The sequence below is a fragment of the Hordeum vulgare genome, chromosome 4H, assembly GCF_904849725.1.
Source record: "Hordeum vulgare subsp. vulgare chromosome 4H, MorexV3_pseudomolecules_assembly, whole genome shotgun sequence".
Classification (NCBI taxonomy): Eukaryota; Viridiplantae; Streptophyta; class Magnoliopsida; order Poales; family Poaceae; genus Hordeum; species Hordeum vulgare.
Genome location: NC_058521.1, coordinates 69287657 through 69359745, shown reverse-complemented (window position 1 = coordinate 69359745; position 72089 = coordinate 69287657). Strand labels below are relative to the sequence as shown.

General features: G+C 44.9%; 1 protein-coding gene across 5 annotated transcripts; it reads right to left on the bottom strand.

Annotated features, from left to right (window-relative positions):
- Positions 1 to 58778: 58778 nt before the first annotated feature.
- LOC123447908 (TATA-box-binding protein 2-like) lies at positions 58779 to 61960 on the bottom strand. Of its 5 annotated transcripts, none has more exons than XM_045124624.1 (4): positions 60995 to 61938; positions 59986 to 60056; positions 59187 to 59279; positions 58779 to 59114 (listed from the first exon to the last, which is right to left on the bottom strand). In XM_045124624.1, the coding sequence occupies exons 1-4, from the start codon at positions 61053 to 61055 to the stop codon at positions 59061 to 59063; spliced, it is 279 nt and encodes a 92-aa protein (XP_044980559.1). In that variant the 5' UTR covers positions 61056 to 61938; the 3' UTR covers positions 58779 to 59060. The 5 variants fall into 5 exon arrangements, 2 of the variants coding, with proteins under 2 accessions (XP_044980559.1, XP_044980560.1); XM_045124625.1 differs by having other exon boundaries at positions 59986 to 60044; XR_006631563.1 differs by having other exon boundaries at positions 58779 to 59279; positions 60995 to 61117; positions 61305 to 61960.
- Between the last annotated feature and the right edge of the window lie 10129 nt (positions 61961 to 72089).

Here is a 72089-nt window from a genome sequence, read left to right as displayed (position 1 = left end):
TTTGCAATGAGTTTTGAGAAACATTTGCCATGAATTGTTTTCAACTAGATGGATATTTAGTGGTTCCAAGAAAGCATGCAACTATAAGATGAACCGCACAAGAAATCCTTCATCTAGATGATGGTCAGCGACTAGGTCACCTATGTTAGAGTATATCGACTTAGGAGCCAAGTAAGAATAATTGATCATAGCTCATACTCATCGTTAAACTCAAAATGGGGTTGCCATTTTTTGTTTAAGCATTTTTATGTCTACATATCGCTTGAGTTGCTTTAACTCATGTCTTGGAGTAAAGCGTTTCAAGGATATGATTACATACCTTTGAGTGATGTTGATGACGTGGCATGTAGGTGAACTTGTTGAGGATGCTCGAGGTTGATGAAGTTCATCTTGAGTTGGGAGCAATCCTTGATTGTTTTGGTTCACTTGTAACCTACATGGGTTAGTCATGCAAGGAAGAACAAGATATATCCAAATGGTTGTCAAGGATATGGATTGTGTTATCTTCTTCCTTCCATCATCAAAGAAAGGTTGTGGATACTTGGCGATGACAATATTGCCTGTGATATGAGTTGATGGCAATCTTGTGGAGTGTAGTTCTTCCAAGTGCCTACAAAAGGGTTAGATGCAATACAAGGGAGCATAGATTTCCAAGATACATGATAATGGCATATCAACTGTAAAAAGGAGTAGTCATGTAAGCTCATGCCCTTGCATGCACCTGATTAAGTCTAGCTCAACTTTGAAGATGAATAATTTTCAACTCACTCCTCAAGTGACAAAACACTTTCTCATCAAGAGGTTTGGTGAAGATATCGACCAATTGTTTGTTAGAGAAAACATGCTTAAGATTAATATCTCCTTTGGCACTATGATCACTGATACGTCCATTTTGCATCATGTTTTCACGTTGATATTTATAGCTTCTTTGGCTGTTATTTCACTTCACGGTACTATTCTTATGCCTTTTCTCTCTTATTTTGCAAGGTTTACATGAAGAGGGAGAATACCGGCAACTGGAATTCTGGCCTGAAAGTGGAGCAAAGTTGAGATACCTATTCTGCGCAACTCCAACCGCCGTGAAAATCAACGGAGATTTTTTTCCCAATATACAAAAAATACTAGGCCGAAGAAGTACCGGAGGGGCGCCAAGGGGTGGCCACAAGCCTGCACGGCGCGGCCACCCCTCCAGGTCACGCCATGGGGGCTTGTGGGCACCCTGCTGGCCCACTTGCCCCCCTCTTTTGCTATATGGAGGGTTTCGTCCAGAAAAAAATCAGACGGGAGCTTTTTCGTGGTTTTGCCGCCGCCACGAAGCGGAACTTGAGCAGAACCAATCTAGAGCTCTGGCAGGACGATCCTGCCGGGGAAACTTCCCTCCCGGAGGGGGAAATCGTTGCCATCGTCATCACCAACACTCCTCTCATCGAAGGGGACTCGTCACCATCAAACATCTTCATCAGCACCATCTCATCTCCAAACCCTAGTTCATCTCTTGTAACCAATCTCCGTCTCGCGACTCAGATTGGTACTTGTAAGGTTGCTAGTAGTGTTGATTACTCTTTGTAGTTGATGCTAGTTGGATTACTTGGTGGAAGAGTTTATGTTCAGATCCTTGATGCTACTCATTACACCTCTGATCATGAGTATGATTATGCTTTGTGAGTAGTTACTTTTGTTCCTGAGGACATGTGATAAGTGATGCTAATAATAGTCATGTGAATTTGGTATTTGTTCGGTATTTTGATGTGTTGTTGATGTCTACTACGCAACCTTCTCCTTGTAGACGTTGTTGGGCCTCCAAGTGCAGAAGGTTGTAGGACAGTAGCAATTTTCCCTCAAGTGGGTGACCTAAGGTTTATCAATCCGCGGGAGGCGAAGGATGAAGATGGTCTCTCTCAAGCAACCCTGCAACCAAATAACAAAGAGTCTCTTGTGTCCCCAACACACCAAATACAATGGTAAATTGTATAGGTGCACTAGTTCGGCGAAGAGATGGTGATACAAGTGCAATATGGATGGTTGATATAGGTTTTTGTAATCTGAAATTACAAAAACAGCAAGGTAACAAATGGTAAAAGTGAGCACGAACGGTATTGCAATGCGTGGAAACAAGGCCTAGGGTTCATACATTCACTAGTGAAGTTCTCTCAACAATGATAACATAATTGGATCATATAACTAGCCCTAAACATGAAACAAAGAGTCACTCCAAAGTCACTAATAGCGGGGAACAAACGAAGAGATTATTGTCGGGTACGAAACCACCACAAAGTTATTCTTTCTGATCGATCTATTCAAGAGTCCGTAGTAAAATAACACGAAGCTATTCTTTTCGTTCGATCCATCATAGAGTTCGTACTAGAATAACACCTTAAGATACATATCAACCAAGACCCTAATGTCACCTAGATACTCCATTGTCACCTCAAGTATCTATGGGCATGATTATAAAATATGCATCACATAATCTCAGAATCATCTATTCAACCAACACATAGAACTTCAAAGAGTGCCCTAAAGTTTCTACCGGAGAGTCAAAACGTGTGCCAACCCCTATGCATAGGTTCCCAATGTCACGAACCCGCAAGATGATCACCAAAACATACATCGAGTACTCACATGAATCAAACGTGTGCCAACCCATATGCATAGGTTCCCAATGTCACAAACCCGCAAGTTGATCACAGCACATAGACACGTGCAAGACATACATCAAGTGTTCTCAAAGACTTAATCCGATAAGATAACTCCCAAGGGGAAACTCAATTCATTGCAAGTGGGAGAGGGGGAAGAACATCATAAGACCCAACTATAGTAGCAAAGCCCATGGTACATCGAGATCAAGACATCTCAAGAACACGAGAGAGAGAGAGAGAGAGAGTTCAAACACATAGCTACTGGTACATACCCTCAGCCCCGAGGGAGAAGTACTCCCTCCTCGTCATGGAGATTGCCGGGATGATGAAGATGGCCACCGGAGATGGATTCCCCCTCCGGCAGGGTGCTGGAACGGGCTCCAGATTGGTTTTTGGTGGCTACACAGGCTTGCGGCGGCGGAACTCCCGATCTAGGTTTCTTTTTGGGGGTTTCTGAATTTATAGGAATTTATGGCGGTGGAATTACGTCGGTTTGGCCCACGAGGAGGTCACAAGCCTGCCCTGCGCCACCTAGGGGGGTGGTGGCAAAGTTAGGGCTTGTGACTCCCTCCTCGCTCTTCTGGCCTTCTTCCAAAGCTTCGGGGGTCTCTTTTGGTCCAAAAAAAAATCATCGTAAAGTTTCATTCCATTTGGTCTCCGTCTGAAAATGGGCCAATAACACGAAAAAAACAGAAATTGGCACTTGGCACTTAGTTAATAGGTTAGTCCCAAAAAGATATAAATAGCATATTCATGCATATAAAACATCCAAAGTTGACAAGATAATAGCATGGAACCATAAAAAATTATAGATACGTTGGAGACGTATCAGTTGTATGTTGTTTTTCCTCTAGTGGTGTTATGTGAATGTCGACTACATAACACTTCACCATTATTTGGGCCAAGAGGAAGGCATTGGGAACTAGTAAGTAGATGATGGGTTGCTAGAGTGACAGGAGCTTAAACCCTAGTTTATGCATTACTTCGTAAGGGGCTGATTTGGATCCACTAGTTTAATGCTATGGTTAGACTTTGTCTTAATTCTTCTTTCGTAGTTGCGGATGCTTGCGAGAGGGGTTAATCATAAGTGGGATGCTTGTCCAAGTAAGGGCAGTACCCAAGCGCCGGTCCACCCACATATCAAACTATCAAAGTAACGAACATGAATCATATGAACATGATGAAACTAGCATGACAGAAATTCCCGTGTGTCCTCGGGAGTGTTTTTCCTCTTATAAGACTTTGTCCAGGCTTGTCCCTTGCTACAAAAGGGACTGGGCCACTTTGCTGCACCGTTGCTACTTTTTTTACTTGTTGCTTGCTACGAATCATCTCACCACACAATCACTTGTTACCGACAATTTTAGTGCTTGCGGATATTTCCTTGCTGAAAACCACATGTCAGATCCTTCTGCTCCTCGTTGAGTTCGACACTCTTACTTATCGAAAGGACTACGATTGATCCCCTATACTTGTGGGTCATCAAGACTCTTTTCTGGCGCCGTTGCCGGGGAGTGAAGCGCCTTTGGTAAGTGGAACTTGGTAAGGAAACATTCATATAGTGTGCTGAAATTTGTTGTCATTTGTCACTATGGATACTAATCCTTTGAGGGGCTTATTCGGGGTATCTTTACCTCGAACGGAAGCACGAATGGTTGCTCCTCAACCTTCTGCACCTACTGAAAATATTTGCTTTGAATTTCCTTCGGGTATGCTTGAGAAATTGCTGGCTAATCCTTTTACAGGAGATGGAACATCACATCCAGACTTGCATCTAATCTATGTAGATGAAGTTTGTGGTTTATTTAAGCTTGCAGGTGTGCCCGAGGATGAGGTCAAGAAGAAGGTATTTCCTTTATCTTTGAAGGATAAGGCGTTGACATGGTATAGGCTATGTGATGATACTCGATCATGGGACTACAATCGGTTGAAATTGGAATTTCATCAAAAGTTTTATCCTATGTATTTAGTACATCGTGATCGGAATTATATTTATAATTTTTGGCCTCGTGATAGAGAAAGCATCGCTCAAGCTTGGGGGAGTCTTAAAGCAATGCTATATTCATGCCCCAATCATGAGCTCTCGAGAGAAATTATTATTCAAAACTTCTATGCTCAGCTTTCTCATGATGATCGCACCATGCTTGACACTTCTTGTACCGGTTCTTTTATGAAGAGAGATATTGACTTCAAATGGAATTTATTGCAGAGAATTAAACGCAACTCTGAAGATTGGGAGCTTGAAGAAGGTAAGGAGTCAGGTATGAATTTCACGTTTGATTGTGTTAAATCCTTTGTTGAGACAAATACTTTTTGTGACTTTAGCGCTAAGTATGGACTTGACTCTGAGATAGTAGCTTCATTGTGTGAATCTTTTGCTGCTCATATTGATCTCCCCAAAGATAAGTGGTTTAAATTTCATCCTCCTTTAGAAGTCAATGTAGTTAAACCCACTCCAGTTGAAGAGAAAGTCATTGCCTATAATGATCCTGTGGTACCCAGTGCTTACATTGAGAAACCACCTTTCCCTGTTAGGATAAAGGATCATTCTAAAGCTTCAACTGTGATACGTAGAGGCTATATTAGAACACCTACACCCCCTGAGCAAATTAGAGTTGAACCTAGCATTTCTATTATCAAAGATCTTCTGTCTGAAGAAGTTGAGGGACATAATATTCACATTTGTGAAGATGTTGCTAGAATTACTAAACCTCACGTTAGAGACAAACATAGGCCTGTTGTTGGCATGCCTGTGGTTTCTGTTAAGATAGGAGATCATTGTTATCATGGTTTATGTGACTTGGGTCCTAGTGTTAGTGCAATACCTCAATCCTTATACGATGAAGTCAAAGATGAGATTGCACCTGTTGAGATATAACCTATAGATGTCACTATTCAGCTTGCCAATAGAGATACTATCTGCCCTGTGGGAATTGTTAGGGATGTTGAAGTCTTGTGTGGTAAAATGAAGTATCCTGCTGATTTCCTCGTTCTTGCTACCGCACAAGATAGATTTTGTCCCATCATATTTGGCAGACCTTTTCTCAATACCGTCAATGCTCATATTGACTGTGAGAAGCAAACTGTCACTGTTGGCTTTGAAGGTGTGTCGCATGAGTTCAATTTCTCTAAGTTTGGTAGACAACCTCATGAAAAGGAGTTTCCTAGTAGGGATGAAACTATTGCCTTAGCTTCTATTGTCGTACCTCCTACTGATCCCTTAGAGCAATACTTGCTTGAGCATGAAAATGATATGCATATGGATGAAAGGGATGAGATAGATAGAGTTGTCTTAGAACAATATCATATCCTTAAGAATAACTTGCCTGTTGAACTACTTTGGGATCCACCCCCACCAAAGGGTGATCCTGTGTTCGAGCTTAAACAATTGCTGATACTCTTAAGTATGCCTATCTTGATGAAAAGGAGATATATCATGTTATTATTAGCTCTAGCCTCTCAGAGCAGGAAGAAAAGAAGTTACTAAAAACTCTGAGGAAGCACCGTGCTGCTATTGGATATACTCTTGATGATCTCAAGGGCATTAGTCCCACTCTATGCCAGCACAAGATCAAAACTGATCCTGATTTCAAACCAGTTGTTGATCATCAAAGGAGACTGAATCCTAAGATGAAAGAAGTAGTAATAAAAGAAATACTAAAGCTCCTGGGAGCGGGTATTATCTATCATGTTGCTCATAGCGATTGGGTGAGTCCGGTGCATTGTGTTCCTAAGAAGGGAGGCATCACCGTTGTCCCTAATGATAAGGATGAGTTGATCCCACAGAGGATTATTACTGGCTATAGGATGGTGATTGATTTTAGGAAGTTGAATAAGGCCACTAGGAAAGATTATTACCCTCTGCCTTTTATTGACCAAATTCTAGAAAGACTATCCAAACACACACACTTTTGCTTTCTAGACGGTTATTCTGGTTTCTCCCAAATACCAGTTGCACAATCTGATCAGGAGAAAACCACTTTCACCTACCCTTTCGGTACCTTTGCCTATAGACGTATGCTTTTTGGCTTATGTAATGCACCTGCCACCTTTCAAAGATGTATGATGGCTATATTCTCTGACTTTTGTGAAAATATTGTTGCGGTTTTCATGGATGACTTCTCTGTTTACGGGTCTTCCTTTGATGATTGCCTCAGCAACCTTGATCGAGTCTTGCAGAGAAGCAAAGATACCAATCTTGTCTTGAATTGGGAGAAGTGCCACTTTATGGTTAATGAAGGCATCGTCTTAGGACATAAAATTTCTGAAAGAGGTATTGAAGTCGATAAGGCTAAGGTTGATGCAATCGAGAAAATGCCATACCCCACAGATATCAAAGGGATAAGGAGTTTCCTTGGTCATGTTGGTTTCTATAGAAGGTTCATCAAAGACTTCTCTAAGATTTCTAGGCCTCTTACCAATCTCTTACAAAAGGATATTCCTTTTGTCTTTGATGATGCTTGTGAGGAAGCTTTTGAAATACTTAAGAGGGCTTTGATAACTGCACCTATTGTTCAACCACCTGATTGGAACTTACCTTTTGAGATCATGTGTGACGCTAGTGATTATGTTGTTGGTGTTGTTCTAGGGCAAAGAGTTGATAAGAAGTTGAATGTTATTCACTATGCTAGTAAAACTCTAGACAGTGCCCAAATAAACTATGCCACTACGGAGAAGGAATTTTTAGCAGTCGTGTTTGCATGTGAAAAGTTCAGGTCTTACATAGTTGATTCCAAAGTCACTATTCACACTGATCATGCTGCTATTAAGTACCTCATGGAGAAGAAGGACGCTAAACCTACACTTATCAGATGGGTTCTCTTGCTACAAGAATTTGATTTGCACGTTGTCGACAGAAAGGGTGCTGATAACCCCGTAGCAGATAACTTGTCTAGGTTGGAGAACGTTCTTGATGACCCACAGCCTATTGATGACAGCTTTCCTGATGAGCAATTGAATTTCATCAATGCTTCACGTAGTGCATCGTGGTATGCTGATTATGCAAACTATATCGTTGCCAAATACATACCACCTAGTTTCACGTACCAGCAAAAGAAGAAATTCTTCTTTGACTTGAGACATTACTTTTGGGATGATCCTCACCTTTATAAGGAAGGAGTAGATGGTGTTATTAGACGTTGTGTACCTGAACATGAAAAGGGACAGATCCTACAGAAGTGTCACTCTGAGGCCTACGAAGGACACCATGAGGGAGATAGAACTGCACACATGGTATTGCAATCGGGTTTCTATTGGCCCACTCTATTCAAGGATGCCCGTAAGTTTGTATTCTCGTGTGACGAATGTCAAAGGATAGGTAATATTAGCAAACGTCAGGAAATGCCTATGAACTATTCACTTGTCATTGAACCATTTGATGTCTAGGGCTTTGATTATATGGGACCTTTTCCAAAATCCAATGGATATACTCACATCTTAGTTGCTGTTGATTGATACGTCTCCAACGTATCTATAATTTTTTATGGTTCCATGCTATTATCTTGTCAACTTTGGATGTTTTATATGCATGAATATGCTATTTTATATCTTTTTTGGGACTAACCTATTAACTCAGTGCCAAGTGCCAGTTTCTGTTTTTTCTGTGTTTTTGACCCTTTTTCAGACAGAGTCCAAATGGAATGAAACTTTACGATGATTTTTTGGACCAAAAGAGACCCCCGAAGCTTTGGAAGAAGGCCAGAAGAGCCACGAGGGAGTCACAAGCCCTGAGGCCGCCACCACCCACCTAGGTGGCGCCTACCAGGCTTGTGACCTCCTCGTGGGCCCAACAGACGTAATTCCACCGCCATAAATTCCTATAAATTCAGAAACCCCCAAAAAGAAACCTAGATCGGGAGTTCCGCCGCCGCAAGCCTCTGTAGCCACCAAAAACCAATCTAGAGCCTGTTCCAGCACCCTGCCGGAGGGGGAATCCATCTCCGCTGGCCATCTTCATCATCCCGGCGATCTCCATGACGAGGAGGGAGTAGTTCTCCCTCGGGGCTGAGGGTATGTACCAGTAGCTATGTGTTTGATCTCTCTCTCTCTCTCTCTCGTGTTCTTGAGATGTCTTGATCTCGATGTACCATGGGCTTTGCTACTATAGTTGGGTCTTATGATGTTCTTCCCCCTCTCCCTCTTTTAATGAATTGAGTTTCCCCTATGGAGTTATCTTATCGGATTGAGTCTTTGAGAACACTTGATGTATGTCTTGCACGTGTCTATCTGCTGTGATCAACTTGCGGGTTTGTGACATTGGGAACCTATGCATAGGGGTTGGCACACATTTTCACTCTCCGGTAGAAACTTTGGGGCACTCTTTGAAGTTCTATGTGTTGGTTGAATAGATGATTCTGAGATTATGTGATGCATATCGTATAATCATGCCCACGGATACTTGAGGTGACAATGGAGTATCTAGGTGACATTAGGGTCTTGGTTGATATGTATCTTAAGGTGTTATTCTAGTACGAACTCTATGATGGATCGAACGGAAAGAATAGCTTCGTGTTATTTTACTACGGACTCTTGAATAGATCGATCGGAAAGAATAACTTAGTGGTGGTTTCGTACCCGAAAATAATCTCTTCGTTTGTTCCCCGCTATTAGTGACTTTGGAGTGACTCTTTGTTGCATGTTGAGGGCTAGTTATATGATCCAATTATGTTATCATTGTTGAGAGAACTTCACTAGTGAAAGTATGAACCCTCGGCCTTGTTTCCACGCATTGCAATACCGTTCGTGCTCACTTTTACCATTTGTTACCTTGCTATTTTTGTAATTTCAGATTACAAAAACCTATATCTACCATCCATATTGCACTTGTGTCACCATCTCTTCGCCGAACTAGTGCACCTATACAACTTACCATTGTATTAGGTGTGTTGGGGACACAAGAGACTCTTTGTTATTTGGTTGCAGGGTTGCTTGAGAGAGACCATCCTCATCCTACGCCTCCTGTGGATTGACAAATCTTAGGTCACCCACTTGAGGGAAAATTGCTACTGTCCTACAACCCTCTGCACTTGGAGGCCCAACAACCTCTACAAGGAGAAGGTTGCGTAGTAGACATCAAGCTCTTTTCTGGTGCCGTTGCCGGGGAGGTTAGCGCTTGAAGGTATGTCTTTAGATATTGCAATTGAATCTTCTTGTTTCTTGTTCTTTCGCTAGAAAATTACAAAAAAATGGAATTGAGGATGCCTCATATGCTCCATCTTTTCAATGTCTTTCGTGAGCATGATGGGAAGGAAAATTGTGCTCAAGTGCTGAAAGAAGAATTACATAGAAAGCTTGGCATAAAATATGTGAATGATGAGCATGATTGCAATGTCCTTAGCATGAATTCTTTGAATACGCATGATGCTAATGATATGCAAAGCCACAAGCTTGGGGATGCTATATTTGATAAAGATGATCTTTTTAGTTCTTCCACTTTGAATGATCAAAATCATTTTGATGAAAGCATGCCCCCTATCTATGATGATTATTGTGAGGATACTTATGCTTTAAAGAAGAGGGATGATAAAACTTGTCATACTCTCGAGAACCCTTTTGCTAAACCTTTCTTTTTCATTGTGGACACAATTTGTAGTGCTCAAGTCTTTTACGAGACTCCCACTACTATTCTTGAGAATAGATTTCCTTATGTGGAGAGTAGTAAAATTCCTATGCTTGTAGATCATGAAAATAAAGCCTTAGGTGCTGGTTATATTGTTGAATTCATTCATGATGCTACTGAAAATTACTATGAGAGAGGATCATATGCTTCTACTTATTGCAATAGTATCAAGCTTCCTCTCCATATGTTGAAATTGTTGAAGCTATGCTTGTTTTGCCTTCCTATGCTAGTTGATTCTTGCTCCAGTAAATTGTTTGATCACAAAATCCCTATGCATAGGAAGTGGGTTAGACTTAAATGTGCTAACCAGTTGCTCCATGATGCTCTCATTGTGTTTCAATCCTTACCTTTTATGTGAGCATCATTGAAATCAATGCCTAGCTAAGGGCGTTAAACGATAGCGCTTGTTGGGAGGCAACCCAATGAATAAATTTTCTTTTCTTTTTTCTTCCTATTTTGTTTTCTCCACACCATCATAATTCTGTTATGATTGTGTCTTTTGTGTTTCTTTTCGTGTTTGTGCCAAGCAAAACCGTTATGATTAGTCTTGGTGATGATTGTTTGATCATGCTGGAAAAAGATAGAAACTTTCTGCTCACAAAAATAATTTTCATTCTTATTCTGTAAGATCTTTTGAGTTGATTCTTTTTGCTGCTGATTTCTATGCAATTTCTTCATACTGTCGTAATTTTTAAGATTTTTTGAAGAACCATAAGTATACTAAGTATACAGATTGCTACAGACTGGTCTGCTGTTAACAGATTCTGTTTTTTGTTGAGTTGGTTGCTTATTTTGATGAAACTATGGATAGTATCGGAGGGTACTAGCCATGGAAAAGTGAAAATACAGCAACCCAACACCAACATAAGTAGAATTTAAGTTTTATACAGTACCTAAGGAAGTGGTGATTTGCTTTCTTATACTAATGATATCACGAGTTTCTGTTTAAGTTTTGTGTTGTGAAGCTTTCAAGTTCTGGGTGAAGTTCTTATGGACAAAGAGATAAAGAGTGGCAAGATCTCAAGGTTGGGGATGCCCAAGGCACCCCAAGTTGATTCAAGGATGCCCAAAAAGCCTAAGCTTGGGGATGCCCCGGGAAGGCATCCCCTCTTTCGTCTTCAATCCATCGGTAATGTTACTTGGAGCTATATTTTTATTCACCACATGATATGTGTTTTGCTTGGAGCATCTTGTATCGTAGGAGTCTTTTATTTTCGTTGTGTCACAATATTCCTTGCTGCACACCTAGAGAGAGACACATGCACTCACCGTGATTTTGTCGAGCTTCACTTATATCCTTTGAGTTAGGCAATTCAGCTCACATGTGTTTCACTTATATCTTTAGAGCTAGTTGATTTTTCTCTATGTGCTTCACTTATATCTTTTAGAGCACAGCGATGCGTGGCTTGGTAGTTGGCTTATGCTATGAAAGTAGTCCCAAAAGTGGTAGTTATACAAAGGGATACGAAAACTTCCATCTTCATGTGCATTGAGTAGAAAGAGAAGCTTGATTCCTCTCAATTAGTTTTGAGATGTGGTTGTGGTAATATTTAAGTTATCTTAGTATGGTGTTGTGAATCTAGAGATACTTGTGTTGAAGTTAGTGATTCCTGTAGCATGCACGTATGGTGAACCGCTATGTGATGAAGTTTGAGCATGATTAGTTTATTGATTGTTATCCTTTGTGTAGCGGTCGGGATCGCGCGATGGTTTACACCTACCAACCCTTCCCCTAGGAGTATGCGTTGAATGCTTTGTTTCGATTACTAATAAAACTTTTGCAACAAGTATATGAGTTCTTCTTGACTAATGTTGAGTCCACGGTTTAGATGCACTTTCACCGTCCACCATCACTATCTTATTTAGTACCGTGCAACTTTTGTCGGTGCATAAACCTACCATATAGCCTCCCTCAAAACAGCCACCATACTTACCTACTATGGCATTTTCAAAGCCATTCCGAGATATATTGCCATGCAAATACCACCATGACATGTGCCACAGCTTCTACATTTCCATTGCATGATCATAAAATAGCTAGCATGATGTTTCCATTGATGTCTATGCCATGTTAGATCATTGTCACGGTACACTACCGAAGGCATTTCATATAGAGTCATCATTTCTCTAAGTTTTGAGTTGTAAGTGTGATGATCATCATTGATGGAGCATTGTCCCATGTGAGGAAATAAAAGAGGCCAGCAAAGCCCATTTACAAAAAGAGGCCAAAGATGCCCACCATAATTATAAAAAGAGGCCAAAGAGCCCACCAAAAAATGAGAGAAAAAGAGAGAAGGGACAATGCTACTATCTCCTTTCCACACTTGTGCTTCATATTAAGCACCATGATCTTCATGATTGAGAGTCTCTTGTTTTGTCACCACCATATAGCTAGTGGGAAATTTTCATTATATAACTTGGCTTGTATATTCCTATGATGGGCTTCCTCAAAATTGCCCTAGGTCTTCGTGAGCAAGAAAGTTGGATGCACACCCACTAGTTTTCCTTAAGAGCTTTCACATACTCATAGCTCTAGTGCATCTCTTGCATGGCAATCCCTACTCATTCACATTGATATCTATTGATAAGCATCTCCATAGCTCATTGATATGCCTAGTCAATGTGACCATCTTCTCCTTTTTTGTCTCACAACCTCCACCACTCCATTCCACCTATAGTGCTATATCCATGGCTCACGCCCATGTATTGCGTGAGAGTTGAAAAAGTTTGAGAAAGTAAAGGTGTGAAAACAATTACTTGGCCAATACCAAGGTTGTGCATGATTTAAATTCGTTGTGCAAGGATGATAGAGCATAGCCAGACTATATGATTTTGTAGGGATAACTTTCTTTTTGGCCTTGTTATTTTGGAAGTTCATGATTACCTTGCTAGTTTGCTGGAAGTATTATTGTCTCCACATCAATAGCAAACTATTGTTTTGAATCTAACGGATCCGAACATTCATGTCACGTGAGATAATTTACAAAGGACAACTATGCTAGGTAGCATGCAACATCAAAAATTCATTCTTTATCACTTCCCTACTCGAGGACGAGCAGGAGTTAAGCTTGGGGATGCCTGATACGTCTCCAACGTATCTATAATTTTTGATGGTTCGATGATATAATCTTGTCAACTTTGGATGTTTTATATGCATGAATATGCTATTTTATATCTTTTTTGGGACTAACCTATTAACTCAGTGCCAAGTGCCAGTTTCTGTTTTTTCCGTGTTTTTGACCCTTTTTCAGACGGAGTCCAAATGGAATGAAACTTTATGATGATTTTTTTTGGACCAAAAGAGACCCCCCGAAGCTTTGGAAGAAGGCCAGAAGAGCCACGAGGGAGTCACAAGCCCTGAGGCCGCCACCACCCCCCTAGGTGGCGCCTACCAGGCTTGTGACCTCCTCGTGGGCCCAACCGACGTAATTCCACCACCATAAATTCCTATAAATTCAGAAACCCCCAAAAAGAAACCTAGATCGGGAGTTCCGCCGCTGCAAGCCTTTGTAGCCACCAAAAACCAATCTGGAGCCCGTTCCAGCACCCTGCCGGAGGGGGAATCTATCTCCGGTGGCCATCTTCATCATCCCGGCGATCTCCATGACGAGGAGGGAGTAGTTCTCCCTCGGGGCTGAGGGTATGTACCAGTAGCTATGTGTTTGATCTCTCTCTCTCGTGTTCTTTAGATGTCTTGATCTCGATGTACCATGGGCTTTGCTACTATATTTGGATCTTATGATGTTCTTCCCCCTCTCCCTCTTGTAATGAATTGAGTTTCCCCTTTGGAGTTATCTTATCGGATTGAGTCTTTGAGAACACTTGATGTATGTCTTGCATGTGTCTATCTGCTATGATCAACTTGCGGGTTTGTGATATTGGGAACCTATGCATATGGGTTGGCACACGTTTGATTCATGTGAGTACTCAATGTATGTTTTGGTGACCAACTTACGGGTTCGTGACATTTGGAACCTATGCATAGCGGTTGGCACACGTTTTGACTCTCCGGTAGAAACTTTGGGGCACTCTTTGAAGTTCTATGTGTTGGTTGAATAGATGATTCTGAGATTATGTGATGCATATCGTATAATCATGCCCACGGATACTTGAGGTGACAATGGAGTGTCTAGGTTACATTAGGGTCTTGGTTGATATGTATCTTAAGTTGTTATTCTAGTATGAACTCTATAATGGATCGAACGGAAAGAATAGCTTCGTGTTATTTTACTACGGACTCTTGAATAGATCGATCAGAAAGAATAACTTAGTGGTGGTTTTGTACCCGACAATAATCTCTTCGTTTGTTCCCTGCTATTAGTGACTTTGGAGTGACTCTTTGTTGCATGTTTAGGGCTAGTTATATGATCCAATTATGTTATCATTGTTGAGAGAACTTCACTAGTGAAAGTATGAACCCTCGGCCTTGTTTCCACGCATTGCAATACCGTTCGTGCTCACTTTTACCATTTGTTACCTTGCTGTTTTTGTAATTTCAGATTACAAAAACCTATATCTACCATCCATATTGGACTTGTATCACCATCTCTTCGCCGAACTAGTGCACCTATACAACTTACCATTGTATTAGGTGTATTGGGGACACAAGAGACTCTTTGATATTTGGTTGCAGGGTTGCTTGAGAGAGACCATCTTCATCCTACGCCTCCCACAGATTGACAAACCTTAGGTCACCCACTTGAGGGAAAATTGCTACTGTCCTACATCCCTCTGCACTTGGAGGCCCAACAACGTCTACAAGGAGAAGGTTGCGTACAGTTGCGTAGTAGGCATCACTGATTACGTCACTAAGTGGGTAGAAGTTATTCCCACTAGTAGTGTTGATCACAACACCTCTATCAAGATGCTGAAAGAAGTTATCTTCCCCAGATTTGGAGTCCCTAGATATCTAATGACCGACGGTGGTTCACACTTCATTCATGGTGCTTTCCGTAAAACGCTTGCTAAGTACGATGTCAACCATAGAATTGCGTCTCCCTATCACCCTCAGTCCAGTTGTCAAGTAGAGCTAAGCAATAGAGAGATTAAATTGATTCTGCAAAAGACTGTCAACACGTCTAGAAAGAATTGGTCTAAGAAGCTCGATGATGCACTGTGGGCTTATAGAACTGCCTATAAGAATCCCATGGGCATGTCTTCGTACAAAATGGTGTATGGGAAAGCATGTCACTTACCTCTTGAGCTAGAGCATAAAGCTTATTGGGCAATCAAAGAGCTCAACTTTGATTTAAAACTTGCCGGTGAGAAGAGGTTATTTGGCATTAGCTCGCTTGATGAGTGGAGAAATCAAGCATATGAGAATGCCAAGCTCTTCAAAGAGAAGGTTAAGAGGTGGCATGATAAGAGTATACAAAAGCGTGAGTTCAATGTAGGTGATTATGTCTTGCTATATAACTCTTGTTTAAGATTCCTTGCAGGCAAACTTCTCTCTAAATGGGAAGGTCCCTATGTTGTTGAGGAAGTATATCGTTCCGGTGCTATCAAGATCAACAACACGGAAGGTAATTGTCCGAGAGTGGTAAATGGGAAGAGAATCAAGCATTATATCTCAGGTACTCCCATAAATGTTGAAAGCAATATCATCAATACCATAACTCCGGAAGAATACCTAAGGGACATTTATCAGCCTCTTTCAGACTCCGAAAACGAAGAGGTATGAGATTCGGTAAGAAAACGGAGTCCAAAACATTCCCCATAGGAAATTGTAACATCCCAAATTTTGGAATGTTAATATAATTATTAGAATGATTGTTTGGTTTCTTGAGTGGTTGAAAGCTTGAGTGAATTTGAAAACTTTTCAAAACTTTAGAATGAGAGGGAATAAAATGACTTTCCCCTTCTCCGGCGAATTCAAATTCAATCATTTAAAAGCAAAGAGAGAAGATGACATGACTTCTTCAACTATAAACAATTTGAACGGAGTTTGCATTTGAATCCTTTCAAATATTTGCCCTTGCTTCTATATTTCTCTTCCCCGAGAAATACCCCGAAAATAATTCTTGCAAAGCAAGAAAGAGAGGAGGAACATGACCCTCCAAACCGGGGATATTCCTTTGAAATATTTGGACCATAAATCCCAAGGTTTATTTGAAAAATATTTGCAAAAAGAAAATAAACCAATTTAGGGATTTTCTAAAAAACATGTTTTTGAAGTATTTATTTTGGTAGTGGAAAAATGCCCATCTTTTTGGATTTATTTTTCTGAAAATTTTAATATATGATACCCCTATATTCTGAGGATATTCGATTTCCTTTTAATCGTATTAATTCCTGTTTTAATAAAAAGGAAAAGAGATCTCTTATTTTAGGAATGTACTTGGGCCACGTTAGGAAACGCATCAGGCCCAAATACCCCTTCTTCTTCCTCCTCTCGTTCCCTTCCTTCCCACGCAATGGCAGAAGCTTCGTGGAAGCTTCCCTCCCCCGATTCACGAGATATGTTGCCTCCCCTCGCCTCGCACCACCCTTATAAGAGAGCCCCGACTCTCCTCATTCCATTTTCCCCATCACCTCGCCTTCTCCCTGCTCGCAGCCCCGGCGCCACCATCCTCATCTTCCTGTCAAGAACGGAGTAAAGTAGGTCTCGTGGCGCTTCCCCATCACCCCTGTCGAGCCTCTCCAGCGCCCCACCCCCTGCCGTGCTACTCCTCCGCCGATACCCCACCCCGCCGGCGACCTCCCCACCTCGCCGGAGCAGCCACCTCGCCGGAGTTCTTCCTGTGTGTCAGCCATGGTGAGCTTCATAGAAATCCAGTCACAGTTTTTTTCAGAAAAAGAGCAAACTTATAAAATTCATATCTATTAGTCTATAACTCCGAATTAGGTGATTATTTTTGCATTGGATCAAAAAATTTATGTAGTTTCTGTAGATATATAATTTGTCTATGTTTGGATTTATAAAATTTGAATTAGATCAGATTTGGTTTAAATCGTGTTTTGCTTATTCTGGGAGTTTAAAAATAGATTTTAATTTAATTATTTTTGCTGCTGTTCCCTAGTGACCATATCTTTCAGTAGTTTAAGTTTCAGTTTTTTTTAAATATTTTTACTTGGGGTTTTTACCAAAACAGATTATGTTTTAGTTCTTTTAGGATTATGGCTATTTCTTTTTCTATAATTGTTTTTAAATTATTTTCTTTTATATTTCAGAAAGTTTATGTTTAGTTTCTGTTAGTTAAACAGTAGGTTCTCAACAAGTTTTTATTTTTATTTTATTTGTTATCATGAAATCAATTCTAGTTCTCTAATAACTTGCAATTGATTTCTTTACTGTTTCAACTCCCGTTTGGAAATACTTTCAAATAGTTTTATGAAAAATACTCTATTTTATCTTGGTTAAATTTATATCTTAGTTCTCTGTTATTTAATGTTTTATTTTCAGTTAGAACAAAAAAAACTATTTAGTGTTTGATGTAGTAGAAGACTCCTAGTTTTAGTTGAAGTTCCTTTCGGATTCTTATTCGCTCTCTCTTTTGTTTTGATTGCTAGAATGATTGCTAGTATGAGTGCTTATGTGAATGATATGTTTGTTCTATAGATTTCATCGAAGAGTGACGAATAGTCTATCAAGTTATTTCTCGAGAACGATAATTCTTCTTCGTCAACATCGCCAGGCAAGTCATTTGATCATGTATCACCTATGTTTTATGCATCGTAGTTCTACCATCCTATGCCCAATTGCATGCTAAGTAGGTACTTGGAAATTATGGTTACATATTGTAGTATCATCTGGTAGGCACCCAACAACCCCGTTACTTGTCCCGGGACGAGAAATTTCATATTGCTATGCTTGAGTAGACGGGATTCTGGTTGAGAGTTTATCATGAGTGACGCGAGAATAATTTAATAACCAAGACCGGTTAAGTCAAGACTTTTCAAGACCTCGTGATGCAATGCAACTATGGGTGAAGGATGGTTGATCGGCTCCCTGGAGAAACCAGTGGATGACCCGGGATGCTGGAGACGTGCCATGACATCTTGCGGAAAGCTTCACCCAGGCTCAAAGAGATGGACGGATAGTTTCAAGACCCAAGGCTTACCTGCATAGCCACAAGACATTATGGGCTCTGGCTTGGTTGGACAACGTGGCGACTCTGGACAGGCGGTGCTAGCAAATGTAGAAGAACGGTAGGATTGGATGGGCACCGACAGGGGATCAGAGGGACCCGTTGAAAGACCATGTTTTGATCATCCGGTCTTCAAACACCCTGAAGTGCGAGGATATACACGAAGGCGATCAAATCTTGTGAGGAACGTGTGTAAAATTCTGTAGAGTACTCAAACCTAATCGATTAGCCGTGTCCACGGTCATGGACATCTTGAGCCAAAGGAACTGAAGTTATCTGAAATTCTGAACACCATTATATATATTTGATGTGGGTAATACTGATAACTTGGGTATGAGAATTGGTTGGCGGAACCATCTCATTAACAACCAACAGCATAGTAATATTTTTCTTTTAGCCCCCTTGTTGTAGGAGAAAAATTAGCTTTACGCTAAAACTGTTGGAATTATGCCCTAGAGGCAATAATAAATATAGTTATTATTATAATTCCTGTATCAAGATAATCGTTTATTATCCGTGCTATAATTGTATTGAATGAAGACTTATATACATGTGTGGATACATAGACAAAACACTGTCCCTAGCAAGCCTCTAGTTGGCTAGCCAGTTGATCAAAGATAGTCAGGGTCTTCTGACTATGTACAAGGTGTTGTTGCTTGATAACTGGATCACGTCATTAGGAGAATCACGTGATGGACTAGACCCAAACTAATAGACGTAGCATGTTGATCGTGTCATTTTGTTGCTACTGTTTTCTGCGTGTCAAGTATTTGTTCCTATGACCATGAGATCATATAACTCACTGACACCGGAGGAATTCTTTGTGTGTATCAAACATCGCAACGTAACTGGGTGACTATAAAGATGCTCTATAGGTATCTCCGAAGGTGTTCGTTAAGTTAGTATGGATCGAGACTGGGATTTGTCACTCCGTGTGACGGAGAGGTATCTTGGGGCCCACTCGGTAATACAACATCATACACAAGCCATGCAAGCAATGTAACTTAGTGTAAGTTGCGGGATCTTGTATTACGGAACCAGTAAAGAGACTTGCCAGTAAACGAGATTGAAATAGGTATGCGGGTACTGACAATCGAATCTCGGGCAAGTAACATACCGAAGGACAAAGGGAATGACATACGGGATTGTATGAATCCCAGGCACTGAGGTTCAAACGATAAGATCTTCATAGAATATGTGGGATCCAATATGGGCATCTAGGTCCCGCTATTGGATATTGACCGAGGAGTCACTCGGGTCATGTCTACATAGTTCTCGAACCCGCGGGGTCTTTACACTTAAGGTTCGATGTTGTTTTATGCGTATTTGAGTTATATAGTTGGTTACCGAATGTTGTTCGGAGTCCCGGATGAGATCACGGATGTCACGAGGGTTTCCGGAATGGTCCGGAAACGAAGATTGATATATAGGATGACCTCATTTGATTACCGGAAGGTTTTCGGAGTTACCGGGAATGTACCGGGAATGACGAATGGGTTCTGGGTGTTCACCGGGGGGTAGCCCACCCCGGGGAAGCCCATAGGCCTTGGGGGTGGTGCACCAGCCCTTGGTGGGCTGGTGGGACAGCCCAAGAAGGCCCTATGCACCATAGATAGAAAATCAAAGAGAAAGGAAAAAAAAGGAGGTGGGAAGGGAGAGAAGGACTCCACCTTCCAATCCTAGTTGGACTGGGATTGGAGGAGGACTCCTCCTCCCCTTGGTCCGCAGACCTTGGGGCTCCTTGAGCCTCAAGGCAAGCCTCCCCTCCCTCCTCCTATATATATGGAGCTATTAGGGCTGATTTGAGACAACTTTTTCAAGGCAGCCCGACCACATACCTCCACGGTTTTACCTCTAGATCGCGTTTCTGCGGAGCTCGGGCGGAGCCCTGCTGAGATTAGATCACCACCAACCTCCGGAGCGCCGTCACGCTGCCGTAGAACTCATCTACCTCTCCGTCTCTCTTACTGGATCAAGAAGGCCGAGATCATCATCGAGTTGTACGTGTGCTGAACGCGGAGGTGCCGTCCGTTCGGCACTAGATCGTGGGACGGATCGCGGCACGGTTCGTGGGTCGGTTCGCGGGGCGGATCGAGGGACGTGAGGACGTTCCACTACATCAACCGCGTTCACTAACGCTTCTGTTGTGCGATCTACAAGGGTGCGTATATCGGAAATCCCCTCTCGTAGATGGACATCACCATGATAGGTCTTCGTGCGCATACGAAAATTTTTGTTTCCCATGCGACGTTCCCCAACAGTGGCATCATGAGCTAGGTTCATGCGTAGATGTAATCTCGAGTAGAACACAAAAGTTTTTGTGGGCGGTGATGTGCGTCTTGCTGCCCTCCTTAGTCTTTTCTTGATTCCGCGGTATTATTGGATTGAAGCGGCTTGGACCGACATTACTCGTACGCTTAAGAGAGACTGGTTTCATCGCTACGAGTAACTCCGTTGCTCAAAGATGACTGGCAAGTGTCGGTTTCTCCAACTTTAGTTGAATCGGATTTGATCGAGGAGGTCCTTGGATAAGGTTAAATAGCAATTCATATATCTCCATTGTGGTGTTTGCGTAAGTAAGATGCGATCCTACTAGATACCCATGGTCACCACGTAAAACATGCAACAACAAATTAGAGGACGTCTAACTTGTTTTTGCAGGGTATGCTTGTGATGTGATATGGCCAACGATGTGATGTGATATATTTGATGTATGAGATGATCATGTTGTAATAGATAATATCGACTTGCACGTCGATGGTACGGCAACCGGCAGGAGCCATAGGGTTGTCTTTAAACTAACGTTTATGCTTGCAGATGCGTTTACTATATTGCTAGGATGTAGCTTTAGTAGTAATAGCATGAGTACCACGACAACCCCGATGGCGACACGTTGATGGAGATCATGGTGTGGCGCCGGTGAAAAAGAAGATCATGCCGGTGCTTTGGTGATGGAGATCAAGAAGCACGTGATGATGGCCATATCATGTCACTTATGAATTGCATGTGATGTTAATCCTTTTATGCACCTTATTTTGCTTAGAACGACGGTAGCATTATGAGGTGATCTCTCACTAAAATTTCAAGACGAAATTGTGTTCTCCCCGACTGTGCACCGTTGCTACAGTTCGTCGTTTCGAGACACCACGTGATGATCGGGTGTGATAGACTCAATGTTCACATACAATGGGTGCAAAACAGTTGCACACGCGGAACACTCGAGTTAAGCTTGACGAGCCTAGCATGTGCAGACATGGCCTCGGAACACATGAGACCGAAAGGTCGATCATGAATCATATAGTTCATATGATTAGCATAGGGATGCTTACCACTGAAACTATACTCAACTCACGTGATGATCGGACTTGAGCTAGTGTAAGTGGGTCATGAACCACTCAAATGACTAGAGATATGTATTTTTGAGTGGGAGTTTAGCAAGTAATTTGATTAAGTTAAACTCTAATTATCTTGAACATAGTCTAAGTCCACTTTGAATATATTTGTGTTGTAGATCATGGCTCACGCAATAGTCACCCTGAATTTTAATACGTTCCTAGAGAAAGCTAAGTTGAAAGATGATGGAAGCAACTTTGTAGACTGGGCTCATAATCTTAAGTTGATCCTACAAGCTGGGAAGAAGGATTATGTCCTTAATGCTGCGCTAGGAGATGAACCACCCGCTACGGCTGACCAAGATGTTAAGAACGCTTGGTTAACACGTAAGGAGGACTACTCAGTAGTTCGATGTGCAGTCTTGTATGGCTTAGAGCCGGGACTTCAACGTCGCTTTGAGCGTCATGGAGCATATGAGATGTTCCAGGAGTTGAAGTTTACCTTTCAGAAGAACGCCCGGATCGAGAGGTATCAGACCTCCGATAAATTCTATGCTTGCAAGATGGAGGAGAATTCGTGTGTCAGTGAACATGTGCTCAAAATGTATGGGTACTCAAACCGTCTAGCTGAGCTGGGGATTGAACTCCCGCAAGAGTCTATCACTGACAGAATTCTTCAATCACTGCCGCCAAGCTATAAGGGCTTTGTGTTGAACTACAACATGCAAGGGATGAACAAGTCACCCGGCGAGTTGTTTACGATGCTGAAAGTCGCAGAGCCTGAACTCCGTAAAGAGCATCAAGTGTTGATGGTGAATAAGACCACTAGTTTCAAGAGAAACGGCAAAGGGAAGAAGGGTAATTCAAAGAAGAGCGGCAAGCTTGTTGCCAATCCGATGAAGAAACCCAAAGCTGGACCTAAGCCTGAAACAGAGTGCTACTATTGCAAGGGTATGGGTCACTGGAAGCGCAACTGCCCCAAGTATCTGGCTGATAAGAAGGCGGCCAAAGAAAAATTAGGTATATTTGATATACATGTTATTGATGTGTACTTAACCGGCTCTCATAGTAGTGCCTGGGTATTCGATACCGGTTATGTTGCTCATATTTGCAATTCGAAACAGGAACTGCGGAATAGGCGAAGGCTGGCGAAAGATGAAGTGACGATGCGCGTAGGAAATGGTTCCAAGGTTGATGCAATCACCGTCGGCACAGTTTCACTTCAATTACAATCAGGATTAGTTATGAACTTGAATAATTGTTATTTAGTGCCTGCGTTGAGCATGAACATTATATCTGGATCTTGTTTATTGCGAGACGGTTACTCTTTTAAGTCAGAGAATAATGGTTGTTCTATTTCTATGAGTAACATCTTTTATGATCATGCACCCAATGTGAGAGGATTGTTCATATTGAATCTTGATAGTGATAATACACATATACATAACATTGAGACCAAAAGAGTTAGAGTTAACAATGATAGCGCCATGTTTTTGTGGCATTGCCGCTTAGGTCATATTGGTGTAAAGCGCATGAAGAAACTCCATACCGATGGACTTTTGGAGTCACTTGACTTTGATTCACTTGACACGTGCGAACCATGCCTCATGGGCAAGATGACTAAAACTCCGTTCTCCAGAACAATGGAGCGTGCCAGTGACTTGTTGGAAATCATACATACCGATGTGTGCTGTCCAATGAGCGTGGAGGCACGCGGCGGATATCGTTATTTTCTCACCTTCACTGACGATTTAAGTAGATATGGTTATGTCTACTTAATGAAGCACAAGTCTGAAACATTTGAAAAGTTCAAGCAATTTCAGAGTGAAGTTAAAAATCATCGTAACAAGAAGATCAAGTTCCTACGGTCTGATCGTGGGGGTGAATATCTGAGTTTCGAGTTTGGTGCTCACTTAAGACAATGTGGAATTGTTTCACAGTTGACACCGCCTGGAACACCACAGCGTAATGGTGTGTCCGAACGTCGTAATCGTACTTTATTAGAGATGGTGCGATCTATGATGTCTCTTACCGATTTGTCGTTATCGTTTTGGGGTTATGCATTAAACACAGCTGCATTCACTTTAAATAGGGCACCATCAAAATCCGTTGAGACGACACCATACGAATTGTGGTATGGCAAAAGGCCAAAGTTGTCGTTTCTTAAAGTTTGGGGATGTGATGCTTATGTCAAAAAACTTCAGCCTGAAAAGCTGGAACTCAAAGCGAAAAAGTGCATCTTCATAGGTTACCCAAAAGAGACAGTTGGGTACACCTTCTATCTCAAATCCGAGGGCAAAGTGTTTGTTGTTAAAAACGGAGCTTTTCTCGAGAAGGAGTTTCTCTCGAGAGAATTGAGTGGGAGGAAGATAGAACTTGATGAGGTTGTCGAACCTCTCATCCCTCTGGATGGTGGCGCAGGGCAAGGGGAAACCCCTGTCGTTGCGACGCCGGTTGAGGTGGAAGTTAATGATGATGATCATGAAACTCCGGTTCAAGTTCCTATCAAACCACGCAGGTCGACGAGACCACGTGCTGCTCCAGAGTGGTACGGTAATCCCGTTTTGTCAAGCATGTTGTTAGACAACAATGAATCTGCAAATTATGAACAAGCAATGGTGGGCCCAGATTCCAACAAATGGCTGGAGGCCCTGAAGTCCGAGATAGGATCCATGTATGAAAACAAAGTGTGGACTTTGGAAGTACTACCTGAGGGCCGCAAGGCTATTCAGAACAAATAGATCTTTAAGAAGAAGACGGACGCTGACGGTAATGTGACCGTTTATAAAGCTCGACTTGTGGCAAAGGGTTTTTCACAAGTTCAAGGAGTTGACTACGATGAGACATTCTCACCCGTAGCGATGCTTAAGTCCGTCAGAATCATGTTAGCAATAGCTGCATTTTTCGATTATGAAATCTGGCAGATGGATGTCAAAACGGCGTTCCTTAACGGTTTCCTTAAGGAAGAGTTGTATATGATGCAACCCGAAGGTTTTGTCGATCCTAAAAATGGTAACAAGGTATGCAAGCTCCAGCGATCCATTTATGGACTGGTGCAAGCATCTCGGAGTTGGAACAAACACTTTGATGAGGTGATCAAAGCATTTGGGTTTATACAAGTGGTTGGAGAATCTTGTATTTACAAGAAAGTGAGTGGGAGCTCTATGGCATTTCTAATATTATATGTGGATGACATATTGCTGATTGGAAACAACGTAGAGTTTTTGGAGAGCGTAAAGGATTACTTGAATAAAAGTTTCTCTATGAAGGACCTAGGGGAAGCTGCTTACATTCTAGGCATTAAGATCTACACGGATAGATCGAAACGCCTAATAGGACTTTCACAAAGCACATACCTTGATAAAGTTTTGAAGAGGTTCAAAATGGAACAGTCCAAGAAAGGGTTCTTGACAGTTTTACAAGGTACGAGATTGAGTAAGACTCAGTGCCCAGCAACTGATAAAGATAGAGAGCATATGAGCATCGTCCCCTATGCTTCAGCCATAGGATCTATCATGTATGCAATGTTGTGCACTAGACCGGACGTTAGCCTGGCCATAAGTATGGCAGGCAGGTTCTAGAGTAATCCATGAGTGGATCACTGGACGACGGTCAAGAATATCCTGAAGTACCTGAAAAGGACTAAGGAGATATTTCTCGTGTATGGAGATGACGAAGAGCTTGCCGTAAAGGGTTACGTCGATGCAAGCTTTGACACAGATCCGAACGACTCTAAGTCGCAGACCGGATACGTATTTATTCTTAATGGGGGTGCGGTAACCTGGTGTAGTTCCAAGCAAAGCGTAATAGCTGATTCTACATGTGAAGCGGAGTACATGGCTGCCTCAGAGGCGGCTACGGAGGGTGTCTAGATGAAGCAGTTCATGACGGATCTTGGAGTGGTGCCAAGAGCACTGAATCCAATAACCTTGTTCTGTGACAACACGGGTGCCATTGCCTTAGCAAAGGAACCACGGTTTCACAAGAAGACCAGACACATCAAACGACGCTTCAACCTCATCCGTGACTACGTCGAAGGGGAGGACGTAAATATATGCAAAGTGCACACGGATCTGAATGTAGCAGACCCGCTGACTAAACCTCTTCCACGGGCAAAGCATGATCAACACCAGAACTGTATGGGTGTTAGATTTATTACAATGTAATTCACATGGTGATGTGAGGGCTAGATTATTGACTCTAGTGAAAGTGGGAGACTGTTGGAATTATTCCCTAGAGGCAATAACAAATATAGTTATTATTATAATTCATGTATCAAGATAATCGTTTATTATCCGTGCTATAATTGTATTGAATGAAGACTTATATACATGTGTGGATACATAGACAAAACACTGTCCCTAGCAAGCCTCTAGTTGGCTAGCCAGTTGATCAAAGATAGTCAGGGTCTTCTGACTATGTACAAGGTGTTGTTGCTTGATAACTGGATCACGTCATTAGGAGAATAAGGTGATGGACTAGACCCAAACTAATAGACGTAGCATGTTGACCGTGTCATTTTTTTGCTACTGTTTTCTGCATGTCAAGTATTTGTTCCTATGACCATGAGATCATATAACTCATTGACACCGGAGGAATGCTTTTTGTGTATCAAACGTCGCAACATAACTGGGTGACTATAAAGATGCTCTACAGGTATCTCCGAAGGTGTTCGTTGAGTTAGTATGGATCGAGACTGGGATTTGTCACTCCGTGTGACGGAGAGGTATCTTGGGGCCCACTCGGTAATACAACATCACACACAAGCCTTGTAAGCAATGTAACTTAGTGTAAGTTGCGGGATCTTGTATTACGGAACGAGTAAAGAGACTTGCCGGTAGACGAGATTGAAATAGGTATGTGGATACTGACGATCGAATCTCGGGCAAGTAACATACCGAAGGACAAAGGGAATGACATACGGGATTGTATGAATCCCTGGCACTGAGGTTCAAACGATAAGATCTTCGTAGAATTTGTGGGATCCAATATGGGCATCCAGGTCCCTCTATTGGATATTGACCGAGGAGTCACTCGGGTGATGTCTACATAGTTCTCGAACCCGCAGGGTCTGCACACTTAAGGTTCGACGTTGTTTTATGCGTATTTGAGTTATATGGTTGGTTACCGAATGTTTCTCGGAGTCCCGGATGAGATCACGGACGTCAGAGGGTTTCTGGAATGGTCCGGAAACGAAGATTGATATATAGGATGACCTCATTTGATTACTGGAAGGTTTTTGGAGTTACCGGGAATGACGAATGGGTTCTGGGTGTTCACCGGGGGGGCAGCCCACCCCAGGGAAGCCCATAGGCCTTGGGGGTGGCGCACCAGCCATTGGTGGGCTGGTGGGACAGCCCAAGAAGTCCCTATGCGCCATAGATAGAAAATCAAAGAAAAAGAAAAAAAAGGAGGTGGGAAGGGAGAGAAGGACTCCACCTTCCAACCCTAGTTGGACTGGGATTGGAGGAGGACTCCTCCTCCCCTTGGTGCGCAGACCTTGGGGCTCCTTGAGCCTCAAGGCAAGCCTCCCCTCCCTCCTCCTATATATATGGAGCTATTAGGGCTGATTTGAGACAACTTTTTCAAGGCAGCCCGACCACATACCTCCACGGTTTTACCTCTAGATCGTGTTTCTGCGGAGCTCGGGCGGAGCCCTGCTGAGATTAGATCACCACCAACCTCCGGAGCGCCGTCATGCTGCCGGAGAACTCATCTACCTCTCCGTCTCTCTTGCTGGATCAAGAAGTCCAAGATCATCGTCGAGCTGTACGTGTGCTGAACGCGGAGGTGCCGTCCGTTCGGCACTAGATCGTGGGACGGATCGTAGGACGGTTCGTGGGTCGGTTCGCGGGGCGGATCGAGGGACGTGAGGATGTTCCACTACATCAACCGTGTTCACTAACACTTCTACTGTGCGATCTACAAGGGTACGTAGATCAGAAATACCCTCTCGTAGATGGACATCACCATGATAGGTCTTCGTGCGCGTAGGAAATTTTTTGTTTCCCATGCGACGTTCCCCAACAAAAACTTACAACCCCACCTGCCAAATATGCATATAGTATAGATGATATTTTACCCCCTCTCATATGTGACTTGCCATCATATTCATTATGCTGACCTACACGGCTGCAACGTCTTATGTTGCAGATATTTTTCTTCGACGAGTATGAGTACGATTCAGGGTTACGATCTACACTCAACTTGTCGTTGGTGTTTATTGGGACTCCACTCCCTTGACTGCTTTCGCTGAGATATTTAAGGTATATATCAGTTTTATGCTATTTACATGTGATTGCACTTTGATATATACATTGATGTACTGTGTGTGCCAGCATACTGATCCAGGGATGGCACAGATACACAGAGGCTTGACTCGTTTTGAGTCGTGTCGCTACATAAATTTTCTCCGTTTTGGAATATTTGAAAAAATACAAAAATTGGAAGTAGTCCGGAAAGTGCGCGAGGAGGCGACAAGCCTGCACGGCGCGGGCCCACCCCCTGGCCGCACCGTGAGGGCTTGTGGCCACCTCGTGCGCCTCCCGGACTCCGTTTTCGTGCAGGGGACTCCTTCTGGTCTGGAAAAAATCATTATATATACTTTTGTTTGGTCCGACCCCTGCATCACATAGATTTCCTCTATTTTTTTTGTTTCGAGCCTGTTTTCTACCGCAGATCTAGGTAAAGATGTCTTCTCAAGATTCTGTGGGGGAGAACAACCTCCGTCAAATTTATGGAGAAGTTCATGCTGATCTGAAAAGGATGGAGGTCATGGAGGCTAAGGAGAGGCTACCTAAAGAAACCAAGGGCAAGGCTAAGGAGAAGGATCATGCATGGGATGAAGTGCAATCTGTGCTCAACAAGGAAGAAGTTGAAGAAGTGGATTTCCTCCAACCCTACCTCCACCTACTATCTCCATCTTTGATTGAACTCTTGAGGTTTTGTGAAACAACTCGTGCTCACAATACTTGTCTCACTCGTGAAGTTGTTTTGCTGGAGAAACATATCACAGATCTCCAAAGTATAAATCAAAGACTGATGGCCCTCTTGGACTCAAAGGTTGCAACAAATCCTTCACCACCACCAAAGGAAGACAACTGAGCATTGGTATGGGCAATCCCCTAGGCTTGTGCCAAGCTTGGGGGAGTTGCCCAGGTATCGTATCACCATCACATCTTTTGCCTTTACCTTTGTTTTAGTTTTCCTTTTTAGTTTTCCTTTTCAGTTTTATTTTTCTCTAGTAGTTTAAAAGTCTTAGTGTTTTAGTTTTGAGTTTTGCTTTGTGTCACCCCTGATGTGTTCTTGCTCATGAGCCATATAATAAAGAGTGTCTTAGTTGAAGGGCTTTGCCTCTTGCCATGATCAAAAGAGTGAGAATAGAACAAAAGCATGAAAGATCATGTAATGATCTTATGGGAAGTGATGGCTTCACATATAAAAAGAATGAGGATTGAAACTTGTTGAGGGTAGGCAAACGTAGACCTTGGTCATTGTTGCAATTAATAGGAAGTGATAAAGAAGGAGAGGTTCGCATATAAATATATCATCTCTGACACCATCTATGATTGTGAACACTCACTAAACTATTGCATGCCTAGAAGTAGATGTTGGACAAGGAAGACAACGTAATGAATTGTGTTTGCTTGGCTCTGAACAATGTTATATGATTAGAGATCCCTTAGCATGTGTTGATTGCTTCCACCTCACATTAGCCAAAACTTCCGCACTAAGTAGAGATACTACTTGTGCGTCCATAAACCTTCAAACCAATTTTGCCATGAGTGTCCACCATACCTACCTATGGATTGAATAAGATCCCCGAAGTAAGTTGTCATCGGTGCAAGCAATAAAAATTGCTCTCTAATATGTATGATCTATTAGTGTGTGGAAATTAAGCTTTATACCAACCTGTGATGAGGAAGACATAAAAGCGACGGGCTCCATAATAAAGTTCTTTATCACAGGAGGCAACATAAAGTGACGTTCCTCCGCACTAAGATGACACGCATCCAAACCTTAAAAGCGCATGACAACCTTTGCTTCCCTCTGCGAAGGGCCTATCTTGTACCTTTACTTTTTGCCCTTGAAAGAGTCATGGTTATCTTCACCAATTCCCTATTTTGCCTTTGTCTTGGCTACCATCACATGCTTGGGAAAGATCTATATTCATATGTCAACTTGGAGGTAGGTATCCATGAATTATTATTGTTGACATTACCCTTGAGGTAAGCAGTTGGGAGGCAAATATAAGCCCCTATCTTTCTCTGTGTCCAGCTGAAACTTTGATCTCATGAGTACCACGTGAGTTGTAGCAACTGTAGAGAACGAAAGAATGGTTGAGTATGTGGATTTGCTTTACAAGCTCTTACTTGACTCTTTCTGATGTTGTGATAAATTGCAATTGCTTCAATGACTAAAGGCTATCGGTTGTTACTTCTCGGTAAGGTTCTTGATCCATGCTTTACTTTGTGAAGGAATTATCACTTTAGCATGAGAGATTATATGTTGGTATGTTGTTCTGATCATGATCATGATGCATGCATGTTCTTATCTTGTTTTGTCGACACCTCTCTCCCTAAACATGTGGGCATATTTATTGAGCTTGGCTTTCGCTTGAGGACAAGCGAGGTCTAAGCTTCGGGGAGTTGATACGTCCATTTTGCATCATGTTTTCACGTTGATATTTATCGCTTCTTTGGCTGTTATTTCACTTCACGGTACTATTATTATGCCTTTTCTCTCTTATTTTGCAAGGTTTTACATGAAGAGGGAGAATATCGGCAACTGGAATTCTGGCCTGAAACTGGAGCAAAGTTGAGATACCTATTCTGCGCAACTCCAAACGCCGTGAAAATCAAGGAGATTTTTTTCCAATATATAAAAAAACTGGGCCCAAGAAGTACCGTAGGGGCGCCAGGGGATGTCCACAAGCGTGCACGGCGCGGCCAACCCCCCCCCCTCAAGCCGCACCATGGGGGCTTGTGGGCACCCTGCTGGCCCACTTGCCCCCCTCTTTTGCTATATGGAGGGTTTCGTCCAGAAAAAAAATCAGACGGGAGCTTTTTCATGGTTTCGCCGCCGCCACGAGGCGGAACTTGAGCAGAACCAATCTAGAGCTCCGGCAGGACGATCCTGCCGGGGAAACTTCCCTCCCGGAGGGGGAAATCGTCGCCATCGTCATCACCAACACACCTCTCATCGGAGAGGACTCGTCACCATCAAACATCTTCATCAGCACCATCTCATCTCCAAACCCTAGTTCATCTCTTGTAACCAATCTCCGTCTCGCGACTCCGATTGGTACTTGTAAGGTTGCTAGTAGTGTTGATTACTCTTTGTAGTTGATGCTAGTTGGATTACTTGGTGGAAGAGTTTATGTTCAGATCCTTGATGCTACTCATTACTCCTCTGATCATGAGTATGATTATGCTTTGTGAGTAGTTACTTTTGTTCCTGAGGACATGGGATAAGTCATGCTAATAATAGTCATGTGAATTTGGTATTCGTTCGGTATTTTGATGTGTTGTATGTTGTTTTTCCTCTAGTGGTGTTATGTGAACGTCGACTACATAACACTTCACCATTATTTGGGCCTAGAGGAAGGCATTGGGAAGTAGTAAGTAGATAATGGGTTGCTAGAGTGACATAAGCTTAAACCCTAGTTTATGTGTTACTTCGTAAGGGGCTGATTTGGATCCACTAGTTTAATGCTATGGTTAGACTTTGTCTTAATTCTTATTTCGTAGTTGTGGATGCTTGCGAGAGGGGTTAATCATAAGTGGGATGCTTGTCCAAGTAAGGGCGGTACCCAAGCGCCGGTCCACCCACATATCAAACTATCAAAGTAACAAACGCGAATCATATGTACATGATGAAACTAGCATGACAGAAATTCCCATGTGTCCTCGGGAGCGTTTTTTCTCTTATAAGACTTTGTCCAGGCTTGTCCCTTGCTACAAAAGGGATTGGGCCACTTTTCTGCACCGTTGCTACTTTTGTTACTTATTGCTTGCTACGAATCCTCTCACCACACAATCACTTGTTACCGACAATTTCACTGCTTGCGGATATTTCCTTGTTGAAAACCACTTGTCAGATCCTTTTGCTCCTCGTTGGGTTCGACACTCTTACTTATCGAAAGGACTACGATTGATCCCTATACTTGTGGGTCATCAATCACGAATGAAATGATGACGAACTTGAATATGTTTAGTTCGAGAATGTTGCACGATATTGTGACCAATCTTAATAGCACTTTCATTGTCAAATAGCAATGGAACATGTTTCACATGTATCGCATAATCCTTAAGAGTTTGTGTCATCCATAGCAATTGTGCACAACATGATCCAGCGCAATGTATTCTGCTTCGGCGGTAGATAGAGATACTTAGTTTTGTTTCTTGGAGTACCAAGACACATGAGATCTCCAAAGAAATTCACAAGTACCTGAGGTGGATTTTCTATCATCTCTGTCTCTAGCATAGTCCGAGTCGGAATAGCCGACAAGGATAAAACAAGATCCCTTGGGATACCAAATGCCAAAGTTTGGTGTATGTATCAAGTATCTCACAATTCTTTTCACGAACTTAAGATGATACTCTTTGGGTGTCGCTTGATATCGGGTACACATGCAAACACTTAGCATGATATCGGGACGAGAGGCACATAGATATAGCAATGAACCGATCATTGATCCATAATCCTTTTGATCAACCAGTTTGTCCTCGTTTGTGAGGTCAACATGTCCACTAGTAGGAATGGGGGTTTTCATACATTTGCACTCTTGCATGTTGAACTTCTTGATTAAGTCCTTGGTGAACTTGATTTGAGAGATAAACGTACCTTCTCTCGTTTGCTTGATTTGCAATCCAAGGAAAAAGTTTCATCTCACACATCATAGACGTCTCATACTTCTCGGACCTTCCGAATTTTCACTAAATGCGGGTTAGTAGATCCAACAATAATATCATCCACATAGATTTGGCACACAAATAATTCACCTTAACTCTTTTTGCTGAATAAGGTTGCGTCAATTGTACCAATCTCAAATGCCTTTTCAATGAGGAACTTCGTTAAGCATTTGTACCATGCTCGAGGAGCTTGTTTAAGACTATATAGAGCTTTACAAAGCTTGTTTAAGCTTCGAGGAGCCTAGAGGTTGTTTAACATAAACTTCCTCCTCAATCTCACCATTTAGAAAAGCACTTTTAATATCCATTTGGTTAAGAGTGATATCATGGTGATTGGCATAAGAAAGAAGTATACTAATAGCTTCAAGTCTAGCAATGGGGGCGTAGGTCTCATCGTAGTCCATACCTTCAACTTGTGTGTATCCTTGGGCTACGAGTCGCGCCTTGTTGCCTACAACTTGACCATCTTCATCTTGCTTGTTTCGAAACACCCATTTTGTACCGATGATGTTGTGCTCGTCCTTGAGCTTCTCCACGAATGTCCATACTTCGTTCCTCTCCAAGTTATGTAGCTCTTCATGCATAGCATTCACCCAATCCGGGTCTTCAAGTGCTTCTTACACCTTCATAGGCTCAGTACTAGAGATAAATAAATAGTTCTCATAAAATTTAGCTAATCGAGTTTTAGAGTGAGTGATTCTGCCGGTTTGTATGTCGCCTAAGTTTTGCTCCAGAGGATGATTCTTGTACACTCTTGCTCGAACTCATGATAGCTTTTGCTTGTTAGTCGGTGGATCTTCCTCGTCATCATCTTGTTCTTAGTTGTTGTTGAATGTGTCATCTCCTTGAGGTGGTGGTGCAGGAGGTTGAGGTGGATCGTCATGATGTACTTCTTCCTCCTCTTCATCTTGTCGTGTACCGCTTGTGGATGCCTCCATGTCGTTTTGTGGTTTGCCTCGACGCCAAGTAGGGGCTTCCACTAGTGTTGATGAAGTGCTTTCCTTCACCTACATGGGACAAATCTTGCTGATGGACAAGTCTTGGATAGCTTCCAAAGGTTCCTTGTCTCCTACATTATTTGGCAATTGCTTGACTTGTGAACCATTAGATTCATCAAACTTCACATTTACCGTCTCTTCAACTTTTTGAGTGAAGTTGTTGTAGACACGGCAAGTGTGAGAGTTTGATCCGTAACCAAGCAGGAAACCTTCATGATATTTAGGAGAAAATTTAGAATGATGATGCTTATCAAGAATGTAGCACTTTGAGCCAAATACTCGAAAGTATCCAACTTGGGGTTTGTTACCGGTGAGTAGCTTGTATGCCGTTTTATCAAGAAGCTTGTGTAAGTATGGTCGGTTCGTGGTATGACAAGTTGTTTCCACGGCTTCTACCCAAAAGTGTCTTGGCGTCTTGTATTCGTCGAGCATCGTTCTAGCCTCTCAATGAGAGTCTGGTTCTTTCTCTTAACAATTCCATTTTGTTGAGGTGGGTAAGTAGCTGAGATCTCATGTGAGATACCTTCTTCATCAAGAATGGTATCCACGTTGGTGTTCTTGAACTCCGATCCGTTGTCGCTCCGAACCTTCTTGATCTTCACCTCAAACTGATTTTGTGCTTTGCGAACAAAGTTCTTGAAGACCTTTTGCACCTGCGACTTATCATCAAGAAAGAACACCCACGTAAATCTGGAAAAATCATCAACTATAACAAGACCAAAGGAATTTCCACCTAGGCTCTTGTAAGCATTGAGACCAAAGAGATCCATATGAAGCAACTCGAGTGGTCTCCTAGTAGTCATGGTGTTCTTTACGGGATGACTTCCACCTACTTGTTTTCCTGCTTGAAACGCACTACAAAGTCTATCTTTGTCAAAGATAACATTTTTAACACCAAGTATATTGTGACATCCCCAGATTAGGCTACCGTAATCTCGGTACTTGAACTACAGTAAATCTATGCAAAGGATGCCACGTCACTTTGATTCTATTGTTGATCTCGTGACAGTCGAAACCGAGTCGAAGTTTGAAGTTTAAAAAAAATCAAACGGGAAAAGTTGTATAATGTTTGAAATAAAAATTGTCGGGAAAGTTATTAAAATTTTCCTAAATAAGTTATAAAAGTCAATCGGGCATTCTGAAGTTACTACAATCCCTATATAATTAAAACAGGAGCTATATGTGTAAATAAAGAATAAAATTAAAAGAAAGAAATTAAGAAGAAGAAAAAAAGAATAAACCCCCGTGGCCCAACTGGGCCTAGTGGCCCAACTGGCCAGCACCCAACAGCCCACTTCCACCGAACCCTAACCGGTTCCCTGCTCCCACCCCATCCATACTGCCGCCGCCAGAAATGAGGGTTGAGCCTCGTGAGCCTGTCCCTCGCCAGGGGGGATGCCCTCGCTGCAGCCTCGGATCCCGCGCGGCCTCCCCCTCGCCACCAACCGCACACACACACCCCCACCTACCAGCCCCGCTACCCCACCTAACCCCCCACCTACCGCGACCGACACCCACCCTCGCTCGGCCCCTTCTCTCGGTTCCCAACGACTGAGAGCCCCAGAGCCCCCCTCCTCTCGATCTCTCCCTCCCTCCCCACGAACCTCCCTTCCCCTCGTCTCCCACGAGACCAAGCCCCGCCAGATCCCCTTCGGCCCACCTCTCGGCCCCCCTCCCCTGCGCTCCTCCCGTCGTCTCCCTCCGGCAGCCTCCACCTCGCCCCCCCCCCCCCACGGCTCGCCCTCCCCTCACCCGGTAGGAGCACCGCCCCCCCCCCCCACCCCCCACTCCGGCCGAACTCCTCCCTGGATCTCCCTCCATCCCCGCCGGCGAACCCACCTCACCTCCTCGCCGGCCGTCAACCACCACCCGGCCGGCCCCCTCCTCCTCGGCGAGCACCTCCACGGTGGCCGCCCCTCCCCACCGGCGCCTCGGTCGGGGCCCCACCGGCCACGACAGCCCCGCCAATGGGACCGATCCCTGGCGGCTTCCCCGCACCGGATCCACGACCGCACCGGCAACCACCGTCCTCCTCGTCATCCTTCACAATGGCTCCGTCGAGCCTCACCGAACCCGCCCCCCTACAACGTGAGTGAGAACGCCCCTCTCGCTATCCGGGTTCCGTTCCGGCGATCGCCGCCGTGTTCCGACGTCGTTAGGTTCATGTAGGAGGAGGTGGAGTTTTCCTCCTCTCTCTGTGTTGAGAGGCTCATGTGAGACATGTCCACGAGGTTGGAGATGAGAGAGATGTTTGGAAGAAAAGAAGAAAATGAATTATGTATAATGCCTGTATATATTGCGTATGTATGTATCCCGTATTAATGTATGAAATATTATGTTGTATGCATGTATATAAGGGAAATACTTTATGTATATGTGTGGTTTGTGGCCTATGTCACTTACCAGTGGGGCCAAACCCCCACTCCCACTTACAAGGAGGCCCCACACGCTATTCAGAAAAATGAAAAGAGAAATATAAAAATAAAGATATATGTTTTTATTAAATAAATAAATAAATAGATATAATAATTAATTAATTAATTAGTTAGTTAAATAGATATATAAGATAATCTGTTAATTAGAATAATTAGAGAATGCCACTTGGGTCCCTCACTAAATTAATCTGATTAATTAATATTAAACCTATTTAAAAACTTGTGTCTATGACGCGTAGGACGTGGTGGTTAGTTGACCAATCAACTGTTGATGTCAGCTTGACATCATGCTGATGTCATAATTGCTTTTAATCAATTTAATTAAATCTGTTTTTAATTCCTAAATAATTTATAAAACTTTGAAAATTAATATAAAATAAACCGTAAGTCAGATCAAAATATTTTCAACATGAAAGTTGATCAGCAGAATGAGACGAACCCGGATACACGATCCATTCGTCTCTCACGCGTCTCTAGCATAGCAAACGTGGAACTTTTCCATCGTTTCCAGTATGACCGGTAGTAGCCCGAGACCCGGAAAATATCGTCAGATATTCTTCCGACCCGTCTACTACGGATGTTACTGCGTTAGCTCATGCCTAGCCTGCTTTTTTCCATGTCATGCTTAGTGTTGCACTGTTGCTGTTATTTATTGTTTCTTCCCCCTCTTCTTACCGGTAGACCCTGAGACCGATGATGATCCGGTGATCGACTACTTCCCGGTGGAGGATCTGTTTTGTCTGCAGAGCAACCAGGCAAGCAAACCCCCTTGATCATTCCTATATCGCCTATGTCTTTCTTCCTACTCTTGCATTAGTATTTTGCTACTGCTGTAGTTAGCTCCTATATCTGATGCATAGCCTATTTTTGATGAACTGCTACTTTCAGCATTGTACTTTAAATCTGCTTAGTATAGGTGGAGCAGTCATCCCCTCTGACCTCGTAGTCCAGTTGCCCCGCTTTTTTCAAATCTTGATCCCTGATCGACGAGCCAGACCCGACACAACACATACACCCCCTTAGTTGTACGACGCTACAGAGATACTATCGGGTACCGAGGGTGACACCTCGTTAAGTACTCCTGATGTTATCTTTGTAGTATAGCTAGTCGGTCGTGGTTATCGAGGGTGATTCCTCTTTCACCATTCCCGACGATGCCTCTGTCGTGCAACCCCTCAAGTGTGGGACCCCGAGGGTGATTCCTCTAAGCCCACCTTGACGGATACATCGTTCGGAATCCAACGAGGGTGATACCTCGGATTCCCCCCGCTGTTACAACCACACAATTACTCGACCATGTTACTGGGACCATTGGTGATTAGTTGTGAAGACGGGTGGATTTTCGCGAGATTGTGTCGATGGCCTAATTAAAATGTTAATGGATTTGGGTATTTGATCTGGGTTGGCCGGAGACCTTTTCGCACTAACCGTCTACGTGGGAAGAATTATGGGTACTCGATGTCGCGGTATCAGCCGAAGCTTTTCAGATGTCAGCAACGTAGCGGTGCGCGCCCGAGTGGTCCCGAGATACATCGCGCTTGTGATTAAGGGATGCTAGGACTGACGTCGTCCGCCCATGCATCATGCAGGAGCGCGAAGGGGAACTGGGCCCACGAACCCTTTGTGCTTAGGATTTAGACCGGCGGGCTGGCCTCTCTGTTGAGTCTTAGGTGAGGCTGCGACTTGTCGATATTCTGAGGTCGCGCAGGACCCAGAAAAGTGTGTCCGTCCAGAGTGTTATCGAGCGCGTCGGGACATGTGGTGCACCCCTGCAGGGATGAAAATTAACTATTCGAATAGCCGTGTCCACGGTTACAGGACGCCTTGGAGTTGTGCCCTGATCTTATACAACTACAATTGTTACTTAACTAGAATTAGTTGCCTCGGGATTGCTTCCTCGCAGGGAGTCAAGGGAGGATCCCTCGGCGTGACCTCACTTTAATATTGCTGCAACAATATGACTATTAATTGTGTTACACCTGTTCTACTCTCGTCTACTGCTGCAAGACCCTAAAGATGTGAGTCTTTAATAGGACTAGGCCTTCTCTCTATTCTTGCATTGTTGTAGTCAGTCCACATATAAAACCCCTTCTTTGATACTGGTGCATATTTAACATAGTTCTGATGTAAGTCTTGCGAGTACTTTGGATGAGTACTCACCGTTGCTTTGCTCCCCCTTTGTCCCCTTGATCCATTGCTGCGACCAGATGATGGAGCCCAGGAGTGGAGTTTCCTACCGATGTCTGCCACCCTGTTGGTGTCTTCTTCTTGGAGGCCGCTGAAGAATAGGAGTAGTTTAGGAGGTTCCTAGGTAGGAGGCCTCGCCTCGTTCGATCGTGTTTCTTTTCTACTAGCCTTCTCTAAGGCACCCCATGTTTTATGTCTGTACTCAGATATTGTTGCTTCCGCTGACTCGTGTGTTTATCGAGCTTCTGTATTCTATCCCTCGAGGCCCCTGGCTTGTAATATGAAGCTGATATTGTTTATTTCTGTCTAGAGTTGTGTTGTGATATCTTCCCATGAGTCCTTGGGTTTGATCGTATGCATTTGCGTGTATGATTAGCGTACAATTAAACCGAGGGCGTCACAATTTGGTATCAGAGCCGACTGCATGTAGGTAGCCCCTTTTCCAACTCCTTGGCCTAAGTTGTGTCTAGTGTTTGAAAAACTTGCAAACACTGATGCTGTGGCTTACGGGCCCACATCTCAATTGGGTGGTATTAGTATCTTTTACTCCTTTCCTATACTCTGGGCTCTACTCTCTCTTCTCTTTCGGGATAAAGATTTTGCTAACTCTAACATTAGGTTCTCGTAAATACTTCCTCCAGGAGAGCCATGTATTCCAGACGATGGCTTGATCTGTTAGAAGACTCCGAGGATACTCTCTGATGTTCTCTCGAGAACTTGTGCCCATCGCTCTTGTGATTTCCCTTCCTCCGTCAACCACTATGGATGACTACATACAAATGTCGTCCATACTTTCTTTTCCAATTGCTCTTGTTTTACAAGATGCAACGAATTATCTTATCGGGGATCCGTCCGTCATCAGTTGACATGGGTTTCGAAAGTTCTTTGAACTGCTATTCGATCTTCCAGAATCCTCCGTAGCCTATTGCTTTTGACCTTTCTCACCTGCTTGTGTTATGGTTAATTCCATATGTCTACCAGCATTCATTAAAATCCTTTGTGATTTTCCTCTAATCTTATTGATTCAACCTCTGTGTGAATGAACACAATCATCTGATGATACTTATAAATTATCTTTCCGACTCAGACATCCTTTCAAGCAGAGCTGGTTCTCGACAAATCAATTTTGATTGATTTTCCATGTAAATCTATTTAACTTACTTGTATTTGTTCGGAACATCTGAATCTGATACACCAATGTAGAAATCTTAATTCCTTTGGTAATTAAGTATCGATATTTTTCATATGTTCTATAACCCGATGCATTGCATCCTATCTCCCTCTGATTGAGCACCAATACTCACATCAGATCATTTGTGGACTGCCACACTCATTCTGGGTTGTTATCCCACGACATCCTTTGCTTTCAAAAATTCTTGTCATTGCATCCCCTGGCATATGATGCCATTGGTAAATTGTGTCTTCTCCCTCTGATAAGTTGTATCCTATGCTTTTGTCGGCCATACTCTGTTGTCAAGCATGTGCTAATTACTCTTGAAGTTTGCGGTATATGTTCCTAAGATGCCCCGACGGGTTGAACCTATGCCTCCCTAAATCAATATGACTCGAAGAGTTTTCACGAGTCTTGCTCTTCTCGTGTCTTGTCGGATATTCTTTCAAATCTACAACCTGATCAGAGGCGAGGAGTAAATGGCAGATGATGCATTGATGAAGTGGGAGTCAACCTTGAACTTTGTGTTCATGCCCATGGAAACGACGTTGATCCTATCATAGAGACTTCTCGTATCAATAATCATTCATTCTGTGGTTTAAATCTGGTATTGGTGATCTTGTCCTTTGCAATCATGGTTCCGACCATGTTGTCCTACCTTAATTTCATTCTCAGACGAGTTAAAGTACTTGTCTTCTTTAGATCAATACATCTGTCCTAGCCTTAATGTTGATCGACCTCCGAGTATTATTCCTTGTAGTTCGAGGATATCACGAAGCTATATAACTTCTTTAATTCCAGTTTGCTCGTGTTTGAGTTGTTGGACACGCGGGTACATCGATAACTGAATCGAGTATGCATTGCAGTTCAACAACTTTTAATAATCTTCTTTACTTACGAGTTTGTACTCGATCATGTCATTCCAAGCTGTTAAGCTACATCATCATCATCATGTTGGAGCTTGACCATGCTATCTATGTCCTCCATCTCTGGAACACATTTCCAACTGTGCGTTAAGCTCACATCGAGCTTTCCACATCATATTGGTTGTTTTGAAAGGACATTTTTGATTCTGAGCAAGCTGTCTTATCTGTGATTCCGACAACCTCTTGCTTCATCATTCCCTTGCTTGATGTCGTTGCTGAATGATTACATCTTCATGAAATTTCTCAACAAATGTGTCGAGATCATCATCAGCATTCTGAGCTCTTGCAGGATATCAATTGAATGCATATTGAGAAATACCATCCCTTCCACTCGATGAAATGTATTATCATCGACATCCTTGTTGCCTTCCCTCTAACACAAACTTGATCATGTTTTGTGTTGTCCTTTGAGTTCCTTGCTAATTCAGCTTATGTTATCTTCTACCTTGGAGTATTTACTATCTGGTATGTCAAGAATGTCGTGAAAATTGCACACGTCTTAAAAATTCTTAATATAGTGATACCCTCGCCATCACCATTGATTTCTTGGTCTCGGGTTGTTTCAAACCGGAATACCAACAAGTGAACTCTGACGTGTAATCCCAATACTTCTGGCAACCCTATTGCCTTGAGGTTAACAACTGATTGATTCATTCTTGGTGTGTTGGTTGTTGACTCACCATTCTAGCATTGGTCGTGCTACTCATTCTGTATTTTCGAGTGCACCCTTCGACCAATGTTTAATTGTTGATGTTCCCTTGAGCATACGACATTATACCATTTGAATTGACAAATGCTATCTCCTTTATATTATAATTTTGGAAATTCATCCCTATCGAAATCTTGAGGAATTGTTCTTGAGCCCATCAGCCACACCCTCAGCTTCTTCATGTTCCACGATGAAGTTTTTGAAAGCATTATCTTTGTGCCTAGATCATGAAGCATATGTTTGATAGAAGAAGTGCTTTTCCCAAGGTTCACGTGCACTCTTTCTGCCGTGAATATGTGAAAGTTTTGTTTCGCTTCCACTTGGGAAATACGAAATCATTCACACATGTGCGAAGTGCTATATGTTTTGAAGATTTGTTATCTTCACTTCATATAATTTCTCTTAGCACGCCAAGCCACTGACTGATTTGATCAAGGAAAAGAAGTTACTTCATAAGAGCTAATCGAGGCTTACACAAGGGCCTTGATATCCTCGATGATGGTACCCAAAATGAGGACCTAGTTGCATTTTCAGATAAGAATTTCACGTGGGCACGAATGTCTTAACATGGCGTTCATGTGTCTTACAATCGAACTCATGATTCAAGGATTGCTTGTGTAGTTCATATCCTGAGACTCATGCATCATCATCTTTTCTTCTCAGGTATCTTGAGCCTGAGGTATCCTAACACAAATCGGATCTGAATATCGTGTAGATATGATGGTTGGAACATTTTCCAATAATTATAACTTTGGTCTTATATAACCTGGTATGGTGATGTCTTATGTGGCACACCGGACTGAAGGACCTATTGTTATAAATTCTTCCCTATGTAAGATTCATCATATACCATGCGGAAACTAAATGGCTTATTTTATAAGTTGTTTTTGATGAATTCTTTGTATACCCATAAGTCCGACCTTTATCGGATGACCATGTCGATACTACCTCGAAGCACGGATGTGGTACTTCAAATTTCAACAGGAATATTGGAAGCGAAGTGCTAAATTGTTCCTGATCAATTATCCAAACCATGTGGTATGGGTAAACATCATGATTCCTCTTGCCTCTTTATCCAGATGGATAGGCACTTAATGACCTATCGTGTATACCATACTCTATGTTTTCCTCGGGAATGGTATACTCTAATACTTGTGTGTGTGAACACATTTTGCCTTCCCATTGATCTGTTTGACCTTTCTTGTGGCATAACTTATCTAAGCAATGTTTATTCCCTGCTTAGGTAAAATTCTCGGTATACAACTCTGTCAGTAAGACCCTGTTACTATTGTGGATAACATTCCGGTAGCCGCTGGTGGACGAGAACCTAGCCTATTGGTCCGCCTCGTTTCAACGAGCAGGAAAAATGGTTCTATTCGTCCCCCGCCCTTGGTATCGATGTTGTTGCCAACATAACTGATAGGTTAACCCCTGACATGTCTTACTACCAAGATGGTATAATATGTCACCCCTCTGCCTACTACCAGCCCACATGGTGGACCCATAACCCAAAGTTCCACAGGATTGAAACCTGACTCTCCTGTACATCTTTGACTCCAAAGTATCCTTTGCACTTGGCTCATATGAAATTCCCGAGCCACCGTTAAATGGATTGATCACTCTTTGGTCCAGATGTTATCCAACATGCTAAAGATCAAGTCCACACTATTCATGACAATCTGAAGGTTGCTCAGTCTCGTCAGATGAGTGAGTATGACCGTCATCATCAAGATATGGTCTATTAACCTGGCGAAGAATCTTATCTTCGTGTCACAACAATGAGAGGTGCACATTGTTTCGGGATCAAGGGCAAGTTGGTTCCTCGCTATGTTGGTCCTTTCACTATTCTCGAAGGGCGTGGAAGAGTGGCTTATCAATTGGAACTGTCGGCGAACCTTTCTCAGGTTCACGATGTCTTCCATGTGTCTCAGCTCCGCCGCTGCTTCAAGGATCATATTCGAGTAGTGGATCATGATATGCTTGAGCTACAACAAGACATCTCTTATAAAGAGCATCCGGTCCGCATTGTTGACCAAGATGAACATAAGACTCGTCGTAAAGTCACCAAGTTCCTTAAAGTGCAGTGGTCAAATCATTCTGAAGATGAAGCCACTTGGGAACGCGAGGATCATCTTCGTGATGAATAACCCGAGCTCTTTCCTTCTACCTCTGAATTCTCGGGACGAGAATTCTTGTTAGTAGGGGAGAGTTGTGACATCCCTGGATTAGGCTACAGTAATCTCGATACTTGAACTACAGTAAATCTATGCAAAGGATGCCTCGACTCCACCACCCTCGTCTGCACCGCACGGTACGAACCTCTTTCTCTCTCTTACCCTCTCTCTCGCTTACTGTACTTACCGAGATGTGTTTGGGTGTTTTTGCAGACAACGCAGCTATGCAGCCGGAGAAGCCATCATCGCCACCGCCCCAGGAGCGTGACGCCAAGGCCATCCCCACTCGTGCGGCAGCTTCTCCGCCAGCCGCAACGAGTACGAACACCCCCACCCGTCTCTCTCTCTGTGTGTAGGATAGTGCGGTGCTTCCTATTTGATCTGCCTAGGGGCGGAGCAAAAGCTTGCTCTGTCTTTTTTAGTCTGCAGCGGCATGCGGTAAGCTTAGCGCTTGAATGTCCAAACTGAAAACGCTTGCTTGTTGATCGATCGACCGACTCTGGCCAGAGGTAGAGTAAAACTTCCTGTGCTTTTCGTTTTGCTGTGGCATCTCCTTTTTTTGTTGCGGGATATTTCCAGGCCTGCGCCCGCTGCTTATATTACTAACGTGTGCTTTGGATGGAACTTTCACAGACGATGCGCCAGCCCCATCGCCGTCCAGCCGGAATCAATCATCGCCGCCAAGCGCCGCCAAGCACGTTTTCCTGGTTCTTGGATACATTTGCACGGGATGCCTTTACTTAGCACCGATGTAATATATCTTAATGCTTTTCGATGGTCATTGTTTTTATTTGTTTTTATAACATGTGTCAAACTTAGTTGATGTATCTTAGTACATCCGACTTGCTGTTTTTTGGTTGCAGACCCACGATACTTCGCATATACAGGGCAGGAGACGTCGGTGCTTACAAGGTTGATATGTTTTTGGGGACTCTCATTGGTTGCACCGTCTGGACATTCTACGGATTGCATCCATTTTCTTGGGCTTTGCTGATTATCAATGTTGTAGGTGTGTGTTTTCACGTAAGTAAACAGTATACCGGATAGTAGTAACCGTCGCTTTGAATCTTTGCACTGTACTCCATGCTTCAAAAAAACAAATGCCTGCTTTCATCTGTGCTGCATCAGAGCCTAGCTAGTACATAGTACTCCTAGTAAAATGCTAAAATATGTTGTATGTGCAGTAGATTACACCGCCTTGGTTAATATTTAGTTGTGAGATTTTAAACTCGTTGTCGCTATCATATTGCAGCTTGTTTACTTGGTACTTTTTGTTCGGTACATTCCACCTGAGGGAAATCTCTGCACTCTGATTTGGGTCGTGGTGATAGGTGTCGCCGCTGCTATCATTGCTGCAGTTACATCCTTTCAGATCAAACATCCAAAATTTGCCTTGGGAATAATGGGTGACGTTGCTAGTGCGGCGATGTACGGTAGCCCGTTGCGTCAACTGGTAAGTATTTTTTATTGCTTAGATTAGATTCCGTTTTGTTAGTCGTGTCCCTTTTCTAATATTACTAATTCCCTGACCAGATAACTGTGATTCGTCAACATGATATCAGAAACATGTCTGCTTGGGTGGCCCTCACTAGTCACTTCGCTTGCCAATGGAATTTGTTGGACCGCCTATGGTGCCCTTCTTAGAGACATAGACGTTGTTTTAATCGTATGTTTTATTTCCCACTAACATTTTTTCTTCCACTTGTCATCCAGGTACATGTATATGCAAGTCATCTAACTTGTTTTGTGTTGCAGGTGAGCGGTGCGCTTGGTGCCTTTTCAGGGCTTGTCCAGGTAGGGATCTGGTTGGCGATCAGATTCTTCCATCCGGAATGAAGGTTCTGCCTCGAAGGATCTGGCTGAAGTCGAATGAAGGTTCAAGGTTCTGCCACGAAGGATCTGGCTCAAGCCGCGGAGCAGCTCATAACGAACTTGAGTTCTAGCTTCTCAGCTTACTATCTGATGGGGTTATAGTCCCAGGGTAGGGTCATAGGTCTGCCCTATAGGTCCTACCCAAGGACTACCATTCATAGAGGACAAGACCCTTAGACAGTTCCGACTAAACTGTAGACGCCCCCATCATCCAGTCGGCGACGATCCACTCGGAGCATATCTAACGTACCGACTGGAATTCACTCTGTACGCCGTAACTTCCCAGGAGGGCAACAGTCATACGTTTTCATACACCATAACTAGCATTTAAAGCTTACGTTACCAGTAACGCCAGCGTTTACTCGCCATTACTCCACCCCTGTCCACCAGACCATTATGAAGGGCAGCGCACTCTATATAAGCCGCCCTTCAGCACTGGTACAGGGGTTGGCACTTGTTGTAATCCCCTTATACACTCGACACAAAGCTCCCCCGAGCACTGAGACGTAGGGCTTCTACCTCCATCGTAGAGGGGCCTGAACTCATACATCCTCGCCGTAGCTAAGGCTCTGCCCATATACTTTCGTACCCCGTACTTCTACTGTCAGACTTATACCCACAACAGTTGGCGCCCACCGTGGGGCAGGCGTCTAAGCGACTTCCGGTGAGTTTGCGATTTCATCTTTTCATCATGTCATCCGGCAGAGATCTGCGCATGGGTCATGAGATCCTCTTCAGTGCACTCTCCTTCATCGCCGACGATTCGGCATGGCTTTAGGATGCGCCCCTCGACATCGAGACGCTTCCGAGTCGTGGAGCTACGCACTTCCGTGCCAGTTCCTGCGGTGCTCTTCTTCTCCAGCCATCGACCCCGGTGTCGATCTTCGTCCCCGTCACGCGCCGCAACAAGAGATCCGGTCGCTCGCGGCTCCAGCGTTGGGTGCGACACGCCCTAGCGTGACAGAACATGTCCTCTCAAGTGGTTGTGCTCGAATCGGTTGTGGTCCCGCCGTCATCCCAGTGCTTGGAGTCAGTTCCGACTGAACTACCTTCCGAGTATCAGGGTCACGGGCCTACAACCGAAGTACTCATGGCCGATTCCCATGAAAGCCCCCCCGGGACTGGTCGGAACGAGCGTGAGTTCGGAGAATCATCCGGTGCTCGTCGTCAGCACCTTCGTTCTTCCAGTCGACGCACTCGCCAGAGCAACGTCGAGGTGTTCCGCACACCCATCCTCAACTTGGTTGCAGCCGCCAGGATCGCTGATTCTCTCCAGCCGACCGATTCGGAGGCTGGTAGAGGAATCGAGCAGATCCGTGCCTTGTTACATACGGCGCAACAGCAAAACTCGGCGGTCTCCCAGTCGCACAACAAGATCCACAACAGTTCCGTTCAAGCGAACACACATCGGTCGGTTTTCAGTCCCGACTCTCACCAGCGACACAGAGGGGGCAGCCATCCCAGGGACCTGAGTCGGAATCCGCTTTCCATTCGGTCCCATCCCGAAGATCGTCGCCGTTCGCGTACTCCCCCGCGGAGTAGGCCTTACGGACCCCGGCATTACGATGATCGTCGTTCGGGCGGTGGCGCGTATGATCCAAGGCCTGATGCGAGAGGGTATATCACTCAGAAGAAGGTCGATAGAAGTCGAGCCCACCGTGATGGTCACGATAGAGACCGTCCGAGTGGAAGCAGGACCGTTGTTTCTGGTCCCGAGTGCTTCAGTTGGGCCATCCGCTCGGCTGACATCCCCCCCAACTTCCGATTGGCGACGGGAACCAGCAAATTCATAGGAGAGTCCAAACCAGAAACTTGGTTAGACGACTACAGAGTGGCGGTCCAGATCGGTGGCGGAGATGACCATGTCGCCATGAAACATCTTCCACTGATGCTCGACGGTTCGGCTCGAGCTTGGCTGAACCAGTTAGCTCCATCAAGTATTTACAGTTGGGCAGATCTGTCCCGAGTCTTCATCGGGACCTTCGAGGCTACGTGCAAACGCCCTGCTGGTTTCACAGAGCTTCAGCACTGTGTTCAGAAGCAAAACGATCCCCTGTGCGATTTCATCCAGCGCTGGACAACCCTCTACCACACGGTGGAGAACGTTACAGAACACCAAGCAGTCTGCGCCTTCAAGGCAGGCGTTCGGTACACAAATCTATACCTGAAGTTTGGTCGGACAGGCGACATCTCCATGAGCAAGATGATGGAGATAGCCGCGCGCTATGCAAATGGCGAAGAGGAGGACCGCATACGTAGCGGCAAGCATAAGTCAGTCGCCGACGGAGATGGGAGCAACACTCGGAAGCAGAAACAGAAAGCCCAATCCACTCCGCAAGCAGAGGCGGCAGTCGTTACAAACGCTAAGTTCAAAGGCCAGGGGAAACAACAGTACACCCCCAAGAAGAAGCAGTCAGGAAATCCCATCCTAGATCAACCGTGTCCAATCCACACGAAGACGGATGAAGAAGGCAATGTCATATTGCCGAAACATACCACTCGGCAGTGTCGCCTCCTGATCCAAGGATTCGGTGAAGGACAACCGAGTGAGAAAGACACCGAGCAAGATGGCAAAGAGGAGGATCCGTTCCCTCAAGTCCATGCAACGTTAATGATTTTTGCTGACGTAGAAAGCAAAAGTCGACTGAAGCTGGTCAAGAGGGAGGTAAACATGGCAACCCCATCCACTCCCACGTTCCTCAAGTGGTCACAGACTGCGATCACCTTTGATCAGTCAGACCACCCAGCACACGTACCCACCCCAGGGAGGCAAGCTCTGGTCGTCGATCCGGTGGTGGAAGGAGTTAGGCTGCGCAAAGTCCTCATGGATGGCGGCAGCGGCTTGAATATCATCTATGCCGATACTCTCAAGGGGATGGGCATTCCGATGTCTAGGCTTAGCGAGAGCAGTATGCAGTTCCATGGAGTCGTCCCAGGAAGAAAGGCCAAATCACTTGGCCAGATTGCGTTGGATGTCATTTTCGGCTCTGACAAGAACTTCCGCAAAGAGAAGTTAACATTCGAGGTGGTAGACTTCAGGAGTGCATACCATGCCATTCTGGGCCGTCCGGCGTACGTACGCTTCATGGCCCGTCCATGTTACGTATATTTGAAGCTGAAGATGCCTGGTACCAAAGGCGTGATTACTGTCACAGGCAATCGGCAGCGGGCCGAGGAGTGTTTGCAGCAGGGGTCGAGAATTGCAGACCAGCAGATGGCTGTACTCGAGTTGGATGAGTACAAGAAGATTGCGACCCCGCCGACCTGATGCGTTCAAAGAAGCTAGCTTCCAAGTCCGCATTCCAGTCGGCGGGAGACACGAAGAAAGTAAGCGTCCACCCGACGGATGCCACCGCAGCCCCAACAAACATCTCCACCACCCTTGATCCAAAATAGGAAGCCGAGCTCATCCAATTCCTCCGTGAGAACTGGGACATTTTTGCATGGAAACCTGCTGACATGCCAGGTGTACCCAGGGAGTTGGTTGTGCACCGACTGCACGTGGATCCTGCCGCTCGGCCCGTCCGAGAACGCCTGCGTCGGTCCGCCGCGCACAAGATAAAAGCAATCGGAGAGGAGGTAGCTAAACTTCTGGCAGCCAACTTCATTCGCGAGGTACACCACTCCGAGTGGCTCGCTAATGTGGTCATGGTGCCCAAGAAGGACAAGTCTCTCCGTATGTGCATCGATTTCAAGCACCTTAATAAGGTATGTCCGAAAGACCACTTCCCGCTCCCCCGCATTGATCAAATCGTTGATTCGACTGCGGGTTGCGAGCGCTTATCCTTCCTTGATGCCTATTCGGGTTATCATCAGATCCGTCTGTATGGTCCAGATGAATTAAAGACATCTTTCATCACCCCATTCGGGTGCTTTTGTTACATCACTATGCCATTCGATTTGAAGAATGCAGGAGCAACTTTTATGCGAATGATCCAAAAATGCCTCCTAGACCAGATTGGTCGAATGTGGAGGCATATATGGACGATGTCGTAGTCAAGTCACGCAAAGGTTCCGACCTGCTGACTGACTTGGCAGAAACATTCGCCAACCTACGAAGGTACGACATCAAGCTCAACCCATCCAAGTGTTCATTCGGCGTTCCCAGCGGGAAGTTACTCGGTTTCTTTGTTTCCGAATGAGGGATTGATGTCAACCCCGAAAAGATCGGGACCATTGTTCGAATGGAGCGACCGGTAAGAGTACATGATGTACAAAAGCTCACAGGTTGCCTAGCGGCTTTGAGCAGGTTTATCGCTCGACTCGGCGAGAAGGTGTTACCTCTGTACCGACTCATGAAGAAGTCATATACCTTCGAGTGGACAGACGAAGCCCAAACCGCATTCGACGACCTCAAAGCCCTGCTTTCCACCCAGCCGGTTCTTACTGCCCCGCTCAGTAAAGAACCCCTTCTTCTGTACATCGCGGCTACAAATCAAGTCGTCAGCACCGTTCTGACAGTCGAACGCGAAGAAAAAGGCAAAGCATACAAGGTTCAGCGGCCAGTATATTATGTTTCCGAAGTCCTGACTCCTTCCAAGCAGAGGTATCCCCATTATCAGAAGCTTATTTATGGGATCTACATGACTGCAAAGAAGGTGGCTCATTATTTCCAAGACCACTCGGTATCTGTCATATCTGATGCTCCGTTGTCAGAAATTCTCCACAATCGGGACGCATCAGGCCGAGTGGCAAAATGGGCAATGGAGATGCTATACTGCGACATCAAATTCGAAGCCAAGAAAGCTATAAAGTCTCAAGCTCTTGTTGACTTCATAGCAGAATGGGTAGAACAACAGCAACCAACTCACGTCTACTCGGCTCATTGGACCATGTTCTTCGATGGGTCCAAGATGTTGAATGGCTCCGGCGCCGGCGTAGTGCTCATATCCCCGAAAGGTGATAAACTCAAATATGTGTTGCAGATCCATTTTGATTCTTCCAACAACGAAGCATAGTATGAAGCTCTCCTATATGGGTTGCGCATGGCCATCACACTCGGCGTCCGTCGCCTGATGGTCTATGGCGACTCAGATCTTGTGGTTAATCAAGTAATGAAGGAGTGGGATGTAAGGAACCCCACCATGACTGCATACTGCAACGCAATAAGGAAGCTCAAAAATAAGTTCGAAGGTCTGGAACTTCACCATGTTCCCCGACTGAAAAACCAAGCAGCAGATGAATTGGCGAAACTTGGATCCACACGGAGACCTGTCCCGAGTGATGTCTGCCTCGAGCACCTACACCTCCCCTCGGTAAAAGAAGATCCTTTTACAGAAGAACCTGTGCAACCGAAGAGCTCATTAGACCAGACTGAAGTCGAGGTTCCCGCTGTGGTTGACTTGGTCATGGAGATTCTAGCTGTCATTCCCGAATGGACTGTGCCTTTCATTGCGTACATCCTGAGGCAAGAGTTATCGGAAGACGAGGTCCAAGCTAGGCAGATCGTTCGCAGGTCAAAGTCCTTCACCGTCATTGATGACCAGTTATACAGAGAAAGTGTTTCAGGCGTCCTTCAGCGTTGTATCTCTCCTGAGGAAGGACAGTTAATTTTGGAAGAAATCCATTCGGGAACTTGCGGTAATCATGCCTCCTCAAGGGCGATCGTCGCCAAAGTATTCAGAGCTGGTTTCTTCTGGTTGCAGGCGAATGAAATGGCAAAAGATATAGTCGATCGTTGCGAGGGTTGTCAGTTCTATTCAAACAAGTCCCACAAGCCAACGTCCACGCTGAAGACAATTCCCCTTGCTTGGCCATTCGCTGTGTGGGGATTAGATACAGTCGGGTCATTCAGAACAGGCCAAGCAGGATTCCCATCTGCTGGTAGCAGTCGACAAATTTACCAAGTGGATTGAAGCCAAGCCGATCAAGAAGCTTGATGCCCTCACGGCCATTAAATTTATCAGAGACATCATCGCCAGATACGGGGTTCCACACAGCATAATCACCGACAATGGCACAAACTTTGACTCGGACAGGTCCAAAGGTTTTTGCGCAGGCCAAGGTATCCGAGTGGATTTTGCGTCCGTTGCGCACCCCCAAACAAACGGACAAGCGGAGCGAACGAATGGACTCGTTCTTCAAGGGTTGAAGCCTCGACTCCTGCGGGAAGTTGGGCATGCCGCCGGCGCATGGGTCACCGAGCTGCCTTCGGTGTTGTGGGGCCTCCGAACAACTCCGAATAGATCGACAGGGCGATCCCCGTTTTTCCTCGTTTATGGAGCAGAGGCAGTCCTTCCGAGTGACTTGCTTCACAACTCTCCATGAGTCGAACTCTTCTCCGAAGCCGAAGCAGAGCAAGCCAGGCAAGATGGAGTGGACCTTTTAGAAGAGGAGCGCGAAATGGCATTAATCTGTTCAACAATTTATCAACAAGATCTGCGGCGATTTCATGCGCGGTACGTTAGGAGCCGCACGTTCCAAGCAGGCGACCTGGTGCTCTGAGTGGATCAACAGAGACCACACAAGTTGGCTCCCGCCTGGGAAGGACCGTTCATCATTTCTAAGGTCTTGAACAACGGAGCATATCGACTCTACAACCTCGACAGGGAAACGGACGAGCCACGAGCATGGAATGGAGATCTACTGAAGCGCTTCTACACATAACCGCCGACAGAGACAATGTAAAGAACAAGTATCATCGAAGTAATACAAAGTGGATTAATTTCTTGCCGATTCAAAATTCTTCCGCGTTTGCAGACTCCGGTCTAAAAAACTGACTCCGAGTGTGCGCCAAAAGTCACACTCGGGGACTTAGCTGCGACCCAGAGTCGCCTAAGTAACAACTCGCCCGAGTGTGCACGAAAAGTCACACTCGGGGACTTAGCTGTGACTCAGAGTCGCCTAAGTAAAAAACTTGCTCCGAGTGTGCACCAAAAGTCACACTCGGAGACTTAGCTGCGACTCAGAGTCGCCTAAGTAAACAACTTGCTCCGAGTGTGCATTTGAAGTCACACTCAGAGACTTAGCTGCGAACCAGAGTCACCTAAGTAAAAAACTTCCTCCGAGTGGACACTCGAGATACACTCGGAGGCTTAGCAGACCCTCATTGAGGCTCATGTGGATGTGAAGACAACTGACAACTACATGAGTAGCAACTCGACTTGCTCCGAGTGTGCACCAAAAGTCACACTCGGAGACTTAGCTGCGACCCAGAGTCGCCTAAGTAACAACTCTCTCCGAGTGTGCACGAAAAGTCACACTCAGAGACTTAGCTGTGACCCAGAGTCGCCTAAGTAAAAACTCGCTCCGAGTGTGCACTAAAAGTCACACTCGGGGACTTAGCTGCGACCCAGAGTCGCCTAAGTAAAAACTCACTCCGAGTGTGCACTAAAAGTCACACTCGGGGACTTAGCTGCGACCCAGAGTCGCCTAAGTAAAAACTCGCTCCGAATGTGCACGAAAAGTCACGCTCGGGGACTTAGCTGCGACCCAGAGTCGCCTAAGTAAAAGCTCGCTCCGAGTGTGCACCGAAAGTCACACTCGGGGACTTAGCTGCGACCCAGAGTCGCCTAAGTAAAAACTCGCTCCGAGTGCGCACCAAAAGTCACACTCGGAGACTTAGCTGCGACTCAGAGTCGCCTAAGTAAACAACTTGCTCCGAGTGTGCATTTCAAGTCACACTCGGAGACTTAGCTGCGAACCAGAGTCGCCTAAGTAAAAAAGCTTCCTCCGAGTGGGCACTCGAGATACACTCGGAGGCTTAGCAGACCCTCATTGAGGCTCATGTGGATGTGAAGACAACTGACAACTACATGCTCCGCATGTTTGCCATTGGCTTCACCAAGAGACACCCAAACAAAAACCACGAGCCAAAATCCTGTCAAAAAAAACTCAGTGAAAGAAGAGCAAAAGATCCGGTTCGAATTCAAATTGGTTCTATGATCAGTCGGCTCGGTGTGAATCAAGTTTATCCACACCGAGCCAAGAATGTACCGGCCAACAGCAGTGGCCAAAGTTTAATACATACTACACTCGGCATACCGAGGTAAATGTGCGTTCGGCATAAAGTTTATCAAGCGTCGCCGGGGCTGGCAGGCTCCACAAAGGTGTCGAGGTCGATTCCATCTGCAATCCGAGTGGCCGTGTCGAGGAAGGTCTCCATGAAATCTTCAAATCGAAGCTTCTTGGTGTTGGCGACCTACAACGTCTTCAGCTTGTCTTCACGGGCTTCCTTGCAGTGCACTCGGACCAGAGACAGCGCCACGTCTGCACCACACCGAGCGGTAGACTTCTTCCATGCCTGCACTCTGCTTGGAACGTCCTCCAGTCGAGTCATCAACCCCTCTATCTCGTTCCGGGAGTCATCTTTAGGCCATAACTCCTTGTCAATTCGGCCGACAACTCCTCTCAGGCGACCAATGAAAGGACCCACCCTGTTAAGGCGGGAATTCATTCGGAACATGTCCCGGTTAGCTTCATCGCCGAGTGGAACATTCGGTTGCCCAAGCGACCGTTCAATTTCGGTTGTTTCGGCCTCAACGTCCCGACAGAAATCTGCAAAGAAAAGACAGGGAGAAAATAAGCGCCGGGTGAATTCCAAAGTCAAAAAGCACTCAGCAAGCAACTTACCACTAAGCAGTGCGACCATCTTCTTCGCCCAGTCGCCGACGTAGTTCTCCTGTGCTCTGCACCGAGTGTTCATTAACTTCAGCTGGCCCATCCATTCGGATCTCTCTCTCTTCATTTTTTCTACTTCGACTAGCAGTGCCTTGTTAGCCTCCCGAGATTCCTCCAAAGATTTTTCTCGTTCAGCGAGAGCCTCCTTCATGCCAGCCAGGTCATTCGCAGCTACCTCCAAGTCGGCAGCAAGTTGAGTCTTCTCAGCCTTCAGAGCATTATAGGCCGATCCCATTTCACAAGTCTTCTGTCAAAGAGACACAAAGGGAGGATCAGCCAGATTCAACAAGGAAAAAGTCTCGACAGATATGACAAAACAATCAAAACTCAAGATTCTTCAGACCCCTGCCGATGCAAGCAATCGACAGCGGTCTCGGGGACTACACCCAGTGGGTTCACTGAGAGTGACCCCACTGGTATGAAGCTCGAACAGGTCGATCCCATTGAGCTCCATAGCAAACCAACAACACTATGAGATTACTATTACTCGACCCGAGTAACACTACTCTCGGGGACTACACCCAGTGGGTGCACTCGGCATGCCCCCACTGGTACCATTCGGGCAGATCAGCTCTGATCTGTAGAGATTATGGAAAATACATATAAAGACAACTGCCGGCGCAAGCACTCAGCAGAAGTCTCGGGGACTACACCCACTAGGTTCACTCGGAGTGAACCCACTGCAAAATCAACCTATTGTATCCGAGTATCTCGCTGAAACCCCCAGTGAGCACCAAGAGGAATGTAAACACTTACTAGCGCACTTACTCGGATATCATCCCGAAGCTCCAAGCTCTTCTTGTACAGAGACGCAATGGAGTCATATGCTCCCTTGGCGTCGCCCACCATCAGCTCCACTTGTACCATGGCGTCCTTGGTGGCTCCTACTTGATCTTTTGCGAGGCGTCGGGCATCATATTGAACAGCCGACGAACCCGGCGTGGGAGAAGGTGCCGTAGGTATCCCGGGCTCCCTGGGCATCCCGAGCTCTGCTCCAGTCGGTTCCGCCGTGAGAGCCACCGTCTCAGTGGGCGACACGTTCATGGCAGGATTGGCAGCAGGTTGGATAACCCGAGGGACGGGCGCCAAAGCTGGTTCCGACCTCCTTTGGTCGTCGTCGTCCAGATGGATCACCTCCGAAGGAAGCCCGACTGAGCAAAATAAAAATACAGAAAAAGGTCAAGATCAAAGACAGCACTCGCGAAACGGTAATACAGCTCTCGGAGTCGTGACAACGTACCTTGCTGGGACGTGGCGGCGTTATCAGTGTCCATGGGATCATCATCCTGGCGCGGCAGAGAGGTGGCGGAGGTAGCAGCTCTGTTGAGTGAAATCCACTCGACGGGTAAACATGAATTCCCAAAATGAAGAGTTCATCGGATACTGAAGGAAGATGGAAGAGCAAAGATACTTACGCTGAGGCGACCGGAACAGCGATCCTCATCCGGGGTAAGGCTTTCCGAGGTTTAGACCCGTTGGGTTTAGCCACCTTGGACGGCTGGTTCACGGGTTCGGCAGAAGCACCCCTGGTTCTCTTCACACTCCGAGCACTCGGAGCCACGGGAGGAGCCGGCGGAACAGCGGGTCATGACGGTGCTTGGTGCGGTGTTCTGGTGGTGAGGGTGACGAGCTCTGCTCTTCACTCTCCTCCTCTCCTGTTTCCCCCTCCGTCTCCCTACTGTGAGAGACGTACTCGGCACTATCCGCGCTGCCCTCCATGCTGCCTTCTTCTTCCTCGACCGGGTTCCTATTTGAGACTGGAGAATGCCAGTTCGTCCACTCCTGCACAAAACACAGTCGGCAACGTCAGTCAGCGAGACAAGAAAAGCAATAAAGCTGAGAAGGTTAAAAGCACTCAACGACATGTACTCACCTCATTCGGAGAGGATTTTCGGCGCGGAAGGCCTTCACCCGCCGAGCTCCCACGGGGTTATCACATGTGCCCGTGATGTTGCGGACCCATGCACTCACGGTCTCCTCGCTCACGTCTTCGGGATGAGACCGAGTGGTATCCGAAGGCCCCGTGTAATGCCACATAACATGGTCTCGGGCCTGCAGCGGCTGGATGCGACGACCCAGAAAAGTCTCCAGCAGGTCCATGCCGGTGACTCCCCTCCGGACGACGGCTATCAACGCGTCGACCAAAGGCTGGATCTGGTTTCTTTCTCCCTTAGAGAGCGCAAGCTTCCTAGGAGGGCCCGGACGGTCTAAACTGAAGGGTGGCAACCCACTCGAAGCATTCGGGTAGGCAATGTCCTGGCAATAGAACCAGGACGATTGCCAGTTCCTAACCGACTCGGATAGTTGAAGGGAGGGATAACTACTCTTTGTTTTCTTCTGAAAGCCTAAACCCCCGCAGAGCTGGAGGATGTGTGTCTTATCATTCGACTGGCTAAGCTTCTTAACAGTTTGAGATCTAGCGGAGAAGACATATTTAAAGAGCCCCCAATGGAGAGGACATCCTATGAAGCACTCGCAGAGGGTGATGAATGCGGAAAGATGAGCTATTGCATTCGGCGGGAAGTGATGGAGCTGCGCCCCGAAGTAATTCATGATACCTCGGAAGAAAGGATGGGGAGGCAAGGAGAAACCTCTCGTCACGTGGCTGAGCAGCAGAACGTGTTGCCCCTCCTTCGGTGCCGGCTCCATCTCGCCTTCCGGCAACCTCCAAGACTTCTTGACGACCATGCCGTGTTCCACCAGCTCCAGCACGTCGTTCTCCCTCACCGTGGAAGGGAGGAAGTCCCCCTGGATCCAGCCCGCCGGCAACGCCCGTTGCCGCCGCTGAGTGGAGGCCGCCCCCTTCTTCTTCTTCTTCTGCGCCTCGAGCTTGCTGGTCTGCCCCTTCGTCATGGCGAGGGCGACGGATCCGCAGAGGAGGAGGGGAAGGAGGTGGCTTGAGGAGTGCAGAGAGTTGCGAGAGGGACGAGATAAATGGGAGGAGGATGAGCAGCGCAACAGGAAGTTCCGCCGGGGAGGCTTTAATAGGCCTCCGACTGGGTGACCTACAAGTGGGCCCAAGATCTTATCCTCCCACCGGCTGTAGCAAGATTAGTGGAGAAGATCATGGCGCGGTAATCGAGGAGGCGAAATATACTCGATGACGATGTCGTCATCCCCGCTGAGCGCGAGGCAACCGAAATTTGAGGATCCCGGAAAATCCGGTGCTGCCAGTATGACCGGTCACGTCAAAAGATTCCGCAGAAGCAATCGGTCCCTCACGGTTCGTTTCGCTCGCATATCCACTCGGATCGCTAGCCGCAAAGATAAAATGGATCGAGGCAAACAACGCTAAGATCACCTCAATATCAGTCGGCTCCAAACTTAGGACATCACTTCATCGTTCCAACCTCGATCCATTCGGGGACTAATGACGGGGTTATAGTCCCAGGGTAGGGTCATAGGTCTGCCCTATAAGTCCTACCCAAGGACTACCCTTCATAGAGGACAAGACCCTTAGACAGTTCCGACTGAACTGTAGACGCCCCCATCATCCAGTCGGCGACGATCCACTCGGAGCATATCTAACGTACCGACTGGAATCCACTCTGTACGCCGTAACTTCCCAGGAGGGCAACAGTCATACGTTTTCATACACCATAACTAGCATTTAAAGCTTACGTTACCAGTAACGCCAGCGTTTACTCGTCATTACTCCACCCCTGTCCACCAGACCATTATGAAGGGCAGCGCACTCTATATAAGCCGCCCTTCAGCACTGGTACAGGGGTTGGCACTTGTTGTAATCCCCTTATACACTCGACACAAAGCTCCCAGAGCACTGAGACGTAGGGCTTTTACCTCCACCGTAGACGGGTCTGAACTTATACATCCTCGCCGTAGCTAAGGCTCTGCCCATATACTTTCGTACCCCGTACTTCTACTGTCAGACTTATACCCACGACACTACCTAAATTTGTAACAATTAAACTCTCTTAAGAGTATTTGCTATACTTCTTGTGCACAGTATTTGTATCAGACATGATTTTGGTTCATGTGCAACTTCCGTTTCCATATCGTGGTATGGTTACGTCATCTGTTTATGTATTGAGCATTATCTTCTTGTATCTTAATCACCATGCTGTTAATCACGTCCGAGCCATCTTACCAGCATCTTTTTAATCCATGGACTGGTGTATCTTTATGTTGCTGAAACATTTGCCAAGACATTCAAAAGTTGTAATAACAATCATCCCTTGATAGTATTAACTCTTATCAAACAAATGAAGATCAGGACGTTCTAATCTATAAAGAAATAGTGAAATTTTTGGCAGAGCTCACCTAGGCACTCTAGCTATTCTGACAAATTTCTTTGAGATCAAATCCGTTTGCAATTCTTATTAATTTCTTGGTTCACATCCTTTTCTTGGAGTGTTCTATACTGTACCCATGGCATGTCTATAGAACATGGCATGCTGTGAAAGATAGATAGAAAATGCAATTCTTTAGTGTCATTGTATATTATGAATATAATAATCTATATAGATGGAACATGACTCATGAAGATTGATGCTCATTCGTCTCATTTTCACTTGATCAACAAAAGCAAAGCCCTGTTCATATCAGTACACGATCATGTCTCATTTTCACTTGATCAACAAGAGCAAAGCCCTGTTCATATCAGTACACTATCATGTACTCCCTCTGTCCCAAAATAAGTATCACAACTTTATACTAGCTATAGTACAAATTTGTATTAAACTTGAGACAGAGGGAGTATTTCATTAGCTGTAACCTCATCACTGGTATCTCGTCTAACCTGACCACATGGTTCCCAGAAAAAGCAAAGTCTCATTTTCTGATATGAACAGAACATGACGGTTGAAGATACCTCTAAACGGCCCCCTCTTGGTGGTGCCTCTAATGGGACCTTATCAGAGGAAAATAGGGATATTCTGTTCACACGGAGAAGAGCGCCTTATAAGAAGAAAAAAAAAGTTGAAAGAGCCTCCGATGATGTCTTATACCAAGAACAAAGGGATAAGAGAAACGCTAACCAACGGGCTGCTTACCGGAAAAAAAAATGAAGAGCAAACAAACTCCAGTGATTTTTGTACCAACAAAAAAGGGATATGATAAATACACAGAGACGAGAATCTTATCAGAAGAAGATAAATAAGGAAACAATCTTCGGTGATGTCTTATCCCAAGACCAAATGGATCATATAAACACACAGCGACAAGCAGCTTACAATACGAAGAACGTACACATAAACGGACAGATGCGGGAACACCGAGATAGGTTAACACGTAAGCTAAAGTTTTAGAGGAGTGTTCAACACAGACAGCAGGAGAAGGCTATGCGGAACACCCCGTGCGATGAATCCATTGCAATGGTTCGTCCAGATCTAGCTACCTCAGCTTCAGCTGTCACGGGCGGCTACACTTTCAAAGAATACGGTCTTGCCCCTATCTTTACTCCAATTATTATGTTCTGGGAAAGAAAGAAAAATATCATACGTGATAAAATAGTGCTGATAGAACATAATTCCACTTAGTAACTTACACGTGAGAAAGCGCCATGAGAATATGCGAGGCCCTCAAGCCTGATAGGGAATTTGACATCACAAGAGGCAACAACATTCTGGATCTTGAAGTCCTGACATTACATAATTAACAAGGGTTCAACAAACAAACAATTATCAAGGTATAAACATGCACACTTTGCACAAGTAGCATAGGTAGCTTGAATTTTGAAGGAAAAGTTTACAATTTGCGAACCTTTCACCTCCGATATGTATGAAAGGAAATAAAGCTAGACAATACATTTCTAGCTACGAGTTTAGATTGCTGTTCACTTTTTGCTCCAGTGCAAACCTCATAATACAGCAACGGTATACTTCACATAAGTATGTAATTAGGAGGATAAGACCACTAAGACAATAACTCTCTGGTATAACTATCAAATTGGCTGTCTCAGAAAATGTTAACAAAGGCCACTGAATCAAAACATTTTTGCAGGTTTCAATTAAGGTTAATGGGAGCAACTAATAGCCAAGAAATTTTAAATGAACTCAACTATCAATCCAATCTCAACAAATCTTTGCCTTATTTTTTCTGTGGCTGAATAGAGGGCTTTTCTAATGGTTAAAAAGATTTAATTCTAACATGTAGCTAATGAGAAAAATATGTAGTGAACCCCAAACGCTTAGTGTCCATGGGAAACTGCATTGAATTTCAACACTTGGATGACTACAACTTGAATAGCTACTCATATGCGCGTACAATACCAGCTCCAACATCATAAGATAATCAAACTACAAAAGAACATATGCTGCATCAGATGTACATGAACTGGGCCTTACCATTTTTCCTGAAGCAAATATCAATGTGGTAGCTTTTGGTTCTCTAATCCGCGTGATAACTGCAACAAACGCTATTCAAAATAGAATGTCAGCAAAGCAAAGCATAACATATATGCTGTTGAACAAATTTGAATGCATCAGAACAGCAAAAGACAGAGAAAATGTCCAGATTACACATATGTGCATGTCACATTGACAGGCCCGTCTATTTTAGGCCTAAAAAGAAGGCAAAATGATCGATTTAAAGATTGTTATTAGCTATGCATACATTGTTCCATTTTCCTCACCTCGGATTGACAATGAAAAGGCACATTGTCGTTTACACCTGAACTTAGATTGCCTAAAACCCAATAGAAAGTTCTGATTTATCGTCTTCTATTATTTTAGTTGTTGTTTAGGTGAACCCGGCTTGGGTTCTTATTTACATTAATCGTGATTTATAGCCTTCTATCACGAGAGCATTTTATTTTGTTGGAGAATAATGCCTATATGGTCAAATGACATGCCAGCTTTCAGGGTGTGATGTAAACTGAATCTTAAACAACCTTATCAGGGTCCCTATCGTACTTGATTGTTTGTTTTCAGACGAGTAAAAAAATATGCATGTAGCATGGTTCAGAACAGGGATATGCATTGCCCAGTGCTTAACTGGTTTGATTCATTAATATAGAAAAAACTGCTGCCTCTGTTCAGAGTTTTTTTACATGCCTCTGTTCTCAGTTTTCGTACGGCAGGACAAGGTACATATGCTTAGTCTACATTGAGTAAATGTAATGGCAACTGAAAAAAGAATGCATGGAGAAATGGTTCAGGACATGGATATGTATTGTGCAATGCTTAACAAATTTGGTAGAGTGTATGTATGGGCTTAATCCAAAAGGCAAATAAAGTACATGATGTTTTTGAAGTGTAGATTGTTCACTTTCTTTAAGTTTGTTGAGTTGGTTAATTTCAGTGCTTGTTCACTTTCTTTCAGACAAATATCATTGTTTGCTAAAGAAAACTTCACTTTGAGTCAGGCGTGTGAGATTTTTCAATGTTTTTTGGTGAAGCCTCGCCACTTTCTGCATCTGCACTATATATTCTGTCCTTGGAGTTGTAAATACTGATTCCGAGTCATACCAAAATCCAGCTGCGTGTCCAAAATTAAGAAAACATTAATGGCACAACAAATAAGGATTGGAAATACTAATTGCATTTGAACCTCTAAACCAACTGGCATGTGCTAAAGATATCAAGTATTTGAACAGAGCATCTACTTCCATAAAAAGGATATTTGTGTTTGCACATATATACATAACCAGGCGGGCAGGGCAAACCTGAGAATCAGTGGCGTAAATCATCACGTGCCTTCCGTACTCGGAGAAGGTGGCAGCTCTACGGTGAGAAGCAGGTCGCGTCGCCGTGGTGGTCGCCCTCGGCGCGACTGTGTGCACTCCTTGGCACCAGGAATCGGCCTCGCCTTACCTCGTCATGGAGATCGACGGCGCCGCAGCGCGACTATGCTCGGTGCAGATCAGCTGGGGTAGAAGTGCGGGCCCGACGACGAGGGCGCCGTCCCTCCTCCTCGCCGCGCCACACCGCTGTGCCTGAGGTCGTCCCACCCACATCCGGACGGACCAGCTTCGTGGCCAGAACGTACGGAGAGTGGCGAGCCCTTCTGCACCTCCCGGCCAGATCCGGCTGCCCGGAATGCCAGAATGGCTCGCACGCGGGCTCGGTGCCGACGTAGCGGCGCCAGCGATTGTCGGGGAGAGGACGACGGCGACGCCGTAGCGTGGAGAGGGTGGACGGGCGACGCCTTGGAGGGAAGGGAAGGTGGAGGGGACGGTCTTCGCCGTGGTGTGGAGGAGGGATGGCGGGACGGGAATAGGAGGAGGCGTAGCGGCGCCGTGGACGGAAGCGGCGGCGGCGGCTGTGCTGCTGAGAATAAGCTTTTTCTTTTTGTTACTTTATAAGAAAAATGAGAAACGAGCGGGCTATGACTTTTTTTTAGTCCCAACTTATAAGTGCTAAGTCCCTAAAAAATTCCTACATGTTTGGTTCCTAGGACTTAACATGGATTAAAAGACCATATTACAATTATAAGTCACTATAAGACTCTTAAGTCTTATTTCATAAGTCTCAAATGCCCACTTTAAGTCCAAGTCCCTCGTATTTGGTTTAGATGAGACTTAAATGGACTTATAAGTTCTAAGTCCCTAATAAGTTCCTGTAACCAAACACCCCCTTAGAGCAAGTATAATAGGATGACGTAGGCGGACTGTAACATTTAAAATAATATATTTGTAATGAGTTGTAAGAGAGAGAAAAGAAGGCGGGCTGTAAGACTTAAACTAACAGCAGGCTCTAACACGTGCTCGTAGACACTTTGTGAGAGAGGATGGTGGGCCTTATATCAATAAAATAATACTTATTTACATCTATCTATTGTACTTGCGGGCTATAAGCTTGGCTATAGATGACGTGTCAACATCATATAGCCAGCAGCTGGCTGTACTATTAACCATGCTCTTATGCGATGAGATAAGGCCAACTCCACCGCACGACCCCATTCTGTCCGGCCCCGTCCGTTTGGGGTAAAAGGGACGAACAAGTCAGCCCAGCGCGAGACGGCCCGGACCCATCCTGTCCGTTTTGTGTCCGGCACGATCCATTTTGAGCTCAAACTTGCACGGGATTTGGATCGCGGCGGACATCAAACGAACGCGTGCTCGTCCGCGTCGGGGACGCGTGGCAGGCAGCCACCAACCTCCCACCCACCCGCATCAATGCGCACAAGTGGTCAGGCCCGCCTGTTATCCGCCCAGGGGACGGTCGCGGTCCTTCTTAAATGAGGAAGTCGTGGACCGGTCGTCCACAGTTCCCATCGCCACCCCCGCGGCCTCCTCGAAACCTGACAGTTCCCTCCGCGAACCCTAGCCTCCTCCTCGAACTCGCCGGCCGCCGCAACCATGGGTCTGTGGAACTACGGCCGCAAGGGCACCCACGACCGTGAGGATGGCTCCTCGTCGGGACGCCGCCGCGGCTCCGTGAAGGAGGAGGCCGCCTCGCCAGGCCGCGGCTCCCTTCACCATCGCTCCCAGGCCCGCCGGCCATCGCGACCGGTAGTACCTCAGCGTTGAGGTCTGCCGGCACTACTGGGAGACGAGGACGCCGGTCCTATGAAGCGATGTCCACCTCCCCAACGCGTGGCATCTCTCCGCCGACCGCGTCTCCATCCCGCCGGTGCCGACGAGCGGTTGTGCGCGTCACGAGGAGATCGAGCGCCGTCGTTGCCTCCTCCCCGACGACCTCTACTACGACCCAAGGTACGCTGCCGACTCCACCCTCTGGGACACATGGTTGAGGGACGAGCACGCCGTGCGGCGTGCCTCCTACTTCGTCGGGGACCGCGCCCGCAGGCCAGCTTCCAACACGCCCCCGCGCACCAGGGACCACCCGCCCACCTCTGGACGCCGCCGCCCTACGTCGACCTCGTCAGCGACGGCGACGACGACGACACCGGCGACCAGTGAAGATGGCGACGACAACGACGGGGCTACTTTTTATGTTAATTATGTCAAACTGGGCCGTTTTGTGGTCGTGAAAACTGGGCCTTTATTAATATTAATCTTATTATGTTTTAAGTTTTTAAACTACATTTATTAATTTTTAGTTGAGTTTTCCTTTTTTTTAAATCAAGTCCTGTTGGAAATATGCCCTAGAGGCAATAATAAATTAGTTATTATTATATTTCCTTGTTCATAATAATTGTTTATTATCCATGCTAGAATTGTATTGATTGGAAACTCAAATACATGTGTGGATACATAGACAACACACTGTCCCTAGTGAGCCTCTAGTTGACTAGTTCATTGATCAAAGATGGTCAAGGTTTCCTGACCATAGGCAAGTGTTGTCACTTGATAATGGGATCACATCATTAGGAGAATCATGTGATGGACAAGACCCAAACTATGAACGTAGCATATTGATCGTGTCGTTTTATTGCTATTGTTTTTTGCGTGTCAAGTGTTTGTTCCTATGACCATGAGATCATATAACTCAGTGGCACCGGAGGAATACCTTATGTGCATCAAACGTCGCAACGTAACTGGGTGACTATAAAGGTGCTCTAGAGGTATCTCCGAAGGTGTCGGTTGAGTTAGTATGGATCAAGACTGGGATTTGTCACTCCGTGTGACGGAGAGGTATCTTAGGGCCCACTTAGTAATACAACATCACACACAAGCCTTGCAACCAATGTGACTAAGTGTAAGTCACGGGATCTTGTATTACGGAACGAGTAAAGAGACTTGCCGGTAACAAGATTGAAATAGGTATGCAGATACCGACGATCAAATCTCGGGCAAGTAACATACTGAAGGACAAAGGGAATGACATACGGGATTATATGAATCCTTGACACTGAGGTTCAACCGATAAGATGTCCGGAGAATATGTAGGATCCAATATGGGCATCCAGGTCCCGCTATTGGATATTGACCGAGAAGTGCCTCGGGGCATGTCTACATAGTTCTTGAACCCGCAGGGTCTGCACACTTAAGGTTCAATGGTGTTTTAGTATAGTTGAGTTATATGTTAGGTTACCGAATGTTGTTCAGAGTCCCGGATGAGATCACGGACGTCACGAGGGTTTCCGGAATGGTCCGGAAATGAAGATTGATATATAGGATGGTTTCATTTGGTTACTGGAAGGTTTTCGGGCATTACCGACATTGTACCGGGAGTGACGAATGGGTTCCGGAAGTTCATCGGGAGGGGGACAACCCACCCGGAGGGAGCCCAATGGCCTTAGGGGTGGCGTACCAGCCCTTAGTGGGCTGGTGGGACAGCCCAAGAAGGCCTAGGCGCAAAGAGAAGAAAACCAAAGAGAAAAAAAAAGGGAGGTGGGAAGAAAGAGAAGGACTCCACTTTCCAATCCTAATTGGAGTAGGTTTACTCCTCTCCTTCCTGGTCGGCGCACCCTTGGGGACTTGGTCCTCAAGGCAAGCGTCCTCCCCCTCCCTCCTATATATAGTGGTGATTTAGGGCTGATTTGAGACAACTTTTGCCACGTGCAACTCAGATCTAGACACCATATTTCTTCCTATAGATCGTATTTCTGCGGAGCTCGGGCGGAGCCCTGCACGAGTAGATCATCACCACCATCGGAGCATCGTCACGCTGCCGGAGAACTCATCTACTTCTCCGTCTTGCTTGCTGGATGATTGGCAATCTCTGGCAATGGCTAGACGACTGCTATTCTCGATTCCTCAACAATTAGAAATTGTCTTGCAATAACCCACCAGCGCGTGGGATCGAGGCAGTTTTCGAGGGTAGTGTATTCAACCCAAATTTGTTGATTCGCCAATAGGAAGTGAGAAGATACTCTCAAGTATTAGCAGCTGAATGTGTCAGATTCAAACACACCTGAAAGATTAATATCTGCAAGCAAAGTAGCAACAGCAAAGTAGCAGCACAACAAGTAACAGCAGCAACAACAGTAGCAAGTAACAGCAGCAGAGCAAAACAAGTAACAACAGCAGTGCAAAACAAGTAACAGCAACAGTGCAAAACAAGTAACAGCAACAATGGGACAAACTCGTAGGCAATGGGTCGGTGTTTTGTTTGGATGATATTCATCATGCAATAGTTATAACACGGAGAGATATGTGGCTAGCTCCCGTTCGTCAATGTGATGTAGGCATGCATTCTGTGTGTCGTCATACGTGCTTAGGGAAAAGAACTTGCATGCCATCTATTGTCCATCCCTCCCGTGGCAGCAGGGTCCAAAAGGAAACTACGGGATATTAAGATTCTCCTTTTAATAAAGTACCGGACCAACGCATTAGCACTTGGTGAACGCATGAACTCCTCAAAGTATGGTCATCACCGGGAGTGGTTCCGGTTATTGTCACTCCGGGGTTACCGGGTCATAAAACATAGTAGGTAACTACAACTTGCAAGATCGGATCGAAAACACACATATATTGGTGACAACATAATAATTCCATATCTGAAATCATGGCAATCGGGCCCTAGTGACAAGCATTAAGCATGGCAAAGTAGTAGCAACATCAATCTCAGAACATAGTGGATACTAGGGATCAATCCCCGTCAAAACTAACTCGATTACATGATAGATCTCATCCTACTCATCACCGCCCAGCGAGCCTACGAATAGATTACTCACGAACGACAAAGAGCTTCATGGAATTGGAGAGGGAAGAAGGTTGATGATGACGATGGCGACGATTTCCCCTCTCCGGAGCCCAAAACGGACTCCAGATCTGTCCTCTAGATGAAGAACAGGATGTGGCGGCGCCTCCGTAAATTTTCAGGACGTTCTGAGAACTTTCATTTATGCACAAAACAACACCAAGGCAATTCTGCTGAAAACAGCGTCAGTCTAGGTTAGTTCCATTCAAATCATGCAAATTAGAGTCCAAAACAAGGGCAAAAGAATTTGGAAAAGTAGATACGATGGAGACGTATCAACTCCCCCAAGCTTAAAACATTGCTTGTCCTCAAGCAACTCAGTTGACAAACTGAGAGAGAAAGAAAAACTTTGACAAACTCTGTTTGATCTTGTTGTTGCAACTATGTCTAACTCATAACCAGAATTTCAGCAAGATCACAAGTTAACCACATAAGCAAGTGACTCAAAGGTCTCACGGTAAACTAATATCAATGGCATAATTAGCTAAAGAGCAAATAATAATGAGTTTCAAATACCAACACTTCAATCAAAACAAGCATGAAGCAATATGAATAGGTGGTATCTCGCTAGCTCTTTCTGAGACCGTAAAACATAAATGCAGAGCACTTTCAAAGATCAAGGGCTGACTAAACATTGTAATTCATGGCAACGAAGATCCAGTCATAGTCATACTCAATATCAATCAAAAGCAAAGCATAAAAATGACATAGGTGCTCTCTAATTGGTGCTTATAAAAGAAGAGGATGACTCAACAGGAAAATAAATAGTCAGGCCCTTCGCAGAGGGAAGCATTGATTTGCAGAGGTGCCAGAGCTCATGCTTTGAAAACAGAGATAATAATTTTGGATGGCATGCTTTCATTGTCAACGCAATGACCAAGAGTTCTCGATATCTTCCATGCTACTCATGATATAGGCGGTTCCCAAACAGAAAAGTAAAGTTTTAACTCCTCCACCACCAATCAATCACACTCCACGGCTAGCCGAATCCTCGGGTACCGTCCATACTAACATCAATCCGGGGGGAGTCTTGTTTTACAGTTATGTTTTCAATTTAAGCGTGGAACTGGGCATTCCAATTACCGGCCCCTTTCTCTTGAATGACAGTGAATAAACACATGTCAAGGATAACACTCCTAGCATGGAAGATACCAATAGCCCCGTGTCACCACATGAGCGGTTCGGGCATGCAAAACAGATTATTTCTTGAAGGTTTAGAGAGTGGCACATGCAAATTTACTTGGAACGGCAGGTAGATAGCGCAAATAGGTAGGTATGGTGGACTCTCATGGAAAAAACTTTTGGGTTTATGGACGTGGATGCACAAAAAGTATTCCGCTTAGTACAAGTGAAGGCTAACAAAAGACTGGGAAACGACCAACTAGAGAGCGACAACAGTCATCAAGATGCAATGAGTTTGACTAACATTGAATGCAAGCATGAACAAGATATAAATCACCATGAACACGAACATCATAGAAGCTATGATGATTTTGTTTCAACTACATGCATGAACATGCGCCAAGTCAAGCCACTTGAATCATTCAAAGGAGAATACCATCCTATCATACTACATCATAGTCATCTTAAAATCTATGTTGGCATTCAAGACAAACCATTATAAGCTCTCAGCTAGTTAAGCATGGCATCGGAAACTATGATCTCTAAGTTGTCATTGCAAACATGGTTCTCTCACAACAAAGCTGAATCTCGGATGACAAGCTAGTCATATTTACAAAAACAAAATAGATAGAGTTCATACCAGCTTTTCCAGTCTGAGTCACTTCATCATATATCATCATTATTGCCTTTCATTTGCACGATCGAACAATGTGAACAATAATAAGAGCGCTCGTGCATTGGACTAAGCTGAATCTGTAGGCAAACACAAAGGAGAAGACAAAGTAATATGGCTCTTTGAAAGCTAAATAGGTATGCATGCAAGAACCACTAAACATTGTAACCAATATCTTCTACCTTGACCCAAAGAAAAAGAAAACTATTTACACGGGAAAGCTCCCAACAAGCAAAAGAAGAAAGGGAAATCTTTTTGGGTTTTCTCAAAAGAACACAAACACAAGAAAACGAAAATAAACTAGCATGGATAATACGGTGGCAAAGTGTAAACACCGGCTAACAAAGTGAAAGCATAAGCATAAATGTAAGGTCGGTGAGAACACGTACTCCCCCAAGCTTAGGCTTTTGGCCTAGCTTGGTCTACTCCCAAGGTGGGGAATAACCAGCTTCGGGATACTCCGAAGCAGACTGTGGATGCCACTGCTGTGTGAGCTCCTCTGGCTCCCGCTGATATACTGGCATTTGGTACTCGACTGGCGGCTCTGGCACGGGCACCTGTGGTTGGGCCAAGCCCCAATATGCGTAAATGTCTGAGGGAATAATAGTGTACCTTCCTGCATGAAGATCGAACAAAGAAGGAGCAGGCAAAGTAATAGTCTCTCGAGTACCCCGAGTAAATACCAAGTTATAAATCATCCGTCTACTAGCATCTCTATCCAGAAAATTATGGCGAACCATGCTGTCATAATCCAGATATTTCTCAGGGAGAAGCATCTCTCCTTCCTCCCCCAGTCTAATGGGTATCTCAAAGTGTGTGGCAAGACGGGTAGCATAGATACCTCCATAGACGACACCCTTGGAACGGTTGGTGTTCAACCGCTGGGCTACTATAGCACCTAGGCTATAAGTCTTATCGTTATAAAGGCCTTCGTGCAAAATCGCAAGGTCTAGAGAACTAAGCGATCCAGCCTCCCCACGACCAATCAAACATTTCCCCACAAATAATGAGGAGTACCGAAGCACAGGAAAATGTATGCTAGCAATTCTAGCGCGAGACACTCCTCTCTCCTCTCCAACAGCAATAGTACCAATGAAATCCTCCATGTCCCGTGGACGAGGGTCACGGGTATCCCCAACATAAGGTAATTTGCATACATTGCAAAAATCTTGTAGCGTCATGCACTGGGGACATCGTATATCATGAACTCAACCATGGGAGGATTCTTCCTCGGATAAAAGTTGAAGCTTTGAACGAAAATATTGGTGAGGAGGAGGTATTGCGAGCACTTGTCTTCAACGAACGCAGTAAGACCTGCATTCTCCACCAAGTAATAAAAGTCTTCATAAAGCCCAGCGGCGCGCAAAAATTCATCACTTGGCCATTCGCACGCTCGAACTTCTGTGACTCGAGGGACTACGTACTTGGGGTGGTTCTTCTCATCCTCCTTGGGGTTACGGCTTGAAGATCCTCTCAAGAACCTCCTCATCTTTCCTCTTTCTAGCTCTGAAAAATTCTGAAATTTTTAGAGACTTCGAAAGAAAAGTGAATAAAGATTAACCCAACTCATAGCAACTACTCCTACTAGTGCCTAGAGACTGTATCACGCGCTAAAACTACTTGGGACCAGCTAAATCAACATTTCTAGCTCAAGAACAGGGTCACCAAGGTAGCAAGAATACGCGAAGGATAAAGCACTAGAGCAAAAACTAATTGGACCAATGGAGGAGTCACTTACCAAGGAGTAATTTCCCCAAAACGGTTTGGAGAATGGTGCTTTGAGCAAGGAGATCAAAAATCACAGCCAAATGAGCAAGAACACGGGTTTGAGCTGCGATTTTTTCTGGAGGTGGAAGAAGAGGATGGGAGCTGGAATGAGTGGAGGGGGTCCCTGTGGGCCCCACAAGCTTGCTAGCCGCCACCAGGGGGCCGGCGGCTGTAGGGATTGTGGCCCACTGGTCTGGCCCCCAGGCCAGCTCTTAGGCCCAGTATTTTTCAAATATTCCAGAAAAAAACATACTAGATTTTCAGGACCATCGGAGAACTTTTATTTTCGGGGTATTTTTCTCCGGGCGCAAAAACAGAAAACAGGAAAAACTAAACTAAATCTATCATTTTTCTTCTAAGAAACAGAAAATGAAAGCTCAAAACAGAGGTATGTGACTCTTTGATTCATCCATTTCATGGTCATCGAAAGAAATCCGTCAATGGGGTTGATCAAGTCCTCATGACAAAACCTTCTCGAATCGCAAGAGAGAACGAAGAATTTTCGAATAGCCACTAAGTCACCTCAATGGGGATATGTATCTCCCCAACAAGCAAATCATACTTCATCTTGACACGAGGAATAGGGCATTCAAAGCTCCCAATAATAATCGATGAAGTCTTTTCAATAGCATTGATGCAATGTACTTGATATCGTTTCTTCGGAAAGTGCATTGTGTGCTCATTACCATTGACATGGAAAGTGACATTGCCTTTGTTGCAATCTATAACAGCCCCTGCAGTGTTTAAAAAGGGTCTTCCGAGGATGACAGCCATGACATCGTCCTCGGGAATATCCAAGATAAGAAAGTCTGTTAAGATAGTGGTGTTAGCAACCAGAACAGGCACATCCTCGCAAATGCCGATAGGGAAAGCAGTTGATTTGTCGGCCATTTGCAGAGAAATTTCAGTGGGTGTCAACTTATCCAGTTCGAGTCTACGATAAAGAGAGAGCGGCATAACACTAACACCGGCTCCAAGGTCACATAAGGCAGTTCTTACGTAGTTTCCTTTAATGGAGCAAGGTATAGTGGGCACTCCGGGATCACCAAGTTTCTTAGGAGTTCCTCCTTTGAAAGTGTAATTGGCAAGCATGGTGGAGATCTCAAGATCTGGTATCTTCCGTTTATTAGTCATGATATCTTTCATGTACTTGGCATACAGAGACATTTTGAGCATATCGGTTAACCGCATCTGCAGAATATGGGTCTTATCATCTCAACGAAGCGCTCAAAATCCTCATCATCCTTTTTCTTGGATGGCTTAGGAGGAAATGGCATAGATCTCTGAACCCATGGCTCCCTTTCTTTACCATCCTTCCTAGCATTGAAGTCATTCTTATCGTATCTCTTAGGTTGTGGGTTATCAGGATTAACCGTAGGTTCAATCTGTTGGGGAACGTCGCATGCGAAACAAAAAATTTCCTACGCGCACGAAGACCTATCATGGTGATGTCCATCTACAAGAGGGGATGTGTGATCTACGTACCCTTATAGACCGTACGGCAGAAGAGTTAGTGAATGCGGTTGATGTAGTGGAACGTCCTCACGTCCCTCAATCCGCCCCGCGGACCGTCCCGCGATCAGTCCCACGATCTAGTGCCGAACGGACGGCACCTCCGCGTTCAGCACACGTACAGCTCAACGATGATCTCGGCCTTCTTGATCCAGCAAGAGAGACGAAGATGTAGAAGAGTTCTCCGGCAGCGTGACGGCGCTCCGGAGGTTGGTGGTGATCTTGTCTCAGCAGGGCTCCGCCCGAGCTCCGCAGAAACGCGATCTAGAGGTAAAACCGTGGAGGTATGTGGTCGGGCTGCCGTGGAAAAGTCGTGTCAAATCAGCCCTAAAACCTCCGTATATATAGGAGGAAGAGGGGGAGCCTTGCCTTGGGGTCCAAGGACCCCTAAGGGTTTTGGCCGAGCCAAGGGGGGGCAGCCCTCCCCTTCCAAACCGAGTCCAACTAGGTTTGGAAGGAGGAGTCCTACCCCCTTTTCCCACCTCCTCTTTTTTTTCCTTTCTCTTTGATTTTTCTTCCTATGGCGCATAGGGCTCTTTTGGGCTGTTCCACCAGCCCACTAAGGGCTGGTGCGCCACCCCCAAGGCCTATGGGATTCCCCGGGGTGGGTTGCCCCCCCGATGAACTCCCGGAACCCATTCGTCATTCCCGGTACATTCCCGGTAACTCCGAAAACCTTCCGATAATCAAATGAGGTCATCCTATATATCAATCTTCGTTTCCGTACCATTCCAGAAACCCTCGTGACGTCCGTGATCTCATCCGGGACTCCGAACAACATTCGGTAACCAACCATATAACTCAAATACGCATATAACAACGTCGA

Bases quoted from the DNA above. Each gene is read 5' to 3' on its own strand.
- LOC123447908 (XM_045124624.1), bottom strand. From the start codon at position 61,055: ATGCAGAAAGTGGCGAGGCTTCACCAAAAAACATTGAAAAATCTCACA. The intron at 59,280-59,985 runs GTAAGGCCCAGT...ATGTAATGTCAG, and splicing joins TATTTGCTTCAGGAAAAATG to GACTTCAAGATCCAGAATGT. The intron at 59,115-59,186 runs GTAAGTTACTAA...TTTCTTTCCCAG, and splicing joins CTCATGGCGCTTTCTCACGT to AACATAATAATTGGAGTAAA.